Below are 72,089 nucleotides of genomic sequence, written 5' to 3' on the forward strand. Positions count from 1 at the left end.
TACAATATAGCACATTTACAAATGTTTCAAACACAATTTACCTTAACATCATTGAAACGAGGCAAACTGGACTCTTCCATATTCCATTATTTCATGCACAACTAATACCAGTTTTTGCGTTCACGAATTTAGTTTACAACAGTCACCAACAAATATTATCTATCAAACATATATTCAATCCAAATTAGAATATGAAACTAAATGAATATATAAAATAAGTAAAAAATTCTTTACCTTGACAAAAAATTCCGAGCTTTAAAAGGTCTGATATTTATTTTTGTTTCTCAGTTATCTCCATAAAAAGAGGAATTGCTGCTGGTGCTTGGTTGTTGAGGAACAACAGGCGTCAAAGCAAGGAATCACAACACGTAGACGAAGGAGAAGCGAAGAAAAACAAATAGCGCAGACGAAGATTAGAAGAAAAACAAATGACAGAGACGAAGGAGAAGAGAAGAAAAAAATTTTGGCGCTTACAAATGAAGCGTATTAGACAAGCCATTCATTAATATTAATTAAACAAAATATTTTTTCAACAAACATGGACGCTAGTCCATGTAATGCAGACAGCCGTCCATACTAGATGGACTTCCATCTAATATGGACGGCCGTCCAAAGTACATGGACTGGCGTCCATACACAAGGAACAGTCGTCCACACTAGATGGACTGGCGTCCATATTTACATTATATATTAAAATAATTTTTTAAAAAATAAAAATTTCACAAACTGGGGACGACAGTCCATCTAGTGTGGATGACCGTCCCTACAAGATGGATGACCATCCACAACAGATGGACTATCGTCCTTATTATATTTTAAAACTATTTTTTAAAAAAAATTTCACAAACGATGGACGACAGTCCATCGTTTAAGGACGGCCGTCCCTATAAGATGGACGACCATCCACAAAAGATGGATTGGTGTCCATCTTTATGGATGATCGTCCATATAATTTGGACGGCCGTCCATATTAACGGGATACCCGTCCGTAGAATTTGGACGGGAGTCCATTGTTTTTTTTTTTTTTTTTTTTCAAAACAAAACAACTTTTTATGGATGGTCGTCCATTCCACTATGAACAACCGTCCAGGATGTATGGACAACCATCCGAAACCGTTGGACGACCATCCATTTATGTCAGTATTCATTCGTCCAATGTGACAACCTCCATGTGTTTCGGTGCAATTGTTTGGTGGATATAGCATTTTTGCTTTAAAAAATATGTTTAATTTGTGTTTACATGTTAAAGAAAGCCATCCCCCTTATCTTTTTTTCCTAGAAGATGCCTCGGCTAAAGAAAGTCATCACGAGATAAGAGAGCAACTCATAGAGTTCCTCAAACAAAACCAGGATTATTTCGCTTGGTCCCACGCAGACATGACAAGAGTTAGCCCTGAGGCAATCGTCCACCACCTTTAAGTAGATCCAGATCACCCCCAAATGAAGCAAAGGCGAAGGAAGTTCACACCAGAACGCAATCAGATCGTCAATGAGGAGATTGACAAACTATTGAATAACAGGCTTATCAGAGAAGTCCACTACCCTGACTGGCTAGCAAACGTTGTGGTCATAAAGAAAAAGAACGGAAAGTCGAGGGTCTACATAGACCTCATAGATTTGAACAAAGCAGGCCCTAAGGACTCCTTCCTGTTCCCACATATCGACATGATGGTTGATGCGACAGCAGGTCACAAACTCCTAAGCTTTATAGATGTCTTCTCAGGGTACAACTAGATTTTGATGCACCCAAACGACCAAGAGAAATTAGCCTTCATCACAGAGAGGGGGACCTACTACTACAAAGTAATACCATTTGGTCTCAAGAACGCCGGGATCACCTATCAGCGATTGGTCAACAAATGTTTGCCGAACACCTTGGAGGCAACATAAAAGCATACATCGACAACATGCTTGTCAAGTCCCTTATGGCTGAACAACACCGCGACCACCTCAGCCAAGCGTTCGTCGTCCTAAGGAAATACAACATGAAGCTGAATCCAGCCAAATGTTCGTTCGAGGTCTCATCAAGAAAATTCTTGAGATACATGGTAACTCAGCATAGGATAGAAGCTAACCCTTACCAAATCCAGGCGATCCTCGACATACCATCACCAACTTGCATCAAAGACGTCCAACACCTCGCGAGGTGAGTAGCTGCCTTGAACTGCTTCATCTCCAGATTCGCTGACAAGTGCCACCAATTCTTCGCCACACTCAAGAAATCCAAGAAATTTGAGTTCTACAACAATTAAAAAGGTACCTAACCTCTCCCTCACTCCTTTCCAAGCCCGTGGTTGGGGGAAAGCTTTACACCTACTTGGCGGACTCAGAGACAGCCATCTCAGTAGTATTAGTCCAAGAAGACAATGCGTAGCAGCTACCAATTTACTACGTAAGCAAATCACTCTTCGATGCCGAGACACGATACAGTTAGTTAGAGAAACTAACACTCGCCCTCGTCCATGCATCTAGGAAGCTCAGACCATACTTTCAATGCCACTCCATAGTCGTCCTTACCTCATTCCCACTCAAGAGGATGCTCCATAAGCCAGAGTTATCAAGCCAAGTCACACAATGGATAGTGGAGCTTAGTGAGTTCGATATATCTTTCTAACCGTACACCACCGTCAAATCCCAAGCACTGACAGACTTTACTGCTGATTTCACCCCGAATACCACCATCTAGGCAGAAAAAGAGTTATTGTGCATCAATAGCGGATCACCTTCGAAGTGGACTCTCTCAGCAGATGGCTCAAGCAATACGAATGGAAGCAGGTTCGGCATTGTACTTATTACACCAGAAGAGGATATCATCTAACAGGCCATATAATGTGGGTTCAAGTGCACAAACAATGAAGCCGAATACGAAGCTCTCATTGCTGGACTCTTTCTGGCCAAAGAGATCGAAGTAAGGAAGCTGGAGGTAAAATTCAACTCTCAACTTGTAGTCAACCAACTACAGGGCACCTATCAAGCCCGAGACTTGAAGATGTCAGCCTACTTGAAATTGGTCAAAGAAATATAGACTGCCTTCGAAGAATTCTCCATCACCCAAGTCCAAAGAGCAGAGAACACCCACGCTGATGCCCTTGCCAACCTCGGCTCAGCCCTTCAAGGCTTCTCCCAATCGTCCATCCCACTGCTATTCCTTCAATGGCTAGCCAACTAGAAAGAACACATAACGAACAAATTGCCCAAAGAAGTAAGAACTGGCCGACTCCTGGATGACACCAATACTCAAATACTTGGAACATAATGAGCTCCCAACTGACAAGGGTGAAGCATGCTGCCTAAGAATGAAAGCCATAAAATTCATCATATAAGAGGGCCAGCTCCTTAGGAAGTCGTTCTCTAGCCCCTACCTTAAGGCCATAAGCCTAGAAAAAGCCAAGTGGGTTCTCGCCGAACTCCATGAAGGTGAATGTGGAAACAATGCAGAGGATGCAGCCTTGCCTAGCGGGTGATCACTGCTAGCTATTATTGGCCAACCATATGCACTGACTCAGCAGCCTACGTGAAGAAATGTGACAACTGTTAGAGATTCGCCCACGTCTCACACTTCCCACCTAAGAGACTCAACTTCACCCTCACACCTTGGCCATTCATGAAGTGGGGAATGAAAATAGTCAGAAAACTCCCAACGACACCTAGGCTGTCGGTCTTCATGTTAGCGGTCAGTAACTACTTTACTAAATGGATTAAAGCCGAAGCACTCACCCAAGTCAAAGACTAGAGGTAAAAGCCTTAATCTTGAAACACGTTATCTACTGATTTGGAATACCGAAGGAAATAGTCATTGGCAATGGATCCCAATTCATTAGTTTAGGCTTTAGAGACTTCTGTGACATCTGAGGGATCAAGCTCAGCTTCTCCACCCCTTGCAACCCCTAATCAAACGGCCAGGCTGAGTCATCGAATATAACAATCATGCAGACTTTAAAGAAGCACCTCCAAAAAGCCAAAGGCGCATGGGAAGACGAACTACCCGGGGTCCTTTGGTCCTATCGGACAACAGCCCGCTTGTCCACGGGCGAAACTCCTTTCTTCCTCACATATGGATCTGAAGCAGTCATCCCAGCCGAAGTATCGGTCCCCTCAACCAGACTCCAATGGTCAGATGAAGAAACCAACAACTAGAACGTCTGTCACAACTTGGACACAGTCAAAAAATTATGCGAGCGGGCGAATATCTGCAACGCAACCTACCAGCAGCAAGCCACTCGACATTACAACCGTAATGTCCAAGTCAGGACTTTCAAACCAAGCGACAGCGTCCTCCGCAAGTCTTTCAAAACAGTAGGGAGATCAACTCTGGCAAGCTCGGCCCCACCTAGGAGGGTCCCTACAAGATTACCAAGGAAGTAGGGAAGGGCGCCTATAGACTCCAAACCCCCGAGGGCAGGGACATCAGCAACAATTGGAATGCAATCCATCTCAAAGGTTACTATTTCTAGTCAGACTTTCTCATCGACATTTCCGTTTTCTTGTTTTTGTTTTTCAAAAAAGGATGAATGGGCCTGCCCACCTCCTTCATCGTCATTTGGCCTCATGCCTGAATTCAACAAAAGAACTGTTTAGTGATAGAGCAGCGTACACCTTCAATCGGCCAAGACCGATTCATCGACTTACACCTTTAATTGAATCAGACCGATTTATCGACGTCCACCTACGATAGGCTCAGACCGACTCATAAAACTCACAAATTCTATTGGCTCAGACCGATTCATTGACTTACACCTTCAATCAGCCTAGATTGATTCATTGACTTACACCTTCAATCGGTCTAAACCGATTCATCGACTTACACCTTCAATCAGCTTAGACCGATTCATCGACATACACCTTCGTTGGCTCAAACCGACTCATAAAACTCACATATTCTATTGGCTCAGACTGATTCATCAACATACACCTTCGGTCGGCTCAGACCGATTCATCGGCATATACCTTCAATTGGCTCAAATTGATTCATTGACTTACACCGTTGGACGGCCCAGATTGACCTAGCAACTCAATGGCTCACACATCCAGCTGACCTCACCAACACACCACCACAACACTGGTTACTCAACCACTTGGTCTCGTCCATATCACAGCACAAGTAGTCGGTTCAACTCCCATATATTTACAAACAATCAAGTAATCAATTCATTCATCAACAAATTTAAGGGTTAAGAGTTAAGTAAATAGATATTTTTCAATTATAATAAACAACCGTCACAAATTTTATTATTGATTTCTACTAAATGAGGGCTAAGGTTGCATTTTCCAAACTAGCTAGTGCATCTTGTTATTTCATTAAATATATGGGATTTACTAAAAAATACCCTTTAGAATCGATAGGTCCAAAACTATCTTGCAAATTCGACATGATGGTTGATGCGAAGCAGGTCACAAACTCCTAGCTTTATAGATGTCTTTCAGGGTACAACAAGATTTTGATGCACCCAAACAACCAAGGAAATCAGCCTTCATCAAAGAGAGGGGGACCTACTACTACGAAGTAATACCATTTGGTCTAAGAACGCAGGGGTGATAGGCTATTTCGAAGTGTACGAAATCGTGCAAGTAGTAAAACTCGAGTAAACGAGTGTCGAATCCCAGGAACTACCTACAAGTACCAAACTATTATATTCTAGCTATTTGATTAAACTGAAGTTTAAGAATGAATTTATGAAAAGTAAATAAACTACAACTAAAAATTAAGTTCTGAATAAAAGTAGAACTTGTAAACACTTTGAAGTAAAAATCAATATGACTAAACCTAGGGCGATATTTGCCCCAATTTAATCCTATGTATTGATATTTGTTGTTAACCTAATTAAGCCTATTCTAAAAGCCAAATCCCCTAATATTCCACTAACTCTCTCTCGAGCAATTAGCAAATTAACCCTTAGCAACAACCCAAGTATTCTCTAAAATAGATTTAGGAGCTAAGAGGTCATTAAGATCTATGGAATTTCCCGGAGCCTCACAGATTGCAGTAACCTACGGTTTTATTACCTTAGACAAATTAGGTTTCATCTCCGATCTCAACCCAACCCATGATATCATTCAACTCTCGGATCCTTAAGAATTGAAAGCATTACACACAATAATAAAACTTAGAATATACTCAAAATAGAATAACAACAATAAAGTAACACATATTCAAAATTGGGCTACACTTTAGCCCTAGAAAGAGAATTAGTTCATAAATACAGTAATGAAAACAACCATTATATTGAATAACAGTTCAAGAATGGAAAAGAAAACACTTCTCTAATTGTGAACGAGAATCGCAAGAATTCTGATCTCCAAAGTAGTGGCCGTCCTTTCTCTTTTCAATCCCCTTAAAACTAATTAAAAATCCTTATTATAGTCTAGGGTTTTCAGGTTACTTAGGAAAATAATTAAAATCCTTAACCCACTCAAATTCGGATTAGGAGAATGCAATAACCCAAACAGGCCCGAGACCCATCACTGCGGCGATGAGAAACGATCGCTGCAATGATCTTTCTTTCTGCCCCCAGAGTCCGTGAACTTAAGAATTGGTAAAGTCATCAACATGAACTTTGTATCTCTTTGAATAGCTTTCCAGCGCCACCAGAATCGTCAAATTCAATTACACAGCTCAAGTTATGTCAAAACATCGAAGTATGCTCATCTTAAAGGATTTCCAGATTTTACGTTGTAGTTTCGACGAGTCACAACTTTCCGTTTCAACTCCGATTCTTGCACCGTTGTTCCTCCTTGTCACGATTCCATCGAAATCATTCTTTTTCTTCAAATATTGGTTTGAACCTGAAAATACTCAAATACACTCGTGATCCCGTAAAACGTATTTATGAAATAATAAATCAAATTCCAACAATTAAACACCTTTTTCCACAAATAATCCAATTGAATCACTAATAAAATGTATACTTTCAAGCTCTTATCAAACCCCCAACCAGCTTTTTCTAGTCCTTAGCAAACTAAGCGATAAATAAGTCTCTAAGCTTGAAAATAAAACAACCAATTAAAACCTTATCTAAACTATCCTAAACCACTTTCGTAGATTGAACGATTGCATTTAGCGTATGCAACAAGCCTTTAAACCCTAGGCGGCCCTAGTTGGACGAGGTGTAGTCTCGTGAGGGTTTCCAGCAATTATACCACAAACATCCACACAAACTTATCCTAAACTCCAAAAGTAACAAAACATAAACATAAAAAAGAACACTAACAAAAGGTCTTGGATCAATCATAAAGATGTCTCAAAAATTGCATATACACAAAATAAATAGATTAATTAAAAAACACCTAAAACTCACAGACAATGCAAACATCAATTTCATTTTCGTTATCGACCCTAGAACATCATACAACCACAAAACCATAGTCTACAAACTCGGATGGTGTTATGCACAACATCATGAACAAAATTTTGATCTCAATATTGGGTTATGACTATATGGAATCATGGAATCAAACTCCATAGGCTCACTTTTCAAACCACTCTCCCTAATGTGAATTTCACATCACTTGGGATCAAAGGTCTTTGTAAAGGTTGTAACTTTAGGCCAGGGTATGGGTCCAAGGAAATGATATGAAAACAAAGTAAGAGACTCAATTTTCCTCATGCAACTAAAATCAAATCGAACTCCACTTCTTCTCAACCACCAACCAGTGTGTCCATAATTTACACCCCTCAAACTTGTATCTTCTTTTTTTTTTTTTTTTTTTTTTTTTTTTTGTACCATAAATGCGGCGAGGGAGATGCGTCTAATGTGTACGTGGCGTTGTTATACCATAGGTTGCCAAGTACTGCTAGGTAGTTTTAAGGCGGTTCTGGTTTCCAGCCGAAATACCCTTAAACTAGTCAGAAGTTTTTTTTTTTTTTTTTTTTTTTAACTAAATAGAATAAGAAGGCTGAAACATGCACACATGCACATCCCCACTGATTTTACAAACACTTCGCCAACCCCCATCAATTTCTCGCAAGCATGGGTTGTGAGAACCATTTCTTACCAAAACTCGTAATAAGCTTGAAGAACAATAAAGTCTCTTATGATAAAACGGGTAGGATTGTGTTTTAGGCTCAAAATCAAGATAGGGTAAACATTAAGTTCAAAGACGAAAGAAAGAAGGCAAAATTGTGTTAAAAAGGCTCAAAGGGCTAATAGCGATGACAAAAACAAGGGTTGGCTTGAAAGGCTCAATCGATCCAAAAACAGCCTAAATCATTCCTAAGTGATGTGAATTCTAGGATTCGCCTTGAGTGATTATCAAATGAGTTTAGAGTTTGTTGAAATCACAATAAATTCATGAAAACTTCATACTAAACACATCTCTAAGTAGGTGACTGAACCACTTTCAATCCACAGTCACTAGGGTCTCAACTCCAGTCATTAATATTCACACACATCCGTAAGCAAAGGTAAAAATTAATTTCCTCCCTTAGTTCTATGTTATTGCAATCACCTCTTATCATAGACATATGACTTATCCAAGAGACAAAAATAAAACTCACAACCTAAATAAAGAATAAATAAAACTGCTTTTAAATCATACAAAAATTCTGTTCAATTAAAGTTTCTTAAATTCCTACCCCCAACCAATAAAATCAACATTGTCCCCAATGTTAAGCGTAGGAATGAGAAAAAGAAAAGTTATCCCTTTTGCAATCGTGAAGTGCGAATACGCAAGACAATTCGATCACCAACTCGTTTCATTCCATTGTTGTCTTTAATTCTATCAAAACAAAGAAACTTGCGGTGCACCTCATCGGAAAACACACGTACATGTTAAATTTATGAATTTAGAGAAACAACCACAACATCAAAATTATTACACAAAACAGAGGAGGAAAAAAAAATAGATTTCTAAAATTCCACTAACTCTCTCTCGAGCAATTAGCAAATTAACCCCTAATATTCCACTAATCTCTCTCGAGCAATTAGCAAATTAACCCTTATGCAACAACCCAAGTTATCTTAAAATAGATTTAGGAGCTAAGAGGTCATAAAATCTATGGAATTTCCCGGAGCCTCACAGATTGCAGTAACCTATCTCTAGCGTGCTCATCTACGGTTTAACCTTAGACAAATTAGGTTTCATCTCGATCTAACACCAACCCATGATATCATTCAACTCTCGGATCCTTAAGAATTGAAAGCAAACACACAATAATAAAAATTAGAATTAATACTCAATAAGAATTAACAACAATAAAGTCAAACATATTCATAATTGGGCTACATCTTTAGCCTAGAAAGAGAATTAGTTCATAAATAAAGTAATGAAAACAACCATTATATGAATAACATGAGTTCAAGAACGGAAAATAGAAACACTTCTAATTTGTGAACGAGAATCACAAGATTCTGATCTCCAAAGTAGTGGCCGTCCTTTTCTCTTCTTCAATCCCCCTTAAAACTAATTAAAAATCCTTATTTATAGTTAGGGTTTTCAGGTTACTTAGGAAATAATTAAAACCTTAAACCACTCAATTCGGATTAGGAGAATGCAATAACCCAAAAGGCCTAAGACCCATCGCTGCAGCGATGAGAAACGATCGCTGTGGCGATCTTTCTTTCTGTCCCGAGAGTCCGTGAACTTCAGAATTTGGTAAAGTCATCAACCTGAACTTTGTAGCTCTTGAATAAGCTTTCCAACTCCACCAGAATCGTCAAATTCCGATTACAACAGCTCAATTATGATCAAAACATCGAAGCATGCTCATCTTAAAGGATTTCCAGATTTTCGTTGTAGTTTCGACGAGTCACAACTTTCTCGTTTCAACTCCGATTCTTGCACCGTTTGTTCCTACTTGTCACGAATTCCATCGACATCATTCTTTTCCTCAAATATCAGTTTGAACTTGAAAATACTCAAAATAACACCGTGATCCCGTAAAACGTATTATGAAATAATAAATTCAAATTCCAACAATTAAACACCTTTTTCCACAAATAATCCAACTGAATCACTAATAAAATGTATACTTTCAAGCTCTTATCACGGGGCACCTATCTGCAACTGGTCAACAAATGTTTGCCGAACACCTTGGAGGCACATAAAAGTATACATGACAACATGCCGTCAAGTCTATGGCTGCACAACACCGTGACCACCTCAGCCAAGCGTTCTTCGTCTCTAAGGAAATACAACATGAAGCTAAATCCAGCCAAATGTTGTTCGAGGTCTCATCAAGAAATTCTTGGGACATGGTAACAGCATAGGATAGAAGCAACCCTTACCAAATCCAGGCGATCCTCGACATACCATTACCACTTGCATCAAAGACGTCCAACACCTCGCGAGGTGAGTAGTGCCTTGAACCGCTTCATCTCCAGATTCGCTGACAAGTGCCACCAATTCTTCGCCACACTCAAGAAATCCAAGAAATTTGAGTGGACCCCCACCTGCGAGGGGGCCCTACAATAATTAAAAAGGACCTAACCTCCCCTCGCTCCTTTCCAAGCCCGTGGTTGGGGGAAAGCTTTACACCTATTGCGGTCTCAGAGACAGCCATCTCAGTAGTATTAGTCCGAAAAGACAATGCTAGCAGCTACCAATTTACTACGTAAGCAAATCACTCTTCGATGCTGAGACGATACAATCAGTTAGAGAAACTGACACTCGCCTCGTCCAAGCATCAAAAAGCTCAGACCATACTTTCAATGCCACTCCATAGTCGTCCTCACCTCATTCCCACCAAGAGAGCTCCATAAGCAGAGTTATCAGCTGAGTCACACAATGGATAGTGGAGCTTAGTGAGTTCGATATATCTTTCTAACCGCGCACCACCATCAAATCCCAAGCACTGGCAGACTTACTGCTGATTTCACCCCGAATACCACCATCCAGGCAGAAAATGAGGATTGTGCATCATAGCGGATCACCTTCGAAGTGGACTCTCTTAGTAGATGGCTCAAGCAATACGAATGGAAGCAGGTTCGACGTTGTACTTATTACACAAGAGAGGATATCATCCAATGGGCCATATGGTGTGGGTTCAAGTGGACAAACAATGAAGCCGAATACGAAGACCTCACATTACTTACTGAGCATTGTTTGTGCTCATCCAGTTGTTCCCTATGTTTTGCAGGTTCTAGATGAGGACACAGTCAGATGGACATCGGCACACGAAGAGAAATGGCTACACTGTCCACCCTATTTTGATAGTTTTGCATATGTTATAAATCTTGTATATATTAGTATAAGGAATACATATGTTTAATAAAAGAAAAATTTTGGGCCCAACTTTTTATGTTATTGTTACATGTACTTTTACTATGCATGTTTTTATAAGAATGGAGTCGTTACACTTTTTCAATGTAATTCCTACAATCGTTTTGTAGAAACGTCAAATTCTCTACCCCTCTTACCTCAATTGAACATGACTGAAAATTTTTACACGGTCTAATCCTAGCCTGATCATTAACTTCAAGCCTCCTTTTCACAAAAGGCTATATCGTTCGGTTTACCTTGAAATATCTTCTTTTTGTTGGACTTGTAAGATCATGGTTATGTTCAAGCACAACTGATTTAATTTCCCATTTGTATTCACCATTCAAAGCTGCACTAATTCGACTCTTATAATCTGTTTTTGCAACAGGTTCTTTTTTCAAGGTATTTCTGCATTTACTTCTCTCTTTCCTAGAACAAAAACAAGAACACGCCACTGTCACGTATCTCATCTCCCCATCATCTCCTTTCTTTGACGTACGTATCATTGCTTCAAAACCCATTTTATTCCCATACCTTCTGTAATACTTCACCAAACTATCAACTGAATCGAACACCATTCCAATTGCACATCCCGTATCTTCTAATTCATCACATTCATTTTTCTGATTCAATGGTTTTATAATAAAGAAAATTAGAATGTAATAATACAACACATCATAAAAAACAATACAATATAGCACATTTAAAAATGTTTCAAACACAATTTACCTTAACATCATTGAAACGAGGCAAACTAGACTCTTCCATATTCCATTATGTCATGCACAACTAATACCAGTTTTTGCGTTCACGAATTTAGTTTACAACAGTCGCCAACAAATATTATCTGTCAAATATATATTCAATCCAAAATAGAATATGAAACTAAATGAATATATAAAATAAGTCAAAAATTCTTTACCTTGACAAAAAATTCCGAGCTTTAAAAGGTTTGATATTTATTTTTGTTTCTCAGTTATCTCTATAAAAAGAGGTATTGCTGCTGGTACTTGGTTGTTGAGGAACAATAGGTGTCAAAGCAAGGAATCACAACACGTAGAGGAAGGAGAAGCGAAGAAAAACAAATAGTGCAGACGAAGATCAGAAGAAAAACAAATGACGGATACGAAGGAGAAGGAGAAGAGAAGAAAAAAATTTTGGCGCTTAAAAATGAAGCATATTAGACAAGCCATTCATTAATATTAATTAAAAAAATATTTTTTCAACAAACATGGGCGCTAGTCCATGTAATGCAAACAACCGTCCATACTAGATGGACTTCCATCTAATATGGACGGCCGTCCAAAGTACATGGACTGGCGTCCATACACAAGGAATAGTCGTCCACACTAGATGGATTGGCGTCCATATGTACATTATATTTTAAAAAATAAAAATTTCACAAACTGGGGACGACAGTCCATCTAGTGTGGATAACCGTCCCTACAAGATGGACGACCATCCACAACTGATGGGCTGTCGTCCTTATTATATTTTAAAACTATTTTTTTAAAAAAATTTCACAAACGATGGACGGCAGTCCGTTCAAGGACGGCCGTCCCTATAAAATGGACGACCGTCCCTATAAAATGGACGACCGTCCACAGAAGATGGATTGGTGTCCATCTTTATGGATGATCATCCATATAATTTGGACGGCCGTCCATATTAACGGGATACCCGTCCGTAGAATTTGGATGGGAGTCCATTGTTTTTTTTTTTTTTAAAACAAAACAAATTTTTATGGATGGTCGTCCATTCCACTATGAACAACCGTCCAGGATGTATGGACGGCCATCCGAAACCGTTGGACGACCGTCCATTTATGTAAGTATTCATTCGTCCAATGTGGCGACCTCAATGTGTTTCGATGCAATTATTTGGTGGATATAGCATTTTTAATTTAAAAAATATGTTTAATTTGTGTTTACATGTTAAAGAAAGCCATCCCCCTTATCTTTTTTTCCTAGAAGATGCCTCGGCTAAAGAAAGTCATCGCGAGATAAGAGAGCAACTCATAGAGTTCCTCAAACAAAACCAGCACTATTTCACCTGGTCTCATGCAGACATGACAAGAGTCAGCCTTGAGGCAATCGTCCACCACCTCCAAGTAGATCCGGATCACCCTCCAATCAGATCGTCAATAAGGAGATTGACAAACTATTGAATAACAAGCTGATCAGAGAAGTCCACTACCCTGACTGGCTAGCAAACGTTGTGGTCATAAAGAAAAAGAACGGAAAGTGGAGGGTCTACATAGACCTCACAGATTTGAACAAAGCAGGCCCTAAGGACTCCTTCCTGCTCCCACATATCGACATGATGGTTGATGCGACAGCAGGTCACAAACTCCTAAGCTTTATAGATGTCTTCTCAGGGTACAACAAGATTTTGATGCACCCAAACAACCAAGAGAAATCAGCCTTCATCAAAGAGAGGGGGACCTACTACTACGAAGTAATACCATTTGGTCTCAAGAACGCAGGGGTGATAGGCTATTCGCAAGTGTACGAAATCGTGCAAGTAGTAAAACTCGAGTAAACGAGTGTCGAATCCCAAGGGAACTACCTACCAAGTACCAAACTATTATATTCTATTGCTATTTGATTAAACTGAAGTTTAAGAATGAATTTATGACACAAGTAAATAAACTAACAACTAAAAATTAAGTTCTGAATAAAAGTAGAACTTGTAAACACTTTGAAGTAAAAATCAATATGACTAAACCTAGGGCATAATTTGCACCCAATTTAATCCTATGTATTGATATTTGTTGTTAACCTAATTAAGCCTATTCTAAAAGCCAAATCCCTAATATTCCACTAACTCTCTCTCGAGCAATTAGCAAATTAACCCTTAGCAACAACCCAAGTATCTCTAAAATAGATTTAGGAGCTAAGAGGTCATTAAGATCTATGGAATTTCCCGGAGCCTCACAGATTGCAGTAACCTACGGTTTTATTACCTTAGACAAATTAGGTTTCATCTCTCGATCTCAACCCAACCCATGATATCATCAACTCTCGGATCCTTAAGAATTGAAAGCATTACACACAATAATAAAACTTAGAATATACTCAATAAGAATAACAACAATAAAGTAACACATATTCATAAATTGGGCTACATTAGCCCTAGAAAGAGAATTAGTTCATAAATACAGTAATGAAAACAACCATTTATTGAATAACCGAGTTCAAGAATGGAAATAGAAAACACTCTCTAATTGTGAACGAGAATCGCAAGAATTCTGATCTCCAAAGTAGTGGCCGTCCTTTCTCTTTTCAATCCCCTTAAAACTAATTAAAAATCCTTATTATAGTCTAGGGTTTTCAGGTTACTTAGGAAAATAATTAAAATCCTTAACCCACTCAAATTCGGATTAGGAGAATGCAATAACCCAAACAGGCCCGAGACCCATCACTGCGGCGATGAGAAACGATCGCTGCAATGATCTTTCTTTCTGCCCCCAGAGTCCGTGAACTTAAGAATTTGGTAAAGTCATCAACATGAACTTTGTATCTCTTTGAATAAGCTTTCCAGCGCCACCAGAATCGTCAAATTCCAATTACACAGCTCAAGTTATGTCAAAACATCGAAGTATGCTCATCTTAAAGGATTTCCAGATTTTACGTTGTAGTTTCGACGAGTCACAACTTTCCGTTTCAACTCCGATTCTTGCACCGTTGTTCCTCCTTGTCACGATTCCATCGAAATCATTCTTTTTCTTCAAATATTGGTTTGAACCTGAAAATACTCAAAATACACTGTGATCCCGTAAAACGTATTTATGAAATAATAAATCAAATTCCAACAATTAAACACCTTTTTCCACAAATAATCCAATTGAATCACTAATAAAATGTATACTTTCAAGCTCTTATCAAAACCCCCAACCAGCTTTTTCAGTCCTTAGCAAACTAAGCGATAAATAAGTCTCTAAGCTTGAAAATAAAACAACCAATTAAAACCTTATCTAAACTATCCTAAACCACTTTCGTAGATTGACACGATTGCATTTAGCGTATGCAACAAGCCTTTAAACCCTAGGCGGCCCTAGTTGGACGAGTGTAGTCTCGTGAGGGTTTCCAGCAATTATACCACAAACATCCACACAAACTTATCCTAAACTCCAAAAGTAACAAAACATAAACATAAAAAAGAACACTAACAAAAGGTCTTGGATCAATTCATAAAGATGTCTCAAAAATTGCATATACACAAAATAAATAGATTAATTAAAAAACACTAAAACTCACAGACAATGCAAACATCAATTTCATTTCGTTATCGACCCTAGAACATCATACAACCACAAAACAATAGTCTACAAACTCGGATGGTGTTATGCACAACATCATGAACAAAATTTTGATCTCAATATTCGGGTTATGACTATATGGAATCATGGAATCAAACTCCATAGGCTCACTTTTCAAACCACTCTCCACTAATGTGAATTTCACATCACTTGGGATCAAAGGTCTTTGTAAAGGTTGTAACTTTAGGCCAGGGTATGGGTCCAAGGAAATGATATGAAAAACAAAGTAAGAGACTCAATTTTCCTCATGCAAACTAAAATCAAATCGAACTCACTTCTTCTCAACCACCAACCAGTGTGTCCACTAATTTACACCCCTCAAACTTGTATCTTCTTTTTTTTTTTTTTTTTTTTTTTTTTTTTGTACCATAAATGCGGCGAGGGAGATGCGTCTAATGTGACGTGGCGTTGTTATACCATAGGTTGCCAAGTACTGCTAGGTAGTTTTAAGGCGGTTCTGGTTTCCAGCCGAAATACCTTAAACTAGTCAGAAGTTTTTTTTTTTTTTTTTTTTTTAACTAAATAAGAATAAGAAGGCTGAAACATGCACACATGCACATCCCCACTGATTTTACAAACACTTCGCCAACCCCCATCAATTTCTCGCAAGCATGGGTTGTGAGAACACATTTCTTACCAAAACTCGTAATAAGCTTGAAGAACAATAAAGTCTCTTAATGATAAAACGGGTAGGATTGTGTTTTAGGCTCAAAATCAAGATAGGGTAAACATTAAGTTCAAAGAACGAAAGAAAGAAGGCAAAATTGTGTTTAAAAAGGCTCAAAGGGCTAAATAGCGATGACAAAAACAAGGGTTGGCTTGAAAGGCTCAATCGATCCAAAAACAGCCTAAATCATTCTAAGTGATGTGAATTCTAGGATTCGCCTTGAGTGATTATCAAATGAGTTTTAGAGTTTGTTGAAATCACAATAAATTCATGAAAACTTCTACTAAACACATCTCTAAGTAGGTGACTGAACCACTTTCATCCACAGTCACTAGGGTCTCAACTCCATGTCATTAATATTCACACACATCCGTAAGCAAAGGTAAAAATTAATTTCCTCCCTTAGTTCTATGTTATTGCAATCACCTCTTATCATAGACATATGACTTATCCAAGAGACAAAAATAAAAACTCACAACCTAAATAAAGAATAAATAAAACTGCTCTTTAAATCATACAAAAATTCTGTTCAATTAAAGTTTCTTAAATTCCTACCCCCAACCAATAAAATCAACATTGTCCCCAATGTTAAGCGTAGGAATGAGAAAAAGAAAAGTTATTCCCTTTTGCAATCGTGAAGTGCGAATACGCAAGACAATTCGATCACCAACTCGTTTCATTCCATTGTTGTCTTTTAATTCTATCAAAACAAAGAAACTTGCGGTGCACCTCATCGGAAACACACGTACATGTTAAATTTATGAATTTAGAGAAACAACCACAACATCAAAATTATTACACAAAACAGAGGAGGAAAAAAAAATAGATTTCTAAAATTCCACTAACTCTCTCTCGAGCAATTAGCAAATTAACCCCTAATATTCCACTAATCTCTCTCGAGCAATTAGCAAATTAACCTTATGCAACAACCCAAGTTATCTTAAAATAGATTTAGGAGCTAAGAGGTCATAAAATCTATGGAATTTCCCGGAGCCTCACAGATTGCAGTAACCTATCTCTAGCGTGCTCAATCTACGGTTTTAACCTTAGACAAATTAGGTTTCATCTCGATCTAAACCAACCCATGATATCATTCAACTCTCGGATCCTTAAGAATTGAAAGCATAACACACAATAATAAAAATTAGAATTAATACTCAATAAGAATTAACAACAATAAAGTCAAACAATATTCATAAATTGGGCTACATCTTTAGCCTAGAAAGAGAATTAGTCATAAATACAAGTAATGAAAACAACCATTATATTGAATAACATGAGTTCAAGAACGGAAAATAGAAACATCTCTAATTTGTGAACGAGAATCACAAGATTCTGATCTCCAAAGTAGTGGCCGTCCTTTCTCTTCTTCAATCCCCCTTAAAACTAATTAAAAATCCTTATTTATAGTTAGGGTTTTCAGGTTACTTAGGAAATAATTAAAACCTTAACCACTCAATTCGGATTAGGAGAATGCAATAACCCAAAAAGGCCTAAGACCCATCGCTGCAGCGATGAGAAACGATCGCTGTGGCGATCTTTCTTTCTGTCCCGAGAGTCCGTGAACTTCAGAATTTGGTAAAGTCATCAACTGAACTTTGTAGCTCTTGAATAAGCTTTCCAACTCCACCAGAATCGTCAAATTCCGATTACAACAGCTCAATTTGATCAAAACATCGAAGCATGCTCATCTTAAAGGATTTCCAGATTTTCGTTGTAGTTTCGACGAGTCACAACTTTCTCGTTTCAACTCCGATTCTTGCACCGTTTGTTCTACTTGTCACGAATTCCATCGACATCATTCTTTTCCTCAAATATCAGTTTGAACTTTGAAAATACTCAAAATACACCCGTGATCCCGTAAAACGTATTTATGAAATAATAAATTCAAATTCCAACAATTAAACACCTTTTTCCACAAATAATCCAACTGAATCACTAATAAAATGTATACTTTCAAGCTCTTATCACGGGGCCACCTATCTGCAACTGGTCAACAAATGTTTGCCGAACACCTTGGAGGCAACATAAAAGTATACATCGACAACATGCTCGTCAAGTCCCTTATGGCTGAACAACACCGTGACCACCTCAGCCAAGCGTTCTTCGTCCTAAGGAAATACAACATGAAGCTAAATCCAGCCAAATGTTCGTTCGAGGTCTCATCAAGAAAATTCTTGGGATACATGGTAACTCAGCATAGGATAGAAGCCAACCCTTACCAAATCCAGGCGATCCTCGACATACCATTACCAACTTGCATCAAAGACGTCCAACACCTCGCGAGGTGAGTAGCTGCCTTGAACCGCTTCATCTCCAGATTCGCTGACAAGTGCCACCAATTCTTCGCCACACTCAAGAAATCCAAGAAATTTGAGTGGACCCCCACCTGCGAGGGGGCCCTACAATAATTAAAAAGGTACCTAACCTCTCCCTCGCTCCTTTCCAAGCCCGTGGTTGGGGGAAAGCTTTACACCTACTTGGCGGTCTCAGAGACAGCCATCTCAGTAGTATTAGTCCGAAAAGACAATGCGTAGCAGCTACCAATTTACTACGTAAGCAAATCACTCTTCGATGCTGAGACACGATACAATCAGTTAGAGAAACTGACACTCGCCCTCGTCCACGCATCCAAAAAGCTCAGACCATACTTTCAATGCCACTCCATAGTCGTCCTCACCTCATTCCCACTCAAGAAGATGCTCCATAAGCCAGAGTTATCAAGCTGAGTCACACAATGGATAGTGGAGCTTAGTGAGTTCGATATATCTTTCTAACCGCGCACCACCATCAAATCCCAAGCACTGGCAGACTTTACTGCTGATTTCACCCCGAATACCACCATCCAGGCAGAAAATGAGTTATTGTGCATCAATAGCGGATCACCTTCGAAGTGGACTCTCTTAGTAGATGGCTCAAGCAATACGAATGGAAGCAGGTTCGACGTTGTACTTATTACACAAGAAGAGGATATCATCCAATGGGCCATATGGTGTGGGTTCAAGTGCACAAACAATGAAGCCGAATACGAAGCCCTCATCACTGGACTCTTTCTGGCCAAAGAGATCGAAGTAAGGAAGTTGGAGGTGAAATTCGACTCTCTACTTGTAGTTAACCAACTACAAGGCACCTACCAAGCCCGAGACTTGAATATGACAGCCTACTTGAACTTGGTCAAGGAAATATAGACTGCCTTCGAAGAATTCTCCATCACCCAAGTCCAAAGAGCGGAGAACACCCACGCTGATGCCCTTGCCAACCTCGGCTCAGCCCTTCAAGGCTTCTCCCAATCGTTCATCCCACTGCTATTCCTCCAATGGCCAGCCAACCAGAAAGAACACCTAACGAACAAATTGTCCAAAGAAGTGATGGACGTCGAACCGGCCGACTCCTGGATGACACCAATACTCAAATACTTGGAACATAATGAGCTCCCAACTGACAAGGGTGAAGCGTGTTGCCTAAGAACGAAAGCCACAAAATTCATCATATAAGAGGGCCAGCTACTTAGGAAGTCGTTCTCTGGCCCCTACCTTAAGGCCATAAGCCTAGAAAAAGCCAAGTGGGTTCTCGCCGAACTGTATGAAGGTGAATGTAAAAGTAATGTAGGAGGACGCAGCCTTGCCCAGCAGGTGATCACTGCTGGCTATTATTGGCCAACCATATGCACTGACTCAGCAACCTACGTGAAGAAATGTGACAACTGTTAGAGATTCGCCCACGTCTCACACTTCCCACCTAATAGACTTTACTTCACCCTCACAACTTGGCCATTCATGAAGTGGGGAATGAAAATAGTCAGAAAACTCCCGACCACAGCTAGGCAACCAGTCTTCATGTTAGCGGTCAGCAACTACTTTACTAAATGGATCAAAGCTGAAGCACTCGCCCAAGTCAAAGACTGAGAGGTAAAAGCCTTAATCTTGAAACATGTTATCTACTGATTTGGAATACCGAAGGAAATAGTCACTGACAATGGATGCCAATACATTAGTTTAGGCTTCAGAGACTTCTGTGACATCTGAGGGATCAAGCTCAGCTTCTCCACCCCCTGCAACCCCTAATTAAATGGCCAGACTGAGTCATCGAATATAACAATCATGCAAACTTTAAAGAAGCACCTCCAAAAAGCCAAAGGCGTATGGGAAGACGAACTACCCAAGGTCCTCTGGTCCTATCGGACAACAGCCCGCTTGTCCACGGGCGAAACTCCTTTCTTCCTCACATATGGATTTGAAGCAGTCATCCTAGCTGAAGTATTGGTCCCCTCAACCAGACTCCAATGGTCAGACGAAGAAACCAACAACCAGAACCTTTGTCACAACTTGGACATAGTCGAAAAATTATACGAGCGGGCGAATATCCGCAACGCAACCTACCAGCAGCAAGCCGCTCGACATTACAACCGTAATGTCCAAGTCAGGACTTTCAAACCAAGCGACTGCGTCCTCCGCAAAGTCTTTCAAAACAGTAGGGAGATCAACTCTGGCTAGCTCGGTCCCACCTAAGAGGGTCCCTACAAGATTGCCAAGGAAGTAGGGAAGGGGGCCTGCAGACTCCAAAGCCCCGAGGGCAGGGACATCAGCAACAATTAGAATGCAATCCACCTCAAAGGTTACTATTTCTAGTCAGACTTTCTCATCGACATTTCCGTTTTCTTATTTTTGTTTTTCAAAAAAGGATGAATGGGCCTGCCCACCTCCTTCATCGTCATTCGGCCTCATGCCTGAATTCAACAAAAGAACTATTTAGAGATAGAGCAGCGTACACCTTTAATCGGCCAAGACCGATTCATCGACTTACACCTTCAATCGACTCAGACCGATTTATCGACATCCACCTACGATAGGCTTAGACCGACTCATAAAACTCACATATTCTATCAGCTCAGACCGATTCATTGACTTGCATTTTCAATCAGCCTAGACTGATTCATTGACTTACACCTTCAATCGGTCTAGACCGATTCATCGACTTACACCTTCAATCAGCTTAGACCGATTCATCGACATACACCTTCGATCGGCTCAAACCGACTCATAAAACTCACATATTCTATTGGCTCAGACTGATTCATCAACATACACCTTCGGTCAGCTCAGACCGATTCATCGGCTTATACCTTCAATCGGCTCAAATTGATTCATTGACTTACACCGTTGGACGGCCCATACCGACCTAGCAACTCAGTGGCTTACACATCCAGCTGACGTCACCAACACAACACCACAACACTGGTGACTCAACCACTTGGTCTTGTCCATATCACAGCATAAGTAGTCGGTTCAACCCCCATATAGTTACAAACAATCAAGCAATCAATTCATTCATCCACAAATTTAAGGGTTAAGAGTTAAGTAAATAGATATTTTTCAGTTACAATAAACAACTATCACAAATTTTATTATTGATTTCAACTAAATGAGGGCTAAGGTTGCATTTTCCAAACTAGCTAGCGCATCTTGTTATTTCATTAAATATATGGGATTTACTGAAAAATACCCTTTAGAATCGATAGGTCCAAAACTATCTTGCAAATTTAAAGTAGTTAGTTGATTGATGGTACCTTATCATTAATTGATTTCTGATTACCGTACAAATTTAAAAAAAAATTCGCAGAGTTCGTTGATGATGGTACCCTACTATTAATTGATTTCTGATTACCGTACAAATTTATAGAAAATTCAAAGGAGTTAATTAATCGATGGTACCTTACCAAGTGAATTTCTGATTACCGTACAAATTTAAAAAAAATTCAAAAGAGTTAGTTGATTGATGGTAGTTTTACTATATACTCCCTCAGTTTTTTTTTTTTTTTTAAAATATCAAGCGTAAATTTTTTTCAAATTAAATGATATTGTTTTATCTTTGTCCCACATCTTTATTTTCAATATTTTTTTTTTATGACCTACATCTTCTATCCCTCTCTTTATCTTATCTCTTCTTCTCAATCTCCTTTATTCTGGCAATATATATATTAAATTATTTAAATAACCCGTATGCAACGGGATAAACAAACTGCAAAATTGAAAATGTTGTGCGCAAGTGAAATTATGTAGAAACTTAAATCGTGAGGAGGGAGTAATTGATTTCTGATAACTCGAGAGAAAAGGCTGAAAACATTGGTATAAGTGTTATGCAACCAGTTAATTTTTTCTGAATACTTGTGAGAAACAGAGCTGGAAAACATTGATTTTACACTACGATTGATGTTGACTACTGAGCATTAAATGAGTTTATATTCCACGATCTGCAAGTCTTTGGTTGATTGCTGTGCCTTATTCTATTTTATTTTTTTCATCTTTTCCCCGAAGTTGCCTGCCTTTTTCTATTTTATTTTCCATCTCTTTTCCTCGAAGTTGCCTGCCTTTTTTTTGCTTTCCTTTTTCACCAGACCTATAATTGCATTCCTAACAAGCAACTAATGAGCCATTCATATTTGATGAGATTGTATTGCAAAAATTCATTAATTCACACACAAGAAATTCCTCAATGAGGGTTCACATTTGTAACACATAGTTCTAGGGTAATAAACAATGATCAAATAATTTAAACACCCCGCCCCCCCCAAAAAAAGTCTGTTCAAGAAAATTTAACCATTTTTTGTGAAATTGCTAACAAACCGTTCTACATTGAGTCTCAACAAATTGAAAATTCTATTGTAGAACTGTCGGCAGAAATGAAGTCAAAAGAGATGGAAAAATTTGATATCTTCTAATAAGTTCATCTTCATCAATGAAAGTCTCAATTATTTTCTGACACAAGGCTTCATAAATATGGCTAGTAAAATTGTCATGGTGGTCCTCAACTCTGAAAATAATTAAGAAAATGATGATACTTTAGTCGGGCAATAGTGGAAGAAGAAAAAGAAGCCATTAACTTTCCACAAATGACAGTCAGTTCACATTGGCAAAAACATAGAGAGCTAAACCAAGACAGCATATAATTGAGTATTTGCTGTAAGCATTTCAGCTTTAATTATCTCTTTTCCTAAAAGATGCCTTGCCTTTTTTTATTTTTTGACCAGACTTATAATTGCATCCCCAACAAGCAACTTATTGGAGAATGGTTGCTGTTATTATTATTGGTACAGTTGCAGATTGTAATTAGTTACAACTAGCTTAGTTAAGTTTGTTACGGCTAGTCAAAGTCATCATGTTGACTATAGTTAATCAGTTGTTAATCATGGTTAGTAGTTAGAGTTAAGTTGTACTACTTGGATAAAAGGACTTCGATCCTTTCTTTGTAAAGTGAGGCTGATATTCATAAAATAATGTTCCTTTTCTTTTTGGCTCTCTCTTCTTTGTTCTTTTCACAACAATTGAACCATTCACATTGGTTTTTTTTTTTTTTTTTTTTTTCTTAAACACATCTTGAACATGACCTATATATAATTTAGATGGTTTGCTCCCTGTTAAAAAAAAAAAAAAAATGTGACCTATTACTATTAATATTATTTTTTTTCAGGAAATGCCCAGAATAAACAAACCAACAGTGTTTCCAAAAAAAAAAAAAAACACAGTGCTAAGTAATAAAGATAGGAATGACAAAGAAGAGTAATTAATATATGGCGTATACAAATTGAAAGTTCGACTGATACACAGCTGAAAACGCACTAAAGCAAAGCAACATTCAAACATCTATTGGAGTAAAAATCTCAAAGCTGCTTCAAAATCCTCTAATTTGATTGTAAGCAGTTCATCCCTGTCTGCACAATCATCACTAAGCCTAAGATTCAGATTCCCCTTGGCATTATTTAACATTATATCCACTAAACCCTCCATTCATTTTCATACGTTGCTTTTCCGTTGTTACCTCTCTATTAGCTCTGCAATGACACTGCCCTACAAGAAGAATGTAATTTAAACCCATGTAACAAGCATCTTCCGCTTGATTTTTCATCTTGATATGGAGAACATTAGCTAATTCTTCACAACTTAGATCTTCAAACTTAAAAATGTTAGTAACCCTTGTGCTAAAACCTTCATTAGAAGATATTACACGTTGCATTGCTTCATTGTAGCCAGCAAATATGACTAAAACTTTTCCTTGTCCATACAAGACATGATCTCTTCTAAGGCTTCTAACCCAAAGTCACTAGGAATGCGTCCTCTGGCATTAGTCGATATGCTTCATCCACAAAAAGAATACCTCCCTCGGCTTCTTTGATCTGTGCATGAAATTAATTTTTTTTTGGTTAAAATAAACCCTAAAAGCTATATATGTTGGTAAGATATTATACATTTTGAAATATAAAAAGGTAAAGAAAGGATACAAGTCCATCAAATTATTTTCATTTTTTCGATTAATAAACTTCTGGCTATGTCGAACATATGATATAGAAAGCAAAGTGGTGTACCATCTCCCTAGTCTTATAACCAGTATGACCAATATATTCACCAACTAAATCTGTCCATTGAACTTCTTTTACATTGTCAGTTTGCAAAATTCCCACACCATGGAGTAGTCTTCCAAGGATTCGAGCCACCATAGTCTTACCTATCCAATATGAAACAATCATTTAATTTTGTTAAGATTCAAGTTGGTATATGGGATGAAGCTTAGTTAGTTAGAAATCTGTTATGCTGAGCTGTAAATAGCAATGTAACAGACTCTCTTTAATCAATAAGAATTCTTTCTTTTCACATTACTTGCCCCCAAATTAACATGGTATTAGAGCTACGATCCCAGGGCTTTGAGATTCTAAAAATTCGTTGAAAACTTCACTCTGTTCATCAATAATTTTCAAACTGTTTATTAGTTTCTTCTACATTGTTTTCCTATTTCGCCAGCTTCGTCAGCTTCTTCTCCTCTAGATTTCATTTATTGGAAATTTCTTCTCTGATCTCATTTTCTCTGATCAAGAAGTTATCATCTTCATTCTTCCAAAATGGCAGCTAATAGTGCAGATGAAGAAATGCAGTCTTCTGCGAATAATGCAAATGATCAATCAAGTTCATCAATCGATTTCAGTCATCAACTTTGCCTACATCCTTCTGATACTCTAGGTGCTGTTCTTGTCTCTTTTCAATTGATTGGTGGAGATAATTACTCGTTATGGAGTAGATCTATGAGAATTTCACTATTAGCCAAAAATAAGATTGGATTTATTGATGGAACTTGCACAAAGGATAGTTTTCTAGTTAGCTTGCACAATCAATGGGATAGATGTAATGCTATAGTTCTCTCCTGGATCATGAATTCAGTTACTAAAGAACTTTTAAGTGGCATTGTTTATGCCTCCAGTGCACATTTGGAATGGAAAGATTTAAAAGAAAGATTTGATAAAGTGAATGGATCTAGAGTTTTCCAGTTGCATAGAGAAATTGTCACCTTAGTGCAAGGAACTTCATCTATTTCCACTTATTTCTCTAAACTAAGAATGTTATAGGATGAATACTCGTCTATTGTCCAGCTTCCTTCATGTGAGTGTTCTATGTCAAAGGTCTACGTAGATCACATGCAGAATCAAAAGTTACTCCAATTCTTGATGGGATTAAATGAAACTTACTTGCATGCTAGAAGCCAAATCCTCATGATGCAACCTTTACCATCTATCAACCAAGCCTATTCTATGCTCGTCACTGAAGAGAGCCAAAGAAGTTTAACCAATGCAGTTGTTGTTGGATCCTCATCTGAGCAGACAGTACTCTATTCTTCATCAAACCAACAATCAATTAAACCTAAAAAGAATTGGAATATAACTTGTGAACATTGTCATGTGAAGGGACACAAAAAGGATAATTGTTATAGAATCAATGGCTATCCTACTGATTTTAAGTTCACCAGAAGAAAGAATCCTACTCAGTCCTCAGCAAATAACGTTACCACTACTGAATCATCTTATCACAGTAGTTCCACATCCACTCTAAATAATACTCAAGCAGTTCCAATCTTTTCTAAAGAGCAATATGCAGAGATATTGAAATTGCTCCAAAAGGAACTTGCATTACCTCCAATTGATGCACATGTTAATATGGCATGTATTCACTCTTATTTTTCATCCTTAGATCATGGAGTTTGCTGGACATTAGACACAGGTGCTAGTCACCATATGACAGCTTCTTTAAACGCTTTGAACAAATTGATGGGGACAGTTTCTCCTTCCACAGTTAGACTACCCAATAGACATCATTCAACCGTAACACATATTGGATCTTGTAACATTGGTCCAGATCAGAAACTGACTAATGTATTATTTGTGCCAGATTTCAAGTTTAATTTGATTTCTATATTAAAGCTCACCAAAGACTTATCTTGCTTTGTCATTTTCTATCCTGATTTCTGCATATTTCAGGGCCTCTCCAATGGCAAAATACTGGGGATTGGTAAAGAATCGGAGGGTCTCTACTTCTTCATGCCTTCTCATGCATCAAAGGCTAATACTTCTGCTTTGAATAAAACATTATCTATTTCATGTTTAGCTTCTGTAAGCCAGCTTTGGCATAAACGTCTTGGTCATGTGCCATATGCAAAACTGATAAATTTTTTTGGAATAAGAAATTTTAATTCTGATAATGCTGAGTCTCATTGTGATATTTGTCCTCTTGCCAAACATATAAGAAAGCCTTTTCCTATTAGTACTATAAGAGCTCCTGCATGTTTTCATTTGCTACATATGGATGTATGGGGACCATATCATACTCCTATACATAATCATCATAAATTCTTTCTTACAATAGTTGATGATCATTCCTGGGTTACTTGGGTTTTTCTCATGACAAATAAGCATGAAGTTATAGTTCATATTAAGAGCTTTCTTACTCTTATCAAGAATCAGTTCTCAGCCTCTATCAAGACTATTCGAACAGATAATGGCTTAGAGTTTCTCAACTCTCAATGCTCTGCACTCTTCACTTCACTTGGGATTATTCACCAGAAAACTTGTATATATACGCCCTAGCAGAATAGGGTAGTAGAAAGGAAGCATAGGCATTACTTAGTGTTGGTAGAGCCTTGAGATTTCAGGCCTCCATTCTAATTAAATACTGGGGAGAATGCATACTCACAGCTTGCTATATCATCAATAGACTTCCTACTGATGTGCTTTAAGGCAGTTCACCTTATGAAGTTCTCTTTGGTTCTCCTCCTTCTATTGATCACTTCAAGGTGTTTGGGTGATTGGCATATGCCTCTAATCTAAGCTCCAGAGATAAATTTGGTTTCAAGGCTATACCATCAGTTTTTATGGGATATTCTTCAACACAAAAAGGATACAAGTTGCTAAACCTACAAGATTTCAGCTTCTTTGTCAATCAAGATGTCAGATTTATTGAGGACATATTTCCCTTTCAGTTCCAGCAACATTCTCATGTTCCATTATTTCCAAGTGATCCTTTCACTACCACATTTTATGATGACTCATTTCCTGCTCCTATCAATTCTGACACTTCTGACCAACCATCACCATATTACAATTTCAGTCCTAGTCCTGCTACTGATCTTGCCCTTGATGTTCCTTTAATTGACTCCACATCAACATCTTTAGCTTCAGTACCTACTCCTGATGTCCCTTTAAATATCAGACGTTCTGCTAGATCACACAGACCTCCAATTTGGTTGCGGGATTATGTCACCCCTTCAGATCATTACTCCATTTCAGATGCTGTTTCTTATGGTCATCTTTCTCCATATTACAGGTGTTTCCTATCATCCATCTCTAAGATCAAAGAACCTATTTCATTTGCTGAAGCTTCTCAAGATCTTAATTGGATTGCTGCGATGCAAACTGAGATCAATGCCTTAGAAGCTAACAAAACTTGGTAGCTTGTTCCTCTCCCAGCAAGCAAGCAGCCTATTGGCTGCAAATGGGTCTACAAAGTCAAATACAATTCTGATGGTACTTTAGAAAGATATAAAGCCAGGCTTGTGGCCAAGGGCTACAACCAACAAGCTAGCATAGATTACACAGAAACCTTCTCCCCGGTGGCAAAGATGGTCACAGTCAGATCAGTCCTTGCATTAGCTTCAATTCATGATTGGCCACTCTTCCAACTTGGTGTGTTTAATGCCTTCTTGCAAGGGGATCTTCATGAAGAGGTTTATATGTCTTTACCTCAAGGATTTGGCACTCAGGGGGAGAACAGAGTCTGCAGATTGCTCAAATCCTTGTATGGATTGAAGCAAGCAAGTAGACAATGGAATCACAACCTTACTGAAGCTTTGATAAAAAATGGCTACTTGCTTGCTTCAACAACATAGTCATTATGCTTGTCTATGTTGATGATATTTTGATAACAGGGAGCTGCATTAAGATGATAGACCAGTTGAAGGTTATACTGTAGGATAATTTCAAAATCAAAGACCTTGGTCACCTTAAATACTTTCTTGGAATTGAAGTTGCTAGGTCCTCTGAAGGGATTGTTTTGAACCAGAGAAAATATGCATTGGAATTAATTTCGGAGGCTAGATTATCTGCTACAAAACCTGCTGACACTCCTCTTGAACAAAATTTAAAACTGACTTCATATGAGTTTGATCAAAAATTTCCATTAGATCAAAAGGATGAATTGCTGATAGATCCTAGCATGTTCAGGAGAATGGTGGGAAGGTTATTATATCTAACCATGACTAGGCCTGATATTTCGTTTGCTGTCCAGAATTTAAGTCAACATATGCAGACTCCTAAACAATCACATTTGGAAGCAACATTAAGAGTTATAAGATACGTGAAAAAGGAACCAGCTCTTGGGTCGTTTATGCCCGTAAAAAAGTACAAAAGATTTAATAGCATTTTGTGATTCAGATTGGACCTCTTGTGTTGTTAGTAGGAAATTAGTGTCAGGATACTACATCAAGATGGGAGATTCTCTTCTGTCTTGGAAATCAAAGAAGCAAAATACCATAGCAAGATCATCTGTAGAAGTAGAATATGGAAGCATGGCTGGAACTATTGCAGAACTAGTTTGGTTAACTGGTTTACTTAAAGAACTTGATGTTGAAGCCAAAATCCCGACGTTACTTCACTATGATAATAAATCAGCATTACAAATTGCAGCAAAACGAACAAAACACATACAGATAGATTATCATTTTATAAGAGAGAAAATTCAAAGTGGTTTGATCATTACGAAATACATACCAACTGGAGAACAGTTAGCAGATGTGATGATGAAAGGGTTGGGAAGGTTACAGCATGAAAAGCTTCTGTCTAAGTTATGCTTGAAAAATGTTCATAAGATGCCAACTTGAGGGGGAGTGTTAAGATTCAAGTTGGTATATGGGAGGAAGCTTAGTTAGTTAGGAATTTGTTATGCTGAGCTGTAATTAGATGAAGTAGTTAGAGGTAGTTAGTTGACAGTTATAAGTTTATTTCTTTGTATATAAATAGCAATGTAGCAAACTCTCTTTAATCAATAAGAATTCTTTCTTTTCACATTACATGCCCCCAAATTAACAAATTTGATAAGGAAACAAAATATTCTAGTAGCAATTTTAACTGAAAAGGTAAAGATAAAGTAAGCAGCAATTTTACCTGCTCCAGGATTCCCTAGAAATGCCATGTGAGGAAGTTTTCCAGCAGTGCCGATTTCAAGTCCAATGGCCTTGCGCCTCTCATTCAAAAGAAGGCCCTTTTGCCCATTTTCGAAGTTGCATCTTGAGTTCATCCAAACCCACAATATTTGATAGCTCTTTTTCGAGGGCATTTATCTTTTGTTTTTGCTTGCTGCATGCTTCAAGTAATTTTTTCTTTTGTCGTTCTTGTTGATGAGAAAGTAATAAATCACGCAACTTCCCACTTTCTTGTTATTTATTTATTTTTATTTTTTTGTTGTAAGTTACCTTGCCTTTTTCTATTTCATTGTTTTCATTTTTGTTCGCATTAAACAAAGATGGCCGGCCAAAAATCTTAAAAACTCTCAATCATAATTCAAAAGGGTTACCATTGATCCAAAAGGACCAAAACCATCTATTTATCTTTCTTTAAAAATTTAATTTGCCACTCCTTCTCCACCCAACCCACAACCATCTTCCACCACAACCAGCCTATTACAATTCATATTTAAAAATTCAATTTGCTATTATTTTATTTTACTTTATAGTAATCATGTTCTTATTAATTTTACTTAGTGCAGTGAAGTTAGTCATTGTATTCACAGACACATGGCCAACATTTTGTTATGGGTCTTTTACAGATTCGTAAAGATTCATAACCTATTGAATCATCAATTTTAATACAAAACAAAGTGTATTTTGTTTTTGTTTTATTTTGTTAAATGGACTTGGATAGAAGCCACTCCCAAAAGTTAGCTCAGGAAATGAAGGAGTCCAATCACATATATAGAGTTTATCTTGATAAATAGGTTTAGATGAACTCACTCTAAAAAGTTAGTTCAAGAGAAAAAGGAGTTCAACCACATATATACATCATAATAATCCACCAACATGGTAATGGAGGATAATTACAACTTATAACATATTAATATGTTATAACATATTGACCAGCCAGTCAGGATATGTAATACACTCTAAAATTGAGGAAGATAAAACTAAGGTAGAGTTCCTTAGGTTGTACCTGAACCTGAAAACCTGTGCATGGATTAGACTTGCTGCTTTCAAAGTTTTGTTTTGTTGTTCTATTGATTAACTTTGGTCGTGTGTTAAACTCTCATTTTTTATTTTCTTTTAGGAAAGGTGATTGTAGTGACTAATTAGGGTTTTCAGCTATACTGATCAAATCAATCAATGAGCTAACACAATCTTATCAATCAACAAGCAATCAAATAAGAGATTAAGAAAAGCATGAAATAATAGAAAAGAAAATTGACACAGGGGATTTATAGTGGTTCGGCTAAGGTAGCCTACATCCACTCTTCAAGGCACACTATAGGGTATTTTATTACTCAAGGAAACCAAGATTACAGAGAGTATACAACCAGGAAAAACAAGAAAGAATACACCCAAAATATCCCTCTGAAAACTCTGCTTTTCTTTAGCACAATAGATCTGATTTTATACAGATCAGGACTCCATTGATCATCCTCCAGCTGTCCAGTATCATCAACAGTTTGTTAGAGAAGAGGAGCAGTAGAATCTTCTGTCGCTAGGGCTGAGAAGGAACCAAAGAGAGCATGAGGTGAATTGTGCATTATGTTGCAACAAACTAGAATTCAGGTGCCAGATAAGGCACTTAAGTCTGATAGCTGAAACACTGTCATATTGGTTTAATGTTGAAGTTGATTTCTTTGATTGATGCTGACTCCACCGTGGCATACACAAGCCACATCATCATCACAATTCTCCACCTTGGCTTGTGAATTGACACCCTAAGTGGCCTTGGCAAAGCTGAATTATGCTTGAACATGTAATAGGCTCATACAGAGCCTATGCTTATCTTAGTGACTGGTTTGGTGAGCATGTCAGCAGGGTTGTGAGTGCCTCTTGTCTTCTCAATCTTGACTTCTCCTTTTTCAATCAATTCTCTGATGAAATGCATTTTAACATTTATGTGTTTCGTCCTCTCGTGGAAGACTTGGTTCTTGACAGATATATTGCACTCTGATTGTCACTTTTGATCTCCACAATTTTCTGTTCCAGCTCCAGTTCATTCACAAAACCCTTGAGCCATACTGCTTCCTTTGATGCTTCTGTCAAAGCTACATATTCAGATTCCGTTGATGAGAGAGTAACCATTTGTTGAAGCTTTGATTTCCAGCTAATCATATTTCCCCACAGTGTAAAAACAAATCCTGAAGTGGACTTTCTCTTATCAAAGTCCCCTGCATAATCAGCATCAACATAACCTCTAATGCAGTATTTTTCTTCCTTGTTCTTACTAAAAACTATGCCCACAGATTTTGATCCTTGTAAATATCTCAGAATCCATTTAAGTGCAGACCAATGAAGTCTTTCCGGATTGCTCATGAATCTACTTACTAAACTCACAAAGGATGCCAGATCTGGCCTAGTACAAACCATTAGGTACATGAGGCTACCCAGGGCATTTGCATATGGAATGGTGGACATTTCCTTTTGCTCTTCTTCTGTTTTCGGGCACTAATCGTGAGAAAGCTTTATGTGCTGCCCTAGGGGAGTTTGGACAGCCTTAGCATTCTGCATATTGAATTTCTGCAGAATTTTCTCTGTATATTCTTCTTGAACTAGCCTCAATCTTCCCTGCATTCTGTCTCTTATAATGGTAATACCAAAAATCTTTTGAGCCTGACCCAGCTCCTTCATTTCAAACTTGGTATTGAGAATTTTCTTCAATTGAATAATCTCAGTTTTGTCATGGCAAGCAACCAACATGTCATCCACATAAAGCAACAAGTAAGTATAAGTCAAATCATAATTTCTTTTAAAATAAAAACGGCTATCAAATTGACATCTCTTAAAACCAATTTCAATAATAAAAGAATCAAATTTCTTGTACCACTGTCGTGGTGATTGTTTTAGGCCATAAAGAGATTTTCTTAGAAGACAAACTTTACCTGCTGGTCCTGAATATCCCTCTGGCTGCTCCATCAAAATATTCTCTTCCAAGTCACCATGTAAAAAGGTTGTTTTTACATCCAGTTGCTTCAGTTCCAGATTGAACTGTACAACCAGAGAAATCAGAATTCTGATTGATGCATGCTTTACAACTGGGGAGCATATTTCATTGTAGTCTATGCCTTCCACTTGAGTAAATCCCTTTGCAACCAGTCTAGCCTTATACCTAGGTGGATCTTTTGAGGTTAGACCTGGTTTCCTTTTGAAAATCCACTTGCACTTAACCACCCTGCAGTTTTCTGGTTTATCAACTAGGGTCCAGGTATTGTTTTTCATTAAGGAACTAAGTTCATTCTCGATGGCCCTTTTCCACTCAGTTTTATCAGGTCCTAGAATTGCTTCCTGAAATGTTTTTGGCTCATCATTCAATTACTGTTCTACTTGAAGTGCATAAGCTACCAGGTCAGCATATCCTAATCTATTAGGAGGTTTAATGGCTCTCCTGATTCTATTCCTAGCTAGCTGATAGTTTGTCAAGTCTAGTTCTAGTTCTTTTTGGTCTTCTGGCTCATCCAATTCATCTGTATTAGGATTTTCAGGATTCTCCTCTGTCTCATCAACTCCACCTTGATGATTAGTAACTACATCCTGAATTTCCAGTTCTAAAAGATCTAATCCTAAGTCACTATCAACTGATTTTGATCCTGAGTCACTATCAGCTGATTTTCCAGGTTCACATTCTAGTTTAGGAAGGACCTCTTGCCTAAAAACCACATCCCTACTGATTATACAGTTCTTGGTTTCTAGATTCCAGAACTTGTAACCTTTTACTCCCTTTGGATATCCAAGAAACAGGCACTTTACAGCTATAGGTTTTAGCTTGTCATCCTTTACATGAACATAAGATAGACACTCGAAAACTCTTAAGTTGTCCAGCTTTATTGGATGTCCAGTCCATTTTTCTAAGGGCACCTTGAAAACTATGACAGATGAAGGGGTTCTATTAATCAAATACACCATAGTATGTGCACCTTCTGCCCAGAATTTTACAGGTAGCTTAGAGTTTGACAGGATGCTCCTAACTTTGTCTAGGATGGTCCTATTCATTCTTTCACAGAGGCCATTCTACTGTGGGGTATTTCTAACAGTTTTATGCCTAACAATTCCATGGTTTTTACAGAAACTATTGAATTCATCATTCACAAACTCAAGACCATTATCCGTCCTAAGCCTTTTAAGTTTCTTCCCAGATTGAGTTTCAACCATTATTTTCCATTCCTTAAACCTAAGAAATGCCTCATCCTTAGTCTTCAGAAAATATATCCAGACATGCCTAGAATAATCATCCATAAAACTAATGAAATACCTACAGCCCCCTAGTGAGTAGTGTCTAGCTAGTCCCCATACATCTGAGTGAACATACTCAAGTGGTGAGCTTGAGTAATGCTTACAAGATCCAAATTTTACCCTGCACATTTTGCAAAAAATACAGTGTTCACAGAAGGTTAAATTTCCAGTTTGATCCCCTCCTAACAGGTTCTGTTTACTCAACTCATCTAACCCTCTTTCACTAACATGTGCCAACCTTTGATGCCACAGTGAGGTTTTATCCTGTGTTACTAGAGACCCTACAGTAGCTATGCCATAATTTGTCCTACCCTTTAACACATAGAGACCATTTTTCTTTTCACCTTTCATCACTATTAATGATCCTTTCATTATAATAAGACTTCCACTTGAAGCTTTGTAACTTAGTCCTATTGAGTCTAGGGTACCTAGTGATATTAGATTCCTCTTAAGGTCAGGGATGTATCTTACATCGGTGAGAGTTTTGGTTAGGCCATTGTGAAGGCTCAACTTAATAGTACCTATGCCTTTAATGCCATATACTGCATTATTTCCCATCACAACCTTTCCACCATCTATAGTTTGAAAAGAGCTAAACCACTCCCTATTTGGTGTCATGTGGTAGGTACATCCTGTGTCTAAGATCCATTCTTCACTGTTTTTACTTTCAGAGATGACTAAAACTTCTGAACTTTCATAACCTTCAGACACAATACTAGCACTGCCCTCTTCTTCTTCTTTTCCATGTTTCTTCTTATTTTTCCTCTCAGGACGGTCCCTCCTAAGATGCCCTTCTTTGTGACAGAAGAAGCACTTCCACTTCCCAGTTTTGGACTTAGACCTATTCCTATTTTGCCCCCCTTTTTTCCAGTTTCTCTTCTCTGATCTACCCCTTACCATGAGACCTTCCCCATCACTGCCTAATGTCATTCTGTTCTCTCTATCCTTAGCTGTCATTGCTTCTACAACCTCTTCTAGTTTTAGTGATTGCCTACCATATTTTAATGTTTCTACAAAATTGGAGTAAGTTTTTGGTAGGGAATTTAGAAGAATTACAGCTTGATCTTCATTACCAATCTCTACTGATATACTTTCTAAATCCTATATAAGTTTCAGAAAATCATCCTTATTGTCTTTTAAAGATTTTTGCTCATCCATTTTAAAACCAAACAGACTTTGTTTTAAATACAATCTATTAGGAACAGCTTTAGATTGATACAGGGAGTCTAACCTGTTCCAGATCTCAGCAGCAGTTTTCTCCTTCTTCACTTCTCGCAGGACTTTGTCACCTAGTCCTAGGATTAAGGAGCTCTTAGCTTTGTTGAGCACATCCTGCTTATTCGCTTCAATCATGGTGTCAGGCAGCTCAGATTCGCCTTTCAAAGCTAATGCTAGTCCTTCTTTAATCAACACAGCTTCCATTTTCATCTTCCAGAGTCCAAACTCATTGTCCCCTGTAAACTTTTCGAGTTCAAATTTAGTGGAAATGATTTTGGAACAAGATTAACAACGACAGAAAATAAAACTTAGATAACCCTAATTAAGATTCGAACTAGGCTCTGATACCAATTTGTAGTAACTAATTAGGGCTTTCAGCTATACTGATCAAATCAATCAATGAGCTAACACAATCCTATCAATCAACAAGCAATCAAATAAGAGATTAAGAAAAGCATGAAATAACAGAAAAGAAAATTGACACAGGGGATTTATAGTGGTTCGGCTAAGGTAGCCTACATCCACTCTTCAAGGCACACTATAGGGTATTTTATTATTCAAGGAAACCAAGATTACAAAGAGTATACAACCAGGAAAAACAAGAAAGAACACACCCGAAATATCCCTCTGAAAACTCTGCTTTTCTTCAGCATAATAGATTTGATTTTATACAGATCAGGACTCCATTGATCATCCTCCAACTGTCTAGTATAATCAGCAGTTTGTTAGAGAACAGGAGCAGTAGAATCTTCTGTTGCTAGGGCTGAGAAGGAACTAGAGAGAGCGTGAGGTGAGCTGTGCATTCTGTTACAACAAACTGGAATTCGGGTGCCAGATAAGGCACTTAAGTCTGATAGCTGAAACGTTGCCATATTGGTTTAATGTTGAAGTTGATTTCTTTGACTGATGCTGACTCCACCGTGGCATACACAAGCCACATCATCATCACAGTGATGTTAAATACTTAATTATATTTAGGTAAAACAGTCCTCATCAAGGTATAACAATTTATAAGTAGAATGTATTGTATTTGAGGTGTGAACTCGTGACCGTGGCAAGACTTGCTTGACTTATTCTGTTTGACATAATGTGTTTATATTATGTGCTCTGAGTTCGCACAAATTACAGTGCTTCATCATCAACAACTGAATCATTCTGCAACTTGCTCTTGATAATTACAAGCATCAGCCATTATTCACTTCAATTTCAAGGATTTCTTAAACGTATAAAAAAAATTAAAAAATTAAAAAAAAGTAAAAAAAAAAAAAGTAAAACAATAGTAAGTAATAAAGATAGGAATGACAAAGAAAGAATACAGATTAATTCCATCATCCCAAATACTTCAAATAGTTATTTCAAATACTTCAAATAGTTATTTCAAATACAAATAAAAAGTTCCTAACACTCAAACGCTGGATGTAATTTTTTGTAAAATAAATTGTTTTATGCCGGGCAATCAGGTAAAAACTCCATAGCTACTTGAAAATCCTCTAATGTGATGGTAAGCAATTCATCCCTGTCTGCACAATCATCACTAAGCCTAAGATCAAGATTCCCCTTAGCATTATTTAACATTATATCCACTAAACCTCCATTCATTTTCATACGTTGCGTTTTTATTGTTTCTGTCTTTATTAACTCTGCAATGGCATCTATAGTACAAGAAGAATGCAATTTAAACCCATGTAACACGCTATCCTTCGCTTGATTTTTCATCTTGATATGGAGAACATTAGCTAATTCTTCACAGCTCAGATCATTAAAATTAAAAATGTTAGTAACCCTTCTGCTGAAACCTTCATTAGAAGATATTACACGTTGCATTGCTTCATTGTAGCCAGCAAATATGACTAAAACTTTTCCATCATCCATACAAGACATGATCTCTTCTAAGGCTTCTAACCCAAAGTCACGACCACTTCTCTCCTCGGGCATTAGTCGATATGCTTCATCCACAAAAAGAATACCTCCCTTAGCTTCTTCGATCTGTGCATGAAATTATTTTTTTATTTTTGTTAAAATAAACCATCCAATCTAATATATGTTTGGAAGATATTATGCATTATGAAATATAAAAGGTAAAGAGAGGATACAAGTCCATCAAATTATATTCATTATAAATTTCTTGCAATGTCGACCATATGATATGGAAAGCAAAGTGGTGTGCCTTCTTCCTAGTCTGAAATCCAGTATGACCAATATATCGACCAACTAAATCTGTCCGTTGAACTTCTTTTACATTATCAGTTTGCAAAATTCCCACACTATGGAGTAGTCTTCCAAGGATTCGAGCCACCATAGTCTTACCTATCCAATATGAAAAATTCATTCAGTTTGAAATTTGAGTAAACAAAATATTCTAGCAGCAATTTAAACTGATAAAGTAAGCAGCAATTTTACCTGTTCCAGGATTTCCCAGAAATGCCATGTGAGGAAGTCTTCCAGCAGTGCCGATTTTCAGTCCAACGGCCTTGCGCCTCTCATACAAAACAATGCCCTTTGCCCATTTCCGAAGCTGCTTCTTGAGTTCATCCAGACCCACAATATTTGATAGCTCTTTTTCGAGGGCATCCATCCTTTCTTTTTGCTTGCTGCATGCTTCAAGTAACCTTTTCTTTCGTTGCTCTTCTTGGTGAGAGTGTAATAAATCATGCAACTTCCCACTTTCTTGGATTTTTGAAAGATGATCTACAGGATTAATACCCTCCTGCATTCAAAGTTACTTAAATTACTGCTATTTAGCAAGAAATACATTTATATTTTAGAATACAAAATACATACATCATCTGTAGCATCACAATCAGCATTGTTCTCGAGCAATGTCTCGACAATTGAACAGTCTTCAGTTCGACTTGAGTGAAAAACAGAAAGCATTAGGGGTGTCACTCCATACTGCATATAAAAATGGGGAAAAAATTGAATAAAATTAATATCACTATCACATTTTACAGGAAAAAAATAAGTACTAATGAATGGGGAATATAAGGTAGTACAATTAGAAAGCACCTTAGATTTGGCTTCAACAGGAGCACCATGAGCAAGAAGTAATCGTGCAGCTTCATTGCACCCATTCTTGGCTGCTACATGCAATGGAGTTTCTCCATACTGCAAAACTCAACAGATCAAAAATCCAATATATGTAACAGATGTTTTTTCCTTTTTTCTAATTAAGCAATCATTTTTTTATTAGCATATTTTTCGCTTTATATTGCTTAGATTTCTCTCTGGAAAATTTATAAAGAACACATACCATATTTGTCACTTCCAAGTCAACTTTATCATCTCCTTTCCATTCAAGCAGAAATTTCACTATTTCTGTCTTGTTGTTACTAGCAGAAACATGAAGGGGAGTCCCCGACATCTGCATTTCAACAAAAATGAATACATAAATTGGAAGATAAACACAGTCAGCTTAATTGTACTTTAAATTAATTAATTTGCAAAGCAACTTAATTATTGTTCCCTTCTTAATTTGTCCAAAACCCTCTAAAGAACCAACATAGAAAAACTAATTCTTTCAAAAAGGATATGTATTCATTGCCTAAAAAAAAAAATTAATCTTACAAATGCATTTCTTTCTTTGAGAAGAGATGGATTATCTTGAAGTAGCTTCTGAAACCGATCAATATCCCCCGACAGAGCACAGTCATGAATGGTTATACGTTTCTCAGATCCTGATGATTGTTTAACATGACCATTCTCCATGTCTATTTGTGATCTCTGTTGATGATTAATTAAGGAGATAAAAAAGAACAAAATAAAACAAAGCAAGAACAAAGAGAGATTTGGAATGTTCACTTAATGAAATGAAGTATGGTTCCCTTTTTATAAGCATCTGGTGTGCTCATTTATTTTGCTTAATTTTATCGCGTAACACGTTAAACGTCAGCATGGAAAATTTTAATTTAGAGTCTTCAATGAAGGTTCCTTAGCTTTCAGGTACTTCTTCTTGATTGACTTGACTAATTTTTTGTAGTATGTTAAGGAAAGATGAATCCACCTAATGCAGCTTTCTTTTTCCTTTCAGAAAAGGAGCGCTTGTATGCCAAGGTATTTTTATATCGGAAATGATATAGCCACCGAAGGTTATACACCGATTTTATGTATCAAATGCGTGGTAAAATCCTGACCGTTGATTAATATTAAGTTAAAATTAATCAACGGTCAAGATTTTGTCACGTCATTTGGTGCATAAATTCGATGCACTACTTCAGTGACTGTAACATTACTCTTTATATATATATATTAACGGCTTCACGTTCTGCGAAAGGGCTGTCTTGAACATTGTCTATTCCATAGCTTACATCAGGGTCCACTTGACATAGAAATTAATTACAATTTATTTATATATTTTCAAAAAGAGTTGATATATATTTTAAGCCAATGCATATTTATGCCATGTAAGTATAAATTTTAGTAATACTATCCATCTCATCAAACATAAAATGGTTTAAAAAAAAAATGAATAATACTGCATTTACAAACTTTTTTTTATAAACTTTTTCATTCAAATTGATGCGATAAAAGATGATTGAGTGATTTTATTTATTTTTATTTGATATGGTACCATGTTGTATTCTAAATTTTTCTCCTCTACTTATAATTATCCTATTTTAATAATTTTATCACGACTCCCTAATATAGGGTCTGTTTATTTTTTGTTCTTAAATTTTTTTTTTTTTTTTTGCGTAACATTTTAATAATTTTATCACGACTCTCAAACATAGGGTCTGTTTATTTTTTGTTCTTAAATCTTTTTTTACTTTTCATAATAAAGGTGTTCAGGCTAGCTTATGTGTACCTTAACTAATTCTCATAATGATTTTAACTTTTAACACAAAACTCAATCTCTCACATATATTATAACGTATCGTCAATTCCAGTAAATTTTTTTTTTTTTTAATTTGAATTGAATCAATTTGCTAAATTGTTTAACAAATGAGGATCAACTCAAATGTTTGACTGTCACAGGCCCAGAGTTTCAACACAGCATAACATTTCGTGCAGCACTCCAATATCACCATTAGTGAGGTTAAGCTTGCACATCGCACCATTCATTGGGTCGAGGTTAACTGGTTTCCTTTTGCCATGGACTCATTAGGAAATTAATAGTTCCAACTCCAAACCAATATGTGCAGGGCTGTCCAAGTCCAAGTCCCTTTTTAATAATTAAATCTGAAAAAAAACTCCTTATTGCCTATTGCACTCCCCTTTCGAAGCACATCCCACACTAATACTTCGCTTAACCAATTGACCGCACATGCTCATCACAAATGTTGTCAAATAGAAATTTAAAAATTTCGGTCCAAATAGGAAATATGTCCGGTGAAATTTCCAAATATAGCTCCAAATATTCAACTTAATCATAAAAATATCAAAATTGTCCCCATATTTTTTAAAATTTTAATTTAGTCCTAGTTTCCAATTCCAATTTTTTGAGAACTGGAATCGACCTTGTGAGGGTCAGTTCTAGGTAGGAATCGAAACCAAAATCTCTATACTTGTCGATTCCAGTTTTACCCTAAATCCTTACCCGCCCTTAGAGATTAGTATTGGCAACCGTCATGCAAAGGTCAAATACTTGATGGATTTAAGGGTCAAGAGTTAAGTAAATAGGTATTTTCTGGTTATAATAAAACCGTAATAAATTTTATTAATGATTTTTACTAAATGAGGGCTAAGGTTGCATTTTCCAAACTAGCTAGCGCATCATGTTATTTTTTTAAATATATGGGATTTACTGAGTAATACCCTTTTAGAATAGATAGGTCCAAAACTATCACACAAATTTAAAGTAGTTAGTTGATTGATGGTACCTTACCATTAATTGATTTCTGATTACCGTACAAATATAAAGAAAATGCAAAAGAATTAGTTGATGATGGGACCTTACTATTAATTGATTTCTGATTACCGTACAAATTTATAGAAAATTTAAAAGAGTTAATTAATCGATGCTACCTTACATTAGTGAATTTCTGACTACCGTACAACTTTAGAAAACATTCAAAAAAGTTAGTTGATTGATGGTAGTTTTACCATATACTCCCTCAGTTTTTTTTTTTTAAATATCAAGCGTAAATTTTTTTCAAATTAAATGATATTGTTTTATCTTTGTCCCACATCTTTATTTTTTACATTTTTTTGTTATGACCTACATCTTCTATCCCTCTCTTTATCTTATCTCTTCTTCTCAATCTCCTTTATTCCGGCAATATATTTAGAGTAATGCTACAGTTACCGACTGATGTGTACCGATTTTGTGTATCGAATGACGTGACACAATTATGACCGTTTATTTATTATCAATTAATATTAATAAACGGTCAGAATTTTGTCACGTCATTCGGTGCACAAAATTGATACACACCAGTCGATAACTGTAACATTTTTCATATATTTATTAAATTATTTAAATAACCCGTGTGCAACGGGATAAACAAACTGCAAAATTGAAAACGTTGTGCGCAAGTAAAATTATGTAGAAACTTGAATCGTGAGGAGGGAGTAATTGATTTCTGATAACTCGAGAGAAAAGGCTGAAAACATTGGTATAAGTGTTATGCAACCAGTTAATTTTTTCTGAGTACTTGTGAGAAGCAGAGCTGGAAAACATTGATTTTACACAACGATTGATGTTGACTACTGAGCATTAAATGAGTTTATATTCCACGATCTGCATTCTGCAAGTCTTTGGTTGATTGCTGTGCCTTCTTCTATTTTATTTTTTTCATCTTTTCCCCGAAGTTGCCTGCCTTTTTCTATTTTATTTCCATCTCTTTTCCTCGAAGTTGCCTGCCTTTTTTTTGCTTTCCTTTTTTACCAGACCTATAATTGCATTCCTAACAAGCAACTAATGAGCCATTCATATTTGATGAGATTGTANTTATGCCATGTAAGTATAAATTTTAATAATACTATCCATTTCATCGAACATAAAATAGTTTTAAAAAATATTAAAAAAATGAATAATATAGCACTTACAAACTTTGTCATTCAAATTGATGCAACAAAAGATGATTAAGTGATTTTATTTATTTTTACTTGATGTGCTGCCATCTTGTATTCTAAAATTTTCTCCTCTGCTTATAATTATCCTATTTTATTAATTTTATCACGACTCTTAAACGTAGGGTCTGTTTATTTTTTGTTCCTAAATCTTTTTTTATTTTTTGAAACGGAGTGTTCGGGGTAGCTTATGTGCACTTTAACTAATTCTCATGAAGAGTTATTCCATAGCAATCTCCCGTTGTGGCCCTCTAAGTAAATCATGGACAAAGATATTACCCATAGTAAGCAATTGAACTTAGGACTGTAGGTTAACTATGCACAATCCCTTTGATTCGCCGTTACCACTAGGCTACCCATGAATGAGTTTCTTAAATCTTCATGTAACTCATTTTAGTAAATTAAAATGCTATAGGATTATTATTTTTTTTTTTTAACTTATACCTGTTTGTAAGATATAAGTAAAAAGCTAAGGGTGCGTTTGGTTTATTATTTTGAATAGGATTTTAGGGATAGTATTGGATAGTTGGATAGATGAGTATTATGAGATAAAATTTAAAAATTTATGAAAAAACCTCAAAGTTTGCTAATTTAATAAACACCCAAATATATTAAAATATTGTAAAATAACAAAAACACCCCTACCACCTACAGTGCAATATTTCGGCCACCACCGTCGGAATCTGGCCGAAAAATTGCGTTACGACACAGACCAGTTGGATCTGTGTCGTAACGCGTCGTTATGACATTTTCCGGTCAGATCCACTACGGATCTGGCCGGAAAAGGCCAGATCTAAGGCTGGTTGTGGCTTTTGACGGCTGGAAAAGGCCATCTTTGGCCATCAGCGACGGCCAATTTTATATATATATATATATACCCTGATTAATTTTATATAGCTCCAATTTTGACAAATCCTTTGCATTATGCCTTTTTAGTATTATTTTAATTTTTTTGTTATAATAAATTTTTAAATATTATATCAAAATATAATAATTAAACATTCTTTGAAGTTTCACAACTTCCGATTACTTTACTTTTCACGCTCTCCAACGATTTTATTTATGCCACGCTTGTGCGCTTGTGATCAACGGAACCGTGTCATAATTATTATCCTTTATTTCTACTTTCATTGTTTTTTCCCGCAAGTTGCCTTGCCCTTTCCTATTTTATTAAACAGTACATGATTGGACTCACTTTATAGTCATTTTTTCTCACTTTAGCGAAATTAAACTTCCCAACCAATCCTACTTTAATCTGAGTTGTTTCTTTCACACAACTATTAAAAGACCATCTTTAATTGATTTCTTCTCTATAATTTCATGTACCTTTGTTGGCCTTTTGAGCTTGACAACGAGTTTTCCCATGTAATTTCTTAGAGAGTTCATACATTTTTTCTCATTCCTTGATTAAGCGTGTGCAAATCTATAAACAAACTTAACTTTAACTTCAGTTACGATTTAATTAACTTTCTCTCTTTCACACTTGAGACTACCCCTACATGTGTTTGAGAATGATAATGAAGGACAAGGAAGGAATTAAAGAGGATTTCATAGATTTTAGGGTTTTATTATTGAGTAGATATAGTGTATCAAGGTTGGAGTTATAAAATAACAAACTAAATGATATTGGAACAATGTTTGGAAATGGGGATAACTCTCTTGATTTATATTTAAACATTTTAATTCCAAATAAATTAAAGCGTTGATGCACAAGCTCATCTCTTTTTCCTGGAAGATGTCCATACAATTCATCTGCTATCGTATGTGAGAGATTCATTCATTACTTTATTGAATTAATTCCAAATGATTTCCCTTTTATACAAACAGGTTGTAAGCAAGCTTAGTGAGTAAGCTAAGCTAACAGCTTCTAACGCCCACTTTTGCTATTGTAATGTAAAATTAACAGAACTATTAATGACTTTACACACTAGAAATCATTAACAGATTTTAACTAAGCCAACTCTTCTTTAGTTGGTTCAAAAAACTTGTTAGACTGCAATGAGTTCTAACATGTAAATTGGTTTTTAATTCATATTGAGTTCTTAATAGCTCCAACTCCCGACCAATTTGTGTGCCTCTTGCGCTCCCCTTTTTGAAGCACATCGCTCACCACAAATGTTGCTCTTGTCATGACTTGCAAAATAAAGTTGTGACATAAAATTTGATTAGATAGTAGTACTCTTTATAGTAATATTCAACAAATAAAAATACAAATACTAAAAAATTTGAAATAGAAAACGATGACCGTACAATTTCATGACCACCAACCACTTGAATCAGAATCATAAGATATGTGATTATATAGCAGTAACTTTCAACAAATAAACAAATTAGTGGTTAAATATATTAAAAAAGAAAGTGAAGGACAAATAATACATTTTGTTTAACTAATTAAACAAAATATATTATAAAATCATAAGATAGGTGACTGGCGGTGAAGATGGTAATAATATATTTTGTTTAACTAATTAAAGAGAGAATAGTAATTTAAGTTTAAACAAATTAGACTTATTAAAACACACATGGCTATATTTGATTGGGTAGTATCACCACAGAAATATGTAAGTTGTTCTCAAACATTTCGCGATCTCTGAGCAATGAATTTTGAGTTCATCAATTGGAGGGATGCACTCCCTTGAGAAGAGGCAGGCCTAGAATTTATGTGAAAGGGGCAACATATAAATTTTAGTATTTAATTAATATTATAAAAAAATAATTGTTTGTTTTATCAATACTATAAAAATATCGTATTAAAAATTTTATACTAGAAAAGTATGGAATTTTTTTTTTCTTTTTGGTAACTTTGAGATTTCAATAATTAGTTCTAAGTAAAGTAAGAAATAATTTATTCCAATTATGATTTTTTTTAAATAAAATGACTAAATAAAAGAGAAATTAATAAAAAATATATAATTAATTAATTAAAACTTAAGAATATATGATATTATTAAAAGGTGAAATACAAAAACTAGTAAGAGAATTAATTTCACTACGGGGGCACAATGTAAGGACGTAAGAAGACGAAGGTCTTATTTAATTTTTTTGTAGGAACTTGGAGAAGGAAGGGCCTTAGAACTATTTCGGTCGGCGCGGGCCGGTTGCTTATGCCCCCTTACTTTCTATGTGGGTCAGCTGCCGACCTTAAGCACATGAGTAAATAATAATCCTTATACTTAAAAGCAGCAATCCTCTGTCTCGTTTTGCCCTAAAGTCTTTCTATTCACCGCCTTATTAAAAATAATTGATACAATTTCTTTGACGAGCACTCTGGTATGTCTTTTGCTTTATGTTCCGAACTATAATTTATGCTTCTTTAATCATTCGTCTATAAAATTTTGTACCAAACAAACCTTTCAAAAAAAAAAAAAAAATCAATCAAATATTATTAAAAAAATGTTAGTGATAATCTTGAATGTAATCTTGATAAACAAGTCCAACTATTGGAAAGTTTTAACAACAATTAGCAGTTTGTAAGAATAAGTGGTGATAACCATTCAAAAGAGAAAACAAACCAATTATCCTCTAGGTTGTTTCTTTCATTCTTTTCAATTCAATTACCAGGTTTTCCCCAAAAAATGAATAAATAAATAAATAAAGGCAAAAACATCTGGAAAATAATGGCTGTATGATTTTTGTTAAGTAAATATTTATTAGCTTATAAACACTACACTAATGATAGGGAGATTTTTTTTATTGTTTAATTAAACCTCAGGGTCAGTTTTACTCTTTATTAAAAATACTAATGGTACAAATTGTATTAAATCTCATAATCCAAATTGTTTTTAATCTAGTGTTTAAAATTGTGGCTTAATTTGAATAAAGAAAAAATGTTGCTCTTAAAAATAACCAATGTAGTAATTTAAATATTTCACTTAAATTTGTAAAACTAATTATTGGTCGTAGATTCTCGATGATTCGATGAACTTGAGAGAGAAGTTGAAATAAATTATGTCTTGTGTCATCACATCACTTTCTAAATCATTTTATTGCATTGAGTTGATAACTAAACTTGTGTTATAAATTTAAGCCAAATATTTAAATTACCACAATATAATCCATTAAAAAAACTTTATTTAGTCTATAAAATAATTTTTTGGTCATCAAATTAGAAAGTGATCATTAGTGAAGTAAAGTCAATTTCAATAAATTGTAAATTTTATTCACCCCCATTTTTGGTTGATTAAGTAATTTTTTTTCTTCTTAAAATGATCTCGCTTTATATTATTTTCCCAGTTAATTGCTTTTATCTTCCAGAAAAATAACGGAAAAGTGTGCGCCGCCCCCTTAGTCATTCGAAAGTACAGTCGGATAAGTCAGACCCATGGTCTGTTCTCAAAGTACTTGAAATTCGATTCTTCTCATAGGCACCTACACATGACTAACGAGCATTATTTCTCTTTTTTTCAAATATCGGCACACACATGGCCAAAGACCATTGTTTTCCATATTTCAAAAATTGTAGGATTTTACATAGGTTCTAGTTCCAAAATCAGGTTTGCCAAAAAAAAAGTTCAAGGGGTTTCTAGATTATAGAAAATAAATAACGAAGTACTAGCTCCCTTGTTCTCCTTTTGTCCCGAAGTCTATCATTTTATAAAACTTGATTTAATTTCTTTTAAGGACATTTTGGCATGTCTCTAGCTTTGTTCAATCATTCAATAGAATCATTTGTTGTTGGTCAGGTTATTATGAGTAGAATTAATGAACTATACATTTAACCTCTATCCATTTAATAGTGTAAAATCTTAGTTGGGAGACAAGATTTACACTACTCTCAAAAAGTTCTCTGGTAAATTTTATATTTCGGAACGTGGATCATGTGATAATAGGATTAGGCTTTATATCTCTTACCATGAAACCAATTGATTTAAGCAATCAAATCTTTATCTTACCAACTTTAAAAAAGATGTTTAATTTGGCTTTACATGTTAAAGAAAGCCATCCTAATATAAATCTATAAACAAAGTTATTATAATTATTCTTTCCATTAATTTTTAAAGCATTTCTAGTTTTCTAGTTTTATCTTTTTTCCCAGAAGATGTCTTGGCTTGTTTCTTTTTTGACTTGACTTAAAATTGCATCCCCAACAAGCAACGAATAAACCATTCGCATTTGGTGTCATTCTGTTGCACGAATTCATTAATTCACATACAAGAAATTCCTCAATGAAGGTTCACATTTTTAACACATAATTTTGAGGTAACAAATAACAATCAAATAATACACCCTCCCCTTACACCCCAAAAGTTTTCAAATTAAAACAGTCACCTCCCCAAGTCTGTTCAAGAAAATTTAACTTATTTTGTGAAATTCCTAAAATATCCTTCTATATTGCCCCTCAACAAATCGAAAATTCTTGATGTAGTCCTACTTTTTTAAAATCCGAATCTTCATTCCTAACGGTAATTTTCCACTAAAAGGAAAAATACCAAAATCATATTTCGTGTAGAGTAGAAATTTGATCTCCTATAATAAAGTTCGTCTTCTTCAATGAAAATCATACAAATCATATAATTGAGTTTTTCTATCAATCTCTAAGCATTTCAATTTTTATCTTCTTTCCTAAAAGATGCCTTGCCTTTTCTACTTTCATTTTTTTTTTTTTTTTTTTTTCCCGAAAGAATGGCCAGTGAACATTAGATGTGATTGATAGACTTATTAAGTAATTCAGATCTTTATCTTCTCCATTACTTCTATCGAGAATTCCTAAAATTTTAAAAACTCCAAATCATAAGGTTAGGTGAGAGTAAGTTAAATCCATTACTCAAACTATTAACACAAATTCATTCACTGACTTATCTATGTGAGTTTAAAAATTTGGTCGGATTGAGTTAAATTGGATGCTAAAAAAATGCGAATTTTACAAAAAAAAGAAAAAAGAAAAAAAGAAAGATCAATCAAAACAACAAACTAAATCGAGAATAATCGAGAATTGATTGAAGGCAAACTTAATGATAGTGAAATGGGTTTTACATTTTGGGCCTTCACTCAAGCTTTTTCTCAAAATTAGGAATGTGAAGAAATAAAACAATGCCTCCGCCCCATTTCCTTGCCGTTTCATTGCATCTCCCACCACTAAACAGGAGGGCCATGCCACTGGACTAATAATACTGCAGGGAAACTAAAATTTCGCCCCTGAGGTTTGGGTAAAGTAACACTTTAGTCACAGAATTTTTTAGTAACATTGTGGTTTCTTTACATTTTGGTAGCTAAGGTAAGGCTTGCTAATGACAAGGAAAAAATTGCTACTAACAAGGACCAAAACGTTATTAAAAAAATTCTATAAGACAGAAAATACTTAACTCAAACCTTAGGTACGGAATTATTAGTATCCCTAATATTGGGATGAGGAAAAATTGTAATATTTCTGAAAACTCAGAGAGAGAATTGTATTCAATAAAACGTTAGGGGTCAAATAAACCCTAGAATCAAATGTTTTAAACCGATGGACTTAGAACCCAGCCACTGTGTCGGGTTTCATCTCAGTTGGGTTTTAAAACACTGGATGCAATGCCTTTCATTCCCCTCTCTTTTCTCTTTCTTTCTTTTCTCTCCAATGATGGTCTCAAATGGGTTTAAGCTAATGGGCAAACAGACTCTCTTTGTCTGATGGACCAACTTCAATAACTAATGGGCCAATGGGCTCATATTATTTGATATACCAATTTTAATTTTCTGTTGAACAGTGTTATTTAAAGTCCTACTTAAACTCTTTCCTATATTTTAGTTTTAATTTTTTTTTTTTAAAAACGAAAATGGATATAAGAATAAACTTAATTAAGATTCAATCATTTAAAAGAGTTTTGGAGGGCTCAAATAATACCAGTCTTTTTTATTCTAATACATGTTGAGTTTCATTATATATGAAAATAAAAATAAAAATTCAAAATGAGTTTTAAGTTCTAATTTTATATTCAAAGGGGTTTAAAAAATAGAATTTATTATTATTATTATTATTATTATTATTATCTACGCACAATCATTTAACAAAAGCTATTGGCTCAATTTGTAAACAAATATATGTTCTTTTCAAATCATAAGACATTCATTCTCCCACTAATCACAATGACAAGATCTTTACTAACTTTCATGGTTACTTCCAGAACAAGGATGTCTTTTTACTTGAAGAACTTGAAGACCTACTAAAGTAATAAAATAGTTAAAGTAGTAAAGAAAAAGTAAAACAGTACATAGTATTAAAGATAGAAATGACGAAGAAAGAGTAGAGATTTTATCATCCCAAATACTTAAAATAGTAGTTGCGAATACAAATTAAAAGTTCAACCGATAAACAGACTAATTAAATGTTCAAATGCGCACAAAGCAAGAAGACTTATACCTTTACACTCAAAAGCTAAGAGTAATGCTATTTGGGTAAAAACCTCAAAGCTGCTCCAAAATCCTCTAATTTGATGATAAGCAATTCATCACTCTCTACACAATCATGAGTAATCCTAAAATCCAAATTCCCCTTAGCATTATTTAGCAGTATATCCACTAAACCTCCCTTCATTTTCATATATTGCACTTTTGTTGTCTCTTTCTATATTAGCCCTGCAATGACATTTTCACTACAAGAAGAATGTAATTTGAACCCATACTACAAGTTATCCTCCGCTTTATTACTCACCTTGATATGGAGAAAATTAGCTAATTCTTCACAGCTCAAATCTTTAAAGTTAAAAATGTTAGTAACCTTCTGCTAAAACCTTCATTAGAAGATATTACACGTTGCATTGGTTCATTGTAGCCAGCAAATATGACTAAAACTTTTCCACTATACATACAAGACATGATCTCTTCTAAGGCTTCTAACCTGAAGTCATGACCACTTCTCTCCCAAGGGATTAGTCAATATGCTTCATCCACAAAAAGAATACCTCCCTTGGCTTGTTTGATTCAGTGCATGAATACCTCCCTTGGCTTGTTTGATTCAGTGCATGAGTTTTTTTTCTTGTTAAGATAAACCATACAATATAAAATCTGTTTCTAAGATATTATGCATTTTGAAATATAAAAGGTAAAAGAGATGATATACGATCCATTTAACGGCTATAGAAGAGTTTAGCCACATCAATTTGTATTTTCAATTTGTATTTTCAATTTGTATTTTCAATTTGTATATTTACCAGGAATTCGTTGAACATAGTATATGAAAAGCAAATCAGTGTACCTTTTCCCTAGTTTTTGGTCCAGTCTAACCAATATATTCACCAACTAAATTTGTCCTTTGAACTTCTTTTACATTATGGGTACGCAAAATTCCCACACTATGGAGTAGTCTTCCAAGGATTCGAGCCACCGTTGTCTTACCTAATATCCAACATTAAAAAAAACTAAATAGATAATTTGATAGTTAAGAAATCAAAATATTATATTAGGAGTAATATTAATTTGCATAATTTTTTTTTTTTAGAAAATAATTAAGAAAGTACACAAGTTCTATATAAAACAAACAAAAAAAAGGACAAATTCATTTAAAGAATATTAGATTCAACTCTCAAGAAGGGTGAAAATGTAATTCAATAATTCCCAATATTTTACTAAGTATTTATAAATTTAAAATTATTTTTAAAATTATAAAATCAGATTTAACTAAAAATAATTGAAAACACTAAAAAAAATCATAAAAAAGAAAAAGAAAAAGAAAAAGAAATGAAAAGAAATGGAGGCCATTTAGATAGTTGTAAAATATATTTGTATTTTTGGTTTTCGGTTTGTATTTATTTCATTATCTGGTTTAATTTTAAAAATATTTTTAAATTTATAAATAATATTAGAATATGTACTTGGTTATTTAATTATCTACTTTAAAGTTTTAAACTTATAAATGATGGAATATATATTATATATTTGTTGATTTTTAAGTTTTTTTACAAATTTATCTTCTAAGTTTCTTTTCCTTAATGTTTTTCCTTTAAATATTTTTTAAGGGGAGTTTTTGTCATCTTTTCATTTTTTATTTAATCGAAGGATAACTAACAAAATTTTTATGTCTTTTCTATTTTTGTTATTCCTTTTTTTTTTTTGTGTGTGTGTGTGTGTGTGTGTGTTTCATAACTTGTATCTTTTCTTAATTACTTTCTCAAAAAAGTGACTATCTATTAAAATTACCCATATTATTATATATATTGATGAAAAAGAAAAGTGAAAACAAATCAATTTACTAGGCTTTACCAAAACTTTGTTTACCATGAAATTTTATATTTTATATTTTTTAATACATTACAAATGACGGAGCCTGTGCAAATCCAGGGTAGCTATATGAGCTACATTAGATATCTACATTAGCTACATTAGGGTAGAGTCTAAAGATAAAGCAAGCAGCAGTTTTACCTGTTCCAGGATTTCCTGAAAATGCCATGTTTGGAAGTCTTCTGGTGCCAACCTTTAGCCACGGCGGAGCCTGTGCAAACCCAGGGTGAGGCAGTGTCCACCAAAAGAACAATACAAACTCATTAGGCCCTTAATACTTTATAAAATTACTAATTACCCCCAAAATAGTTAATCCCAAAAATAAATTAAATGAAAATTTACCCAATCAAATATTAAAGCCTATAAAAAAAAAAAATTAAATGAAATGTTAGATTATAATTAAATCCACAATATAAAAATTTAGTAACCCAATACAATAACTAACCCAAAAAATAAATTAAATAAAATTTTAGATTATAAATTAAATAAAAAACATTTATACAAACTTCATAAATTAAGGCTTTAATATAGGACAAGTTCTTCGTAAATTAGTTTCTTTAATTTAATAGAAAATAATGATTTTTTTTAATAAGTTTCCTTATGTTAGTATCATTTCTTTTATTTGGTTCACCATATATTAGAAAAATTATAATTGTATTGAATAAATTTTTTTAATTATTATTATGAAAAAAATTAAAATATATCAAATTTTTTTTTTTTAATTTTGCCCCTCTCAGTACTTAAAATCCTAGTTCTACCTTTCAGTCTAACGGCCCTGTGCCTCTCATGCAAAAGAATGCCCTTTGCCCATTGTTATTTGGATTATAAAGTCTATAGATATTTTGTTTTAATTTGGATGAGAGTCTAATAGTTTTTATAAACAATAGTCCCTCAAATCTAAAGTCTAGATGCACCGGTACCCTCAAGGAAAGATAAAGTAAGCAACAATTTTACCTGTTCTAGGATTTCCAGGAAATGCCATGAGAGGAAGTTTTCCAGAGACAACATTCACCTTTGCCAAAGGTTTCGCCGATGGAGACCTACGGTGGGGTAGCACCCTTCTTGGGATTTAAACCCCCCAAAAAAGAAACTATAAATTGTTACTCTTAGACCCTCAATACTTTATAAAATTATAATTACCCCTAACATAATTAAACGCAAAAGCATGCTATGCGAAAATTTTACCAAATCCAGTTTTTAAGCCTAAAAACAAATTAAATGAAATGTTAGATTATAATTAGATCCATCATATACAAATTTAACTACCCAATCCAAAAGAATACCCTTTGCGCATTTAATTTGGATTATTGAGTCTACGGATATTTTGTTTTAATATGAGTGATGGAGCCTATAAGTTTTTATAGACAATAGTCCCATGATCATTAGTGATGGAGTCTTCACTAATGATTATAGAGTCTATGGGCATTAGTGAAGTGAAGTCAATTTAAATAAATGGCAAATTAAGTTCACCCCCATTTTTGGTCAATTAAGTAATTTGTTCTTCTTAAAATGATCTTGCTTCATATTATTTTCCAAGTTAATTGCATTTCATCTTCCAGAAAAATAATGGAAAAGTTTGTGCCGCTCCCTCAGTGAATATAGTTTTGGAAGAGTTCAAGAACAATAGAATTCTAGAATGTGTAGAAGAAAATGCTAGAATAATGAGCAATTCACTAACTGAATTGAAGCAAAAACAGTTACATTCATTTATAGTTTCTGAAACAAGCTAAAAACGGTGTGTTTTACATACACACAAATATTACAATACAAAACAATGCACTTTGCTAAACTTTACAAACTTTGCAATTAAACCCAAACCAAACTTATGAAAACAACCCTTGAACTTTCTAACTTTGCAGATGTAACCAAGACTCCAATTTCCAAACTGTATCCAATATTCCCCCTTAAACCAAACTATCTCTTTAAAGTTTAAACTGTGCCCAATATTCCCCCTTAAACCAAACTATTTCTTCAGCTATCCAAATCTGTCAAATCTGTCAACATTTGTCTTCTATTCTCCCTTAAACTAAACTCTCATTAGTAAGTTCTTAGTCACTATACTGATACAAATGACCAGAATACATACTCCTGCTAAGAACCACTTCATCATTCATTGTTGAAATAAATAAATTAATAAATAAATAAATAGCACTAGCAAATCGACAATGCCATCAAATCAACAAACACATTAGGAACCAACAAAGCAACCAATAAGCAAGCCACTAGAATCTGCCCCTGTTAAGGGAACAACTCTTGTTGCTAACAACCAAACATGTAAAACATTAATTGGCAGCAAGGTAATGAACACTAGAAACCATCCAAACACCAACTGAAACATTTTCAGATCAGAACCAATATTAGATCAGAAAGTAATTACTCTTTTCCTAAGCTCCTAGGAAGAGCAGACACCACATTCAACTTATCCCTTAACATAGCAAATCTATGTCCAGAAAGGGCTTTAATAAGAATATCAGTTGTCTGATATTTGGAGGAAACATAATGAACATGCAAAGCTTTCTTAGCAACCAACTCCCTAACATAATGAACATCAATCTGTATATGTTTTGTTTGAGCATGGAATACTGGATCGAAAGACAAAGCTCCAACACTCATGTTATCACACCAAATCACAGGAGTGGTCACCATTTCAATGCCAAGCTCTTTAAATAGATTCTGAATCCACATAAGTTCTATAGCAGCTTGACTTAGGGACCTATGTTTCGCTTCTGTAGATGATAAAGAAACAACTTTATGCTTCTTTGAACTTCATTGAACCAGATTTCCCCCAAGACAAACACAATACCCACTAGTTGATTTTCTATCATTCACATCACTTGTCTAGTCTACATCAGCACAGGCTTCAACCAAGAAATGTCCTTTGTTTGTAAACATAACGCCATATTGAAGTGTTCCTTTAACATACCTAAGAACTCTTTTACATACAGTCCAATGATACATAGTGGGAGCTTGGAGAAACTAGCTTAATTTGTTGCACAGGTTTGGAACCCTGTTTCCTATTAGATCTGCATGTCTTTTGGACTAAAGAGGCTCTTTCCTTATAATTTCCACGTTCTCCACAGAGTGACCAACAACCTCCCTCTTCATCTAGTCTAGACAAAGTGAGGTACTACGGACCCCCAATGGTACTTCTATATAAAGTAGGGTGTTCAAACAATTCACCTCCTTCCTTTCTAAGTTTGGTGCCTGTAGTCATAGGTGTTAAACAAGGATTATAGTCGGCCATATTGGTTTTTTGCAACAAATCACTAGCATACTTAGTCTAAGTTAGCAATAAGCCTGAAGAATTTCGGTGCACCTCAAAGCCAAGAAAGTATTTAACTTCTCCCAATTTCTTTAGAGCATATTGGCTATTCAAATCTTCTACGACTTGAGAGATAATTTGAGAATCATTTCCTATCAACAATTTATCATCTACATAGACTAGTAGATATACTATATGTGATACTGAGAAATAAAGATTGAAAGAGTTCTGGAATTTTCAGAACTTGTGTTTCATTAATTGATTTTCAGTTAATACAAGCTGAAATACAACTGAATTTATATACAAAGGAGGAAGTCAACTCAGCTCAGTAACAAAGAGTATAGGCTATGTACAAACGACACCATTTACAATTTCTTCATCTTCAGTTTTACAAAACTTCCCTTCTTGCACTTTGGCTAACATTCCCCCTCAAACTAGACCACGATTGCTAGTTTTTCTTCAAGACATTGGCTTGCTATCTTCAGATTGAGTGTATTTTCTTCATATGCAGATTGTCTTCTTGACTACTTAAACTGATACCACCATACTAATATTCACACATTATGCTAACAAATAGTTCTTACAATATAATGCTTCTTCATTGCCATAGCAACAACATACTCATTCACATTGCACCTTTTCATCAGCAAAGAGCTCAATCATATTATTATACTAATAGCTAATTCACCATCAGCATTCACACAATACTAGAGGCTAATTCAACAATAGCATGCACAATATACTTGTAGATAGTTCTTGCAACACATTGCTTCTGCATTAATCAACACATTATACCTAAACATATTAAACCATCATGTTTAAACATATAACACCCATATAACACCCTTTCATAGTTCATTAGCAGTCAAATCTATATTAACAGAATATTTCTACACAAGTAATACTAGCCTTACAAAGAGGCATACAAAGAGTTAAATCCAGCCCTTGAAATTCATGATTGCCTATTTCTCTCTCTCTTTTTCTCTTCTTTCAAGGGCCGGATTTGACTCTTTGTATGGCTCTTTGTATGGCTCTTTGTAAGGCTAGTATTACTCATTTCTGCACAGACCTCTGTTCATAACACTTCTGCATACTTCTCTCGCCTACATCAATATACTTTCATATGACAGTTTACCATCAATTTACCACATTAGCATATCACATCAAAATATTTTCAAGACAACACCTTACCATATCAGACATATTGCTTTAGTAAAGTACTTTTGCATATTCTTCTACACACAATTAGTACAAATCTATTGCTGCTTCAGAATTTAAAATGAGTCTTAGCTGTTGTCTACTTTAGCATTTGAATGTGGTACCTCAACAACACAAAGTTTGTGTTTTTATTCCTAGAACTAACTAATTAAAAGAAGCTTTGTTAAAACATCATCAATTTGAAGCTTTGTAGTAAATATTGCACAATGACCTTTTTTACAAGAACTTGATCTCGGATATAGTGAGTGTCAATCTCAATATGTTTTATTGTTGCGTGAAATACTGGATTTGATGCCAATGCTCTAGCACTAATATTGTCACACTAAATTATAGGATAAGAGTTAATTGACACACCTAATTTAGTGAACAAACTGTCCAACCAAGTCAATTCAGTTGCTGTTTGGGCTAGTGCTTTGTACTCAGCCTCTGTAGATGATAAAGCAACAACTTTTACGAGAACTCCATTGAATCATATTAGGACCTAAGTACACAAAATAACCACTAGTAGTCCTTTGGTCATCTAAATTGCTTCCCTAATCCGTATCTGCATAGCATTAACATTAAGAAAGGCTGTTGATCTGAATAATAAGCCATGAAATTGAGTTGCCAGCTAAACACCAGAAACATTAAAACAACATGTATCCACTCACAGTAGTCCGCTAACATAATTCGATTCCAGGGAAGAAAATCCAGAAAACATTAAGTTGCCAGCTAAATCATTAGCACGTGCACACGAGATCAAGCCGGTCTAAAACACAACGAATAACATAAGAAGAAAAGCTACTTCATGATTGTGGAACAGAGTGGAGAGTGGCAGAGCATAGGACATGAATATAAATTGTTGAAGGCTAGCTGATAAATTGCCATGAGTTTCATACATATGTATTTAAAAAAAATTTCCCTCCATTTATGCCCAGTGAAAGAGTCCTAGAATCGTGAAAGGAAAGTTGTAAAACTTTCTAGAGAAAAAGAAACGAAAAACTGACAGAAAAACAGAGCAAGGAAAACTTGCTGAAGAAATATTCTTTTATTAACTAACAGTTGAAAGAGAAAAGTTACAATTTGCTGTATATGCAGTGTTTATTTATACAAGATCTCAATCGTAACAAAATCAAGCTAACACATAACGTAATCAAGTTGCAGAATTGGTAACAACTGAAAAACAGAATTTATCAAGTTGCAGAATTAGTTTTGGCAGCGGCTGTAACAGTAATCTGGTTGTAACAGAATCAGTTTTGCAAAGGCAACTTGCATAATCAAGTTGCAAACTCAAGTTGACAGTATCTGTTGTAACTGATCGGTTTGCCAATGTACGTGGTGAGATGGGTAGCTGTTGCTATTACTTCTTATGCCATGCTGTACATGCACGTATTTTTGCACTGTAACATCCTCCCTCAAACTGAGCACATTACGCTGGGAAAGTTTGAAGAAACTTAGCACTGTAATATCCTCCCTCAAACTGAGCAGCAGTAAGCTGGGAAAGTTTGAAAGAACTACACTGTACATCCTCCCTCAAACTGAGCAGCAGTACGCTGGGAAAGTTTGAAGAAACTTAGCACTGTAATATCCTCCCTCAAACTGAGCAGCGAGTAAGCTGGGAAAGTTTGAAGAACAGACGACTTACAAGTTTAGTTGTGATCTGATGTATTACTCAAAGGGGTTAACCGTTGTAGAAGAAAGTAGGAGATAGACTATCCTCCCTGAAGCTCATAGGATAGTTGATATTTGATTGTGTGTTCTCTCTAAAACAATGAGAAGATCAAGCGTAGTTTATCACACAACATTTGAAAACGTGTGATAGGCGAGGTTTTGTAAGAATGTCTGCAATCTGGAATTCACTGGCTATGTACTGAACAGCTAATTTCTTTGAGAGAACCAAGTCTCGGACGTAATGCACATCAATTTCAATGTGCTTGGTCCGAGCATGAAAACAGGATTTGCGGCCAAGGCATTTGCACTCTTATTATCACACCATAATACTGATTGATTGGGAACAGAAATCTTTAACTCTTGCAACAATTGCTGAACCCAAACAAGTTCAGTAGAGGCTTGAGTAAGTGATCGTATTTAGCTTCTGTAGAACTCAAAGCCACCACCTTTTTGTTTGCGAGATACCCAGCTAACAAGATTGCCAAAGAGACAAATACAGAAGCCACTAGTTGATTTTCTATCATTCAGATCATTGGCCCAATCTGCATCAGCAAGCCTTCTAATACTGGATTTTGGGAAAGCTGAAACTGAAGACCAACATCAAGAGTACCTTTGACATAACGGAGGACTCTTTTATAGGCAACCCAATGAGACATAGATGGATTTTGCAGAAACTGACTTAATCTATTTACAACAAACGCGAAATCCGGTCGTGTCATTGTCAAATATTGCAGACTGCCAATGATACTTCTATACAGGACTGGTTGTCAAATAAGACACTATCATCTTTAATCAATTTAGTGTTTGCAGCTATAGGATTGAACTAGCATTAGCATCAAACATACTAACCTTTTTTAGTAGATCACAGCATACTTGGATTGATTTAGGTGAATCCCGCATTGTTTCGCACTACTTCAAAGCCAAGGAAGTAACTTAATTCTCCCAAATCTTTCAAGGCAAAAGTGTTATGTAATTCAACGACTAACTGCTGAATATAACAAAGTCATTACCCGTAATTAGAATATCATCCACATATACTACAAGTAACAACCTTTGGGAATGAATGATGAATGAACAAGCTGTTGTCTGAGGAAGAATTCTGAAAATCCTTTTCCAACAGTACTCCTCTAAGCTTTTCAAACCAGGCGCGAGGGGCCTGCTTAAGGCCATACAAAGCTTTGTTCACTTACAGACATGGGCAGGCTTATTTGTGTTGATAAAACCACTGGTTGTTGTCATGTAAACAACTTCAGTGAATCACCGTTTAAGAAGGCGTTGTTGATGTCAATTTGCTTTATTTTTCCAGTTGAATTGGACAGCCAAAGCAAGGATGACTCTGATGGTACATGGCTTGACGACAGAGCAAAGGTTTCAAAGTAGTTGATTCCAGAGTTTGCTGAAACCCCTTGGCCACCACCCGTGCCTTGTACCTGGAAACACTACCATCCATGTTATACTTAATACGAAATACCCATTTGTTATCCACCAGAGTCATTTGATTTTCATATGGAACTAACGTCCAGGTGTTATTGTTCTGCAGTGCGTCAAATTCTTGTTTCATTGCCGAAAACCATTCTGAGAGCTTAAGGCTGCATGTACATTTGTAGGTTCATGAACTATTGTTGCAGAAGATGTCTCGGCAATCTCATCCAGCAACCAAAGCATTTGTTTGACGTTGAGTCTGGTTATCATAGGATGTTTGTTGGCTTTCGATTGCTGTAAGTTGATGAATTTTGAGATAAAGGAAGTTCAACCTCTAGATGAATTGTAGGATTGATGAGGATATTTTATTATCCATAACTTTGTACAATCCTAGAGGCTGAGGCTTTGCCGAGGTTGGGATATTTTCAGTGACTTTTTCATCTGGAGTCTGACTTTGATATTGTGCTGAAGTAGAGGATGCTATCAGTTGTCATCTAAGGATGCAATTACTGATTTTGGTAAGTTGGCATCAACGTAGATGTGAGTGGAGCTGCAAGTGTTTGTGGTGAAAAATCAGTTGGTAGTGCACATGGAAGTTGCCATTACAGTTACTCTGTCTCAGTTGGTTGCTGTTTGTGAGCAGAAGTAACACGTTGCAATCCTTGGATGGAAAGTTTGTTTCATCAAAATCAACATGTCTGGAGATGTAAACCCTGCCTGTTTCACTTAAACATAAGTAGCCTTGTGAAAGAGCTATAACCAATAAAGATGCATGGTTTTTGTATGATAGTCCATTTTGTGACTATTGTATGGTCTTATAGGGAAAACACCTACAGCCAAAAACCTTTAGCATAGCATAATCAGGGGATTGATGAACAACTTCTCAAATGGTGATAAGGACTGAAGAGTTGGAGTTGGTAATCTGTTTATTAATGAACTGCTGTATGGAAGGCATGCCACCAGAATTGAAATGGCAGTGAGGATTGGCCAGTAAAGTCAGACCAATTTCTGTAATGTGTCGGTGCTTTCTTTCAATTTGGCCATTTTGTTGGTGGATATGAGGGCATGGATGCCTGAACTTAATGCCATGAGAGTTTTAAATAAGGTAGAAAACACCGAAACTCACCTCCCCAATCAGTCTGAATACATTTTAACATCCTTTCAAGCTGTCTTTCCACAAACACATGAAATTGTTTGAAGATGGCAAAGGCTTCTGATTTTTGCTTTAGTGGATATACCCAAGAATAACGGCTGAAATCATCAAGGAATGCAATATAATACTTATATCCTTCCTTTGAAACTACAGGTGATGGTCCCCATAGGTCAGCAAAAACTAACTCCAAGGCTTTGTGCTGACTGATGCTGACAGAGAGAAAGGTTGCTGATGCAATTTCCCAATTTGCAAGCTGAACATTGTATAACACAGATTCTGGAACAGAAAATCTTTTATTTAGTGCATTATGTAATACTGCTTGAAGAGTTTTATAGTGAGGGGGCCAAGTCTCTATGCCATACAACTGAATCATGTTTATTGATAGCAGTACTACATTCAAAACATGTAAATTTTGGAGTCTTGAGTGTCGACTGTAGAGACAGCTTCTATATTAGTTGGAGACTTTATTCTTGAAAGAAAATTATCAGAAACAGGTGCTGCTGATCTTTTGTGGAAGCTTTGAGACAGTGTAGCAGATGAAGATAGCTGATACAATCCATTGCTAAGTTTCCCTTCCAATAGGACTGTTTGCGTTTCCTTGTCCTTTATAACACATAGGTTAGCAAGAAACTCAACACTACTGCATTATCTTGAGTTAGTTTTGATATACTAATCAGATTCTTTGTAATTTGTGGTACAACTACACATTTTTAACTAGAAGTTTATGCGAAGATGATAATGCACAAAGATGAAGATTACCAATATGGTGATAGTGAGACCACTGACCATTTCCAACCTGCGTTTTTCTGGACCATTGTAAGGTGTGATAGTCTCCAGAGATTAGTGTGGAGCTGATGTGACTGGTGGCTCCAGAATCAAGGTACCATTGCGGATCAGCTACTGAAATGGGCTGAGCAAAGTAGGACATTGGACCTGTATGCTGAGAGATTTGTTGTTGATTTTGCTGTGGTTGTGGTGTATTAGGTAGTGGTTAAGAGTTTCTTTTGATTGACTGGTAGAGCCATGATCTTTTTGCAGATAAAACACTTGATTTGCCTGTTCTAAAAATTCTGTTTGATTGGGTGGAAGGACTGTTGTTGAATGGTTTGATGATATTGAGGCTGTTAAGGTTGGTTTTGGTTTTGGGACCCTTATAGGATAAGTCAAGTCTATGGTACATTGTACAGCCGTTGACCTGGTTTCCCCACAAACTTGACAAAAATTTTTGGTTTGAAGAAGTTTCTACCTCTCCCTCGTCCAGAATTTGGATTTATTCTTCTTGTGTCTTGCACCATTAAGGCATTGTGTGGTAAGTAGGTGTTGTTTGGTTGTTAAAGTCTGAGGCTGGTGGTGGATCGTGGTGTAATGTAGCACATAATATTGTGATGAGGGATGTATGATGCTGGTATTGGTGCAGAATGCTGAGTGGTGTTTATATAAGTGAGTGACCTGTATTGACAACATGATAAGGGGAAGGCTGTTTCTGTGCTATCAAGGCTGAGTTATCATGATATAGACTGTGTGCACTATTGTATCTTTCCAGTCAATCTCATGTTTATGGAGCAAGAATTGTGCCTCCTGAAGAGTGATATCATCTCCTCTAGCAGATAATGTACTGATACAGCATCATACTCAGAACCTAATCCATCTAGAATATAGGCTATCAATTCTTCAGTGGTTAATAGTACTCCACTTGCAAAGTGAATCAGCGTATCCTTTCATTTTAAGCCACAAATTCATTGATACTTAGGGATTCTTTCTTTGTATTCTGCAATAGTTCCTAAGATGCATTGTTCTAGCTTTTGATTCGGTAATGATGATTCTCTAAGATTTTCCAAATTTCAAAGAACTTGAACATTTTGCAACATATCCAAACATTGTTTCAGAGATTAGGAATATAACCAGCTCATAAGGAATTGATCAATCCTTTTCCACAGAAAATAGTCAGAGTTAGTTTTTTCCACCAGATCTCCTGTTTCGTCATCTTTGCTCAAGATAAAAGGCTCAGGACAGAGTCGTTCACCATTGACAAAGCCTTCAAGCTGGAATGACGTCAGAGCTGGTAGTACTTGGGATCTCCAGTAGTTTGTGGTTCTTTTCCTCCTAATTTCACAGCAACATTATTAAGAACTTGGAAAGCTAAAGTTCTTCAGCTGTTCATCGTTATGAACTAATTTCTCCAAGTCGTGCCATTTTGACCTTGCTTTGGAGTTGGATAAGTCTTCAAGATTATCCATATAAACTGAGAGGCTCTGATACCATGAAGAGTCCTAGAATCGTGAAAGGAAAGTTGTAAAACTTTCTAGAGAAAAAAGAAAAAACTGACAGAAAAACAGAGCAAGGAAACTTGCTGAAGAAATATTCTTTATTAACTAACATTGAAGAGAAAAGTACAATTTGCTGTATATGCAGTTTTTTATACAAGATCTCAATCGTAACAAAATCAAGCTAACACATAACGTAATCAAGTTGCAGAATTGGTAACACTGAAAAACAGAATTTATCAAGTTGCAGAATTATTTTTGGCAGCGGCTGTAACGTAATCTGGTTGTAACAGAATCAGTTTTGCAAAGGCAACTTGCATAATCAAGTTGCAGACTCAAGTTGACAGTAGCTCTGATCGGTTTGCCAATGTACGTGGTGAGATGGGTAGCTATTACTTCTTATGCCATGCTGTACATGCACGTATTTTTGCACTGTAACACCCAGAAATGGAGTAAAAAGCCTTGATTTTCCTGTGGTGGGTTTCCTACCAAAGCAAGAAGAAACCTACTGTGCTGAATTTGCACCAGCATCATCCATCATTTTACCATCAAAGGGACATGGGAAGTAAAAGAGAATCATTCAAGTTGTTCCAATAACCTTATATAATATGCCATATGGGTTTGGAGTTACATCACCTTCTTTTCTTTGAGAAGAATCTAACCTTCGAGTTTGGCGAAAGCCTAGCCCAATCCATGCGCTTCTGATGCTCATGGTGTGCAAGCACTGTACACTCGATATATGTTGAACTGTAAAATACAATTAATATTTACATCAACAAAATAATAATAATAATAATAATAATAATAATAATAACATAGCCATATGTTATTTCTACATGCAAATAAATAATGCAAGATCATTTTCCATGCATTATGACTTATGATCATTGTATAATTCTTCTTTTTCTTTTTTCTTTTGAAATAAAAAGTTAGATATGCTTCACCTATAAATCAAATATTAGAAATCAAACCGAAATATTTCGTGACTTTAATCCAACTCACTAATCCCTTCTTATTGGTGGCTTGCATATTTCTGAATGTGGTGACCAGCTACCTAAAATTTCATATGGTTTTTTTTTGTCCATTTCATCATTGTCCACGTAGCAATGGAGATAGCACCTCAAGTAGGGGCGGATCCAACCCCTTGGAAGGTAGGCTCAGACCTACCCTTATATTTAAAAAAATAATTACTAATAAATATGTCCACAAAAAATTTCTCTTAATATATAACCCAGGTTCACCCTTAGATTTAAAAAAAATGAGAATTATTGTATATATATTCATATATCTAAGAGCCAAAAAACTTGCTATTAATATATATATATATTCCAAGCTCATATTATATTAAAAGTTTAAAACTCTCTCAATTTTTTTTTCTCCACGGCTCCACTTGCTTTTTATGATTTTATCCTCAAAATTCTTTACTCTCTTGTTCTCTCATTCTCTTTCTCAAACTATTTGCTTTTAAAACTTTTGAAGACTAAAATTGTTGAAGTTTTCAATACTCGAAGTACTACAATTAACTATGTTTTCTGTTTTATTAGTTTTAGGTGTGTATATTGCTCATTTCAATTTAGTTTATTTTAGAGTTGAATCATGATTGTTTTTTAAGAGGTTTTTTATTTTAATTTGAGGGAAAAAGACATGGATCTTGTGAGTTTATTTTGTGTTTTGTATCTAAGAATGAACATACTATGTCAAATTAAAACCTTAACTATATTTTAAAGAACTTATTCTTCACCCTTCTGTCACCACTTTTCTATATTTCAAACGTCACCATTTAGTTGCTTATAATTATTAAAGAAATTTGAGTTATTATCTATGTTTATACTAAGAAAATTCCCTTTTTTTTTTATTAATTCATATTAAAAGTCAACACAACATTGACTTGATTTAAGTTTTAGTTAATTTTAGCTTAAGCTATGTATAATCAAAATCATGAAAATTTATATTATAATATTTGAAAGCCAAAAATAAAAATAAAATAAAACAAAAGAAGGTTTTACTCAAGGTTTACTCAAAATTTTGTTTTTGATAGATTTGTTCAAGTAGGAAAGTTCCTCTCAGATTTTTGATATTGAATTATTTTATTTTCTTAAGGTTTGGTGAATTTTTAAAGTTTTCACTAATTGTTTGATAAACAATAGTAAAACCGCGAAGACCCTTCTTAAGCAAAAATCATAGATCCACCGTTGACCTCAAGCAGCAATTTGTAATTGGAAATCTCAGGTCTCTCTGCACTATTGCATCTATTCTCGTATAATTTTTTGGCGTACCACAATCTGACTCCACACTTTTTCACCTTGCTTCTTTTTCTGCAATTCTTACTTTCATGCTCAACAAAGAACTCCATGTAGCCCTCACTATTCAAACTTTCAGGGAGCAATTCCAGGGCCATGATATCATAATCATATCCCAAGAATACATAATCTGATTCAATAACCTCATGCTCATATCCATTAAACAAACAGCCAGCAGAAACGATCACCTCGTTAACGAATAGATGGCAACGAACTTGCAAAATCCAGCCTCTTCATAGTCTCAGAATGATGCAACAGCGCAAAAAGCAAAACCAATTAAGTCATCATTGAGCCAATCTGATGGAAAGTCTATATGACCATTCTGACTTCTACAGATAAACCAATCCGGAATTTCGCTTCCAGGGTAACATATAGAAGCCTTTGGCAGGTAACATATAAAAAGTAAAAGAGAGGATATAAAGATTTATCAAATGGCTGTAAAAGAGTTGTACGACAGCAGTTTGTATATAAGAATTTTTATATTTAGTTTGTACATTTAGTGTAAGTTCATCAAACATATGATATGAAAAGCAAAGTGGTATACCTTTTCCGTAATCTTTAATTCAGTGACCAATGTATTCACCAACTAAATCTGTCCTTTGAACTTCTTTTACATTAGAAAAATTCCCACACTAATAGAGTACTCTTTCAAGGATTCGAGCCACCGTTGTCTTACCTAATATCCAATATTGAAAAGAAAAAATTATTTTAAGAAAACAAAATATTATGCTATGAGTAATATTAATTTGCATACATTTTTTTTTATATATAAAATAATTAAGAAACTACAGAAGTTCTATTTAAAACAAACAGAAAAAGGACAAATTCATTTAAAGAATATTAGATTTAACTATCAAGAAGGGTAAAAATGTAATTCAATAATTCCCTATATTTTAATGAGTATTTATAAATTTAAAATATTTTTAAAATTATAAATTCAGATTTAACTAAAAATAATTAAATATCTAAAAAACTTAAAAAAAAGAAAATTAGAAAAAGAAACGAAAGGAAAATAGTAATTTAGATAGTTGTAAAATATATTTTTATTTTTTATTTGTATTTATTTCATTATCAGATTTAATTTTAAAAATATTTTTAAATTTATAAATAATATTAGAATATGTTCTTAGTTTTTGTGTTTTTTGGGCAATGCGTTTGTTTCAAAATAGTCAATTTTTAATGTTTTTGTACTGAAAATATGATCTTTATCTTAAAGTTGAACTCTTTTTAAGTTGTGTTGTTTGTGATTATTAGTTGTTATGGAGCTTAACTGCTTCTATTTAAGTGTTTATTTATTTATTTTTTATTTAAATTGCATTTTGTTGTGATGAGTGACAGACTTGAGTAGTAGTCTTGTTTAAGGGGAAATATTGTGATGAGTGAAGTAGTCTTGTATTCAACCAATTGATACGCAGTGTTTTAAGACAACTATAAAAACCCTGCGTTTTGTAAGAAGAGGTCACTATATATTAGTTGACCACTGTTTTGTTTTTAGACTTTGTAACTGAAAATAAAGTGTAATACATTTTTCCAGAAGCTTTTCTTTCTTCCCGTCTTTACTTTGTTTTTCTTGGTTTGTTCCTCTGTTTTTCTTCCTCTTCGATTCTTAAAATCCTTAATGGTATCAGAGCCCTAGACACAACGTCATGGTAAATTCAACCTCAATTTTACGAAATATGGATAAAGACCTTGCGAATGCAACTGCTTCAAGCGCTCCACCCTCTTTACCTTCAATTCAGTAAAATTGTTGGAAAAGAATTACAATTTTGGCGTTTCAAATCTTGCCAGCATTAATCTCACACGGACTTGACGGTTTTGTTACAGGAGAAAAGGTTGTCCTCCGTTGTTTCAATTGAGAAATTGATGAATCAGAGGAATCAGTGAAGAAACCTAACCTAGTACTTACTTGGAAGAAAATTGATCGTTTGGTTGGTTGGCTTTATTCTACCATCTCTGAGTCAATGTTCCGTCATGTAGCTAGTGTAATAATGCATAAGAAATTTGGATATTTGGAACTTCATTCAATCAGTCTCTAAAGCTAGGACTTTACATTTGAGAAATCTATTGCAAACTACAAAGAAAGATTGTTGTAGTATCAATGAGTACGTGTTAAAGATGAGGAGCTAGGTGTGAATTAAATGTAGGGTGTGCATTTGAGTGATGAAGAGTTGCTGTTATATATATTGGATGGATTAGGATCTGAATACGATGCTGTAGTAGCCAATTAACTGCAAACAGTAGCAATTTATCACTAAAGAAGCGCAGTTTTCTCTACATAAGCATGAGATAAGATTAGAGAGGCAAAACAACTGATAAGATCACATGACCAGTTGCAGCTCTTATAGTATCTAAACAAGGAAGTAGTCAAGGATATAAGTGATATGTCTCAGAACAAAGAAATGACTATACCAGGCAATTATTCATCATCTAAATTGCCAACACCTAATTTTCCACAACCTCTTCAGATTGCTGGTAGTTTTCCACAACCTTCTCAGATAGCTAGTAATTTTTCACAACCTCCTCAGATCTCCGGGAATGCTATGAATCAGGGAAACTATAGGACTCCTTTTCTTCTCCATATCAGTCTCAATATGTGTTACCTGTGAGTTATACAATCAGATGGCTAGCGCATGTTTGTGCTAATCCTTACATGATGCGTAACGAGGCAGAGGCAGAGGATCCTTTCGGCCTAACTCATTTGTCAGGTTTGTGGAAAAGGTGGATTCTGTATAAGTTGTTATCACAGGTTTGATCAAAATTTTCAAGGTTCTTCAGTTTTTCATGCACCTGGACAAATGTCAGGAATGGCATCACATATTCAGGGATCTGACATCAAATGAATCAGGTCAAGCTATGTTAGCAACACACGTTATGTCAAGACAGATGTACATCCATGAGTTCAAATGTTATCTGTTAACCCTTCACAGAATAACTAGCTGGTTCTTCATGCTTAGGCTCTTATAACAGTCATCATCAGAACACTAGCAATTTATCACAACACGTTGGGTCATGGTTCTTCTTATAGCACTCCTGAGCATGGTATGTGTGCTGCTGGTCAGGGTAACAACGTGCAGATTGTCACTCCTCAGGTTGCCACTCCACAGTTGTTACTGATCAAACATGGTATGTTGATTCAGGAGTTCACCACATGACTTCTGATGCAAATAATCTACTGCTCAAACACAATTATCAGGGAGATCATCGGTTCAAGTAGGGAATGGACACAACTGTTCCTTAACACACATAGTGACCTCTTCTTACCTTCAAATCTTTGTCCAGGTTGTTACATCTCAAGACAATGGTATGTGTACCACATATAGCTAAAAATCTTTTAAGTATCTTCAAAACTAGAGATAATGGAGTAGTTGTTGAATTTTTTTCTGATAGTGTCTAATCAAGGATAAATGACCAGAGTATCCTACTACAAGGGCACTTGAAGATGGGTTGTACAGCTTCAGATCTCATACCTATGTGGATTCTTCTACATATGTCCAGATAATAAAACTTTGAATGAAATTGTCATATAGCCATCCCGTTGAGAACAGTTAAGAATAGTAGTAGATTGTCCAGTTTTTGTGTAGTGCTTAGAATAATTCAAATAAATTCTTTCAGATGTACCTATAGTCCATTGACTTGTGGCATGCTAGGTTAGGACATCCTCAAGAGAGAACTTTGAAATTTGTTCTAAATAAAGTTCATGTACAAGGAAGTGTTGAGAATAAAAGTTTTTGTGAAGCATGTCAATTTGGTAAGCTGAATCAGAATTCTTTTCCTTTATCTGAGTTTAAAACCACTAGCCCTCTTGAAATGGTTTATGCTGATTTGTGGGGGCCTGCACCAATTATCATCTGAGGGATTTAGATATTACATTTTGTTTGTATGATTATAGCAGGTACATGTGGATTTATCCTCTAAAACAAAAGTCTGAAGCTTGAAAATCTTATGCATTTCATTTTATGTTGAGAAACAATAGGAGGTAGATGAGATGTTTACAGATGATTGGGGGGGTGAATTTAGATCTTTTTCAGAATATCTTCAAGCTAATGGTATTGGTTTAGACAATCCCTGCCCTTATTGCATCAACAAAATGGAAGGTAGAGAGAAGGCATAGAACCATCACTGAATTTGGGTGACACTTTAGCACTGCTGGTATGCCTCTTTCCTTCTGTGGCAAGCTTTAATACATCAACATTTCTGGTAAATAGACTACCTTAGTACCTCTTGACAACATGTCACCCTTCCAAAAATTGTTCAATCAAGAACCAGTTATACTGATTTCAGGGTATTTGGCTGCTGTGTTATCCATTCATAAGACCATATCAGAAACAAAAATCTCATTCATACTGGAAATGTGTTTTATAGGATATGGTACAGCACACAAAGGATAAGTGTCTCTCTCCATCAGGAAAAATTTATATGTCAGACAAGCAAAATTTAATGAAGGAGTTTCCCTTTAAGGATGGTTTAAGAGTATTCTTTTAAAGATAATGATCTGCAGTTTCACAAGAAGAGGGAAAGTGCTATTGGAATCTTCCTCATTATTTTAGTTTACATCCTTCAGCCTAGATACACAAAGTGCAAGTTTTGTCCTGATATTTCGCTGTTTGATACTAATACTGCTCAACCTGATGCTTCGATCATCTAGGTGATCATAAATCAACAGTTTTCTTTCTAATAAAGGTTTCGATACAGAGTTTGGTATGAATGCTGAAAATTCAGGTCTATCTGCCCAATAAGTCTACTGCAATGACTGACTTGCTCTAGTCATAATAATATCAGATCAGGAAACTCATTCTGCTAGGTTAAGAAAGGAGCCTGATATTGTGTCTGATTCCAATGTTATCAGGAATTCAGTTAGAGGTAGTGTTGCTATTTCTCCTCACAACAAGTGCATAATCAAACATCCCATGATGACTAGGTCCAAAACTACGGTTCTCATTCTGTCCGATAGCTTATGTTGCCAACATACTATTTAACTGAACCTAACAAATGCTTCAGAGGCACTAACCATCCAGAATGGAGAGCAGCCATGGAGGATGAATTCAAGTTTCTCGAAATGTACATGGAGCTTAGTACCACATACTTCAGGAATGAATGTAGTAGGAGTAAATGGGTTTTTAAAACCAAATTGAAGGCTGATGGTACTTTGCAGAAGTAAAGGCTCGGTTGGTGGCCAAAGGCTCAACAAACCCTAGGTCTCGATTATTTTGATACTTTCTCTCCCGTATAACCTGCCACAATCAGAATATATTATCATGGGTCAGTATCAATGGATATTCACACAGTATGTTAATAATGCATTCCTTAATGGTGAGTTGACAGAGTCTGTATTCATGGGCAGCTGAAGGGTTTTCTTTTGACTTGCCGTTCCTATTCATGTTTGCAAGCTCAACAAAGCTATATATGGATTAAAGCAAGCTCCTAGAGCTTGGTTTGACAAGCTGAAGCAGTCTCTCCTTGAATGGGGTTTTGTTAGTTCAGTTTCAGATATCAGTTTGTTTTATTACAAACAAGAGAGTCAAGTCATCTACTTACTTGTGTATGTAGATGACATTCTTATTACGAGAACTGATTCCAGATTAATTGCCAAGATTGTTGAAGATTTAAAAAAAAAATTTGCCTTGAAGACTCTCGGTGCCTTAAACTATTTTCTTGGTTTTGAGGTTGATAGAACTAACTCAGGCTAACTACTTACTCAATCCAAGTTTGCTCAGGATCTACTGTTAAAGGCTGGCATGGCAGACTGCAAACCATGTAGTACACCCATGGTAACAGGTGTTAAGCTAGGTAAGGAGGATAGTGCTCCTTTTGAACAGCCATCCTTGTATAGAAGTGTGGTAGGGGGGCTACAATACTTGCTTATGTCTAGGCCTGATTTAGCTTTTGTTGTAAACAAGCTAAGTCAATTTTTACAATATCCTACCATTGCTCATTGGACAGCATGTAAGAGAGTTCTTAGATACATAAAGGGTACTATTACATATGGCTTAGTTTTTCATAAAAGTCATAATTTTCTTTTAGAAGGGTACACTGATGCTGATTGGGCCAGTGATATGAGTGATAGAAGATCAACCACTGGTTATACAATCTTTCTTGGAGGAAATTTAGTCCAATTGAGCTCTAGGAAACAAAAGGTGGTAGCCTTATCCTCCATAGAAGCAGAGTACAGAGCTTTGAGTCAAGCTGCCACAGAATTGGTGTGGATTCAAAATCTGTTTCAGGAACTTGGTTTACAAATAAATAGAACTCATGTGCTATGGTGTGATAACATGAGTGCAGGGGCACTCTCTTCTAATCCTGTCTTCCATGCGAGGACAAAACATATTGAAATTGATGTCCATTATGTGAGGGAATTAGCTACTGAAAAGAGGTTGTCTGTGCAGTATGTGGCCTCTGAATATCAAATTGCTGACGTTCTTACAAAAGCTCTTCCTGCTCACAGATTTCAGTTTTTTCGAGATAAGTTAAATGTGTTTCCTACTGTAGAAAATATGTTGAAAAAGGATGTGTCAAGCAGGTCTATTGAATCTGAAGAATAGTGCAAATGCTGCCATGATTCAATGGTAGCCGATTCTTGTTTTTGTTTGTAGATTTTTTTTGTTTGTTTTTCTGGTAGCAGATTATTGCATTCTGGAAGCCTTTGAATCAGACATTGGAAGTAGTTTTATAGCTGATAAGTAAAGGGAGATGATGTGATGAGTGAAAGATTACTTAGCAGATTGTTGTATTCTGGAAGTTTCTGAATCAGAGCAGAATTTTGTAATTCTGGCAGCAGGCTATTGTATTCTAGAAGATTTTGAATCAGAGCAACCTTTTGTAATTCTGGCAGCAGATTGTTGTATTCTAGAAGTTTTTGAGTCAGAGCAGACTTTTGTAATTCTGGCAGCAGGTTATTGTATTCTGGAAGATTTTGAATCAGAGCAACCTTTTGTAATTCTGGTAGTAGGTTATTGTATTCTGGAGCTTTTGAATCAGAACCTTGAAAGTAGTTTCATAGTTGATAAGTAAAGGGAGATGCTGTGATGAGTGACAGAATTGAGTAGTAGCTCTGTTTAAGGGGAGATATTGTGATGAGTTAAGTAGCTCAGTAGAGATCTAAGAAGTAGTCTTGTTTAAGGGGAGATGTTGTGATGAGTGACAGACTTGAGTAGTAGTCTTGTTTAAAGGGAAATATTGTGATGAGTGAAGTAGTCTTGTATTCAACCAATTGATACGCAGTGTTTTAAGACAACTATAAAAACACTGCGTTTTGTAAGAAGAGGTCACTATATATTAGTTGACCACTGTTTTGTTTTAAGACTTTGTAACTGAAAATAAAGTGAAATACATTTTTCCAGAAGCTTTTCTTTCTTCCCGTCTTTACTTTGTTTTTCCTGGTTTGTTCCTCTGTTTTTCTTCCTCTTCAATTCTTAAAATCCTTCAAGGAGGAACTCGAAC

At 35.6% G+C, this 72,089-nt stretch overlaps 3 protein-coding genes across 3 annotated transcripts; all 3 read right to left on the reverse strand.

Annotated features, from left to right (window-relative positions):
- Positions 1-24,471: 24,471 nt before the first annotated feature.
- On the reverse strand, positions 24,472-29,830 carry LOC116146361 (stage V sporulation protein K-like). Its single transcript, XM_031431766.1, has 2 exons — positions 29,659-29,830; positions 24,472-24,683 (listed from the first exon to the last, which is right to left on the reverse strand). The coding sequence occupies exons 1-2, from the start codon at positions 29,828-29,830 to the stop codon at positions 24,505-24,507; spliced, it is 351 nt and encodes a 116-aa protein (XP_031287626.1). The 3' UTR covers positions 24,472-24,504.
- Positions 29,831-31,628: 1,798 nt separating this feature from the next.
- LOC116146362 (secreted RxLR effector protein 161-like) lies at positions 31,629-32,150 on the reverse strand. Its single transcript, XM_031431767.1, has one exon. The coding sequence runs from the start codon at positions 32,148-32,150 to the stop codon at positions 31,629-31,631; it is 522 nt and encodes a 173-aa protein (XP_031287627.1).
- A 4,454-nt stretch (positions 32,151-36,604) lies between these two features.
- LOC116146357 (ribulose bisphosphate carboxylase/oxygenase activase, chloroplastic-like) lies at positions 36,605-38,964 on the reverse strand. The gene is made up of 7 exons (XM_031431765.1): positions 38,745-38,964; positions 38,431-38,541; positions 38,187-38,285; positions 37,962-38,072; positions 37,581-37,887; positions 37,348-37,487; positions 36,605-37,166 (listed from the first exon to the last, which is right to left on the reverse strand). Exons 1-7 carry the CDS (start codon positions 38,883-38,885, stop codon positions 36,624-36,626), a joined length of 1,452 nt encoding a protein of 483 aa, XP_031287625.1. The 5' UTR covers positions 38,886-38,964; the 3' UTR covers positions 36,605-36,623.
- Between the last annotated feature and the right edge of the window lie 33,125 nt (positions 38,965-72,089).

Source organism: Pistacia vera, unplaced genomic scaffold (genome assembly GCF_008641045.1).
Source record: "Pistacia vera cultivar Batoury unplaced genomic scaffold, PisVer_v2 Contig477, whole genome shotgun sequence".
Taxonomy (NCBI): domain Eukaryota; kingdom Viridiplantae; phylum Streptophyta; class Magnoliopsida; order Sapindales; family Anacardiaceae; genus Pistacia; species Pistacia vera.

What these genes read in the sequence shown, in the direction of transcription:
- LOC116146361 (XM_031431766.1), bottom strand. Translation starts at nt 29,830, where the DNA reads ATGCCCTCGAAAAAGAGCTATCAAATATTGTGGGTTTGGATGAACTCA. An exon ending in TCTAGGGAATCCTGGAGCAG is followed by an intron (nt 24,684 to 29,658) that starts GTAAAATTGCTG and finishes CATATTGGATAG; the next exon opens with GTAAGACTATGGTGGCTCGA.
- LOC116146362 (XM_031431767.1), bottom strand. Translation starts at nt 32,150, where the DNA reads ATGTCCACCATTCCATATGCAAATGCCCTGGGTAGCCTCATGTACCTA.
- LOC116146357 (XM_031431765.1), bottom strand. Translation starts at nt 38,885, where the DNA reads ATGGAGAATGGTCATGTTAAACAATCATCAGGATCTGAGAAACGTATA. An exon ending in ATTGTGATGCTACAGATGAT is followed by an intron (nt 37,888 to 37,961) that starts GTATGTATTTTG and finishes CTTTGAATGCAG; the next exon opens with GAGGGTATTAATCCTGTAGA. An exon ending in GATTTCAGACTAGGAAGAAG is followed by an intron (nt 37,167 to 37,347) that starts GCACACCACTTT and finishes TTTCATGCACAG; the next exon opens with ATCGAAGAAGCTAAGGGAGG.